Source organism: Lynx rufus, unplaced genomic scaffold, assembly GCF_022079265.1.
Source record: "Lynx rufus isolate CCGP_SWC_20201006 ecotype Redwood Valley unplaced genomic scaffold, mLynRuf1.p SCAF_6, whole genome shotgun sequence".
NCBI classification, from domain to species: Eukaryota; Metazoa; Chordata; class Mammalia; order Carnivora; family Felidae; genus Lynx; species Lynx rufus.
The window spans coordinates 31151422-31202880 of NW_025814878.1; the positions used below are offsets into that span (position 1 = coordinate 31151422).

Below are 51459 nucleotides of genomic sequence, written 5' to 3' on the forward strand. Positions count from 1 at the left end.
GGTTTGGAATGGAAGAGAGTGTAGGGGGAACAATGTTATCAGATAATTCTGTAGAGGTCCTTTGGGGCAATCCCTTGCCCCACCCCAGGATTATCCTCCTGTGCTGGTAAGGTTAGAGGCAGAAATAAACCAACTTTTTTTGTGTGCTTGGCACTAAAAGTGTCCCCTCATACTCTTACAACAACCTCATGAAGTAAATATAATTATCCCTTTACAGACGAAACACACTTGAAAATTCACACAGATAAGTGGTGGCAATAGAATTGAAACCAAGACCTCGGGGCGCCTGGGTGGCGCAGTCGGTTAAGCGTCCGACTTCAGCCAGGTCACGATCTCGTGGTCCGTGAGTTCGAGCCCCGCGTCAGGCTCTGGGCTGATGGCTCAGAGCCTGGAGCCTGTTTCCGATTCTGTGTCTCCTTCTCTCTCTGCCCCTCCCCTGTTCATGCTCTGTCTCTCTCTGTCCCAAAAAAATAAATAAATAAACGTTGAAAAAAAATTAAAAAAAAAAAAAGAAAGAAAGAAACCAAGACCTCTTTGGCAAAATTCTCGCATCTCCAGTTAGAAAAACCAGTTCTGGGGGGCCTGGGTGGCTCAGTCTGTAGGCATCTCACTCTTGATCTCAGCTCGGGTCATGATCTCACAGTTCATGAGTTCAAGCCCTGCATTGGGCTCTGTGTTGATCGTGCAGAGCATGCTTGGAATTCTGTCTCTCCTTCTCTCTGCCCTTCTGCTGCTTGTGCTTGCTCTCTCTCTCAGAATAAATAAATAAATTTTTAAAAATTTAAAAAGAAAAGAAAAGAAAAACCAGTTCCAAGCTCTATTCCTCCACATGATGTTTTTCTACAAACTTCAGCAAGATACTTGACATCTCTCAGCCATGGTTTTATCAGTAAGATCAGGGTACTAATATCTACAGATATATTTGCTATGAGGGTGAACTAGGATAAAGATATATTCTAAGTACTTAGCCCAGAGTTTTGCAGAGAGCTGTCTCTCTATGAGTAATCACTATTATTGCTATAACTATTATTACTGTTATTGCTTTTGAAATTATGATGCCAGGCTTTCAAAACACAGAGCATGATTTCCTTCAATTGTACTATATGTACTAAAGTGTTACCATGGGCAGGTTACTATAATTAAACTTTTGAGGTCCCCATGAAATATTCATATGGAAGCAGGCAAAAATAACGTGAAAGTGAATATGTAACATTTTAATGACCACACAGAGGAAATTCTTCAGACTTGAGGATAAGATCTTCGTATTTAAACCCTTAAATGGCTTATTTGCTAAAATAGACACAGAATTGTGTTAGACACTTTCTTTAACTCAGTTAAACCAAACATGAGCAGATGGATGCATGTACAAGTTCACATGCAACCTGCAAATGTTGCTGGAGAGAGGCATCTTCCCTGGCATTTCCAGGAGAGATCAATTTGGCCATGGTTTAGGGAGCCTCTCCATATACTTGGGCTGTGGTACACCTCAATTGAAAACAAACACATGGGCATCTCATTGTTTTTTTTCCCTCCCATAATAAGTGTTATTCTTTTCTATGGTCTCTGGTTTCCTCTGGCAAAAAGACATCACTATTGTAGATACAGACAGCAAGCTGTCATAGAAACACAAAGAGTATGAGGCTGGTCTTTATATATGTCCCACTCCTACTTTATTTAAAGACAGAAGTTTGATACGTTTTCACAAATCTTTGGAGATTAAACATATTACATACATATACATATATGTATATATATTAAATATATTACATTATATATATGTGTATGTGTGTGTGTGTGTATATATATATATATATATATAATTGTTGCACATGTTGTTATGCCACATCCAGACACCAACTTCTCAAGGCACTGAAGAGTGCATTCTGATTCTCACCGAAAAAGGGAAAGAGAGAAGTATGCAAGGAAATAATTCTTGACTATAAAAAAGGAGGTGACTTTTTCAAATAACCTCTAAAATTGGCCATTGTCATTGTGTGATATTAACACCAGCCCTTTTGGCAAGTTTGAAAATAGTGGGCTCCATTATAAAAGCTAAAAATGTCCTGGACCTGGAGTTGTTTACCCAGAGTATGAGCTGCTCTAAAGTTACAGAGCTCTGGTTGGAAGAGTGGCTTGAAGGCCGCCTCCAAGTATCTGACGTCACAGGAGTCTCAGCTGCTGCTGTGACACTGACCTGAGCGGCTTCTTGATTTGTGAAAGGAGTGAAGGTTTAAAAGGGATTTGCCAGTACTGCTCTCTTGCATGGTTGGACGTATTTTGCATTCCCATTTTCTGCAAAGAAGCAAATTCACCGAGCTGAGACTTTTGTCTTTAAAAAAAAAACCTAGCTATCCTTCCATTGCTAGATTGACCAAATGGTGGAACATCCATAGGATTTCTCCCCGGAGCTAAAAGGTATGTTTCTTCCTAACCGTTTGAAATCAAGTGATTCATTGTGGCAAAATATAGAGGGGCTGCTGCTTATGTGTTTTAAACTATGGGCACTGTTTAAGTGCAAGATTATTTCAACATCCGCCTGTTCCAGTGTCTGCGTCTGGGCTGTAAAAACAGTGGGGCGGGGTGCATAACGGATTTTACTGACGCCCAGGGATGAGAAGGTCCAGCTGCTGTGAGTAGATTTCTCAACTCTGGACTGACATTGACATCCGCCCTCTGAAACTGTTTTTAAAACACTGCTTCTCAGTACTTTGAACAGCACTTTGCCTACTGTAGGATTTCACTAAATGTATTAGAATGTTGTTTTTCATTAGGATGAAGACTTCTTACATTTGCAAGTAAAATTCAAAACCCATGAGGTTATTCGTATTTGAAAATTACAAAGAAAAATAAACATAGTTCATTCAAGATGATGGCGTTTGCTCACTACATGAGTAGTGTTTCTGTAATTTTAGTGGAAGTGTGTGCCATGCATAACCGACTAATCTGTAATTAGAAGGGGACCTTACCACTACATCTTCTATTGTTTAAGCGAATTAATTTTAGATACTTAAAGTCTCTTTCAAAGCTTTTCTTTTTTAAGAGAAGTAAAATCAGTACACCTATATTTTGGGTGTTTTCTAGTTTGAGTGTCTAACTGGGGGAAAAACAAGGAAGAAGAAGGTAATAAAATGAGAAGACAAAAGTATTTCTTCAGACTTGCATGTAGTAGTATCTCTTTGACCCTTTTGGAACATGAGGAACATGTTGAAATAGCAAGAAATAGCATAAAAAAATATTCCTTTCCGCCCTGCAATCAAATCAAATCGTTGTCTTTGGAAAGATGCATTTGCTAGTAAAACAATAGGGGAGGAATAAGGTCTGTTAATTAGCTGAAATGATGCAAATGATTGATAGCCTGGAGGAAGAGCTAGAGAATCTTGATGCTTAACTCTGATGGGTATAGGCATGGGAATTCTAAATCCCTCAAAGTTAGAAGCAAAGCATCTCTAGGACCAAAGATTCTTCTAGGAATTTTGAGTAGCACGGTGCGTAGCATGCCAACGTTCATTTGTAACCTCCTACAAATGAAAAATCTTTGATGATAGGAAAAGTATGTTTAGAAAAAGGAGATGGGAGAGCAAGAAACAATAGTTTGAACAAAAATCTCAGAAGAGAGAAGTAGCGAGCGAGTCAGTTCCCGTAATGCTGATTTATTTGGCTAATGTCCAGTTTCCAGTTGGGGAGATGGTAGGTAAAATGATACTGACCCAGGTGTAGTGAGAATGGAACACTCCTCAAAGAAGTGTTCCTATGACCACACTGAGGCTAATTTGAGAAATTAAAATAATTTATTGTGAGACTCCTAAGTTGCTCTTAAATGCTGCCTGCTAGTGGGGCCTAAGTAAGCAGAACTATTTTCCTCCCATCACCATACTCATGCAACCCACTCACAACCCAACAATTCTGACTGCCAGCCTCGGCCTCAGGGGCTCGGAAGTAGGTTACACGGATTGTATAATGCTACCTTGGAGTTGTTGGGAAAAGAACGTGTGCATGACTGAGTAATGCAGCTCACTCTACCCTTTTACAGGTGCTCTAATAAATTTTTATTCTGAATGAAATTGTGCACGGAGTGAATTGATAGAGACACAGGGAGGGATGCAGATAGCAATAATCCTTCCTTCTCTCCCACATAGATGCCAATATCTGTGGGTGAAAAAGAGTGACAACTAGAAACAAAGAGAACTTTTGTATTTGCATCAGTAGAGAGCAGTGAAAATGAGTTTTAGAATCTGCTGAACCACTTTACCCCATAACTTCTCATCATAGAACATTAAGTCCCTCCAAAGCTGCCCCCATTAGTTGATTTTTTTAATATTTAAGGAGAATTATAATAAAAGCAGTTTTATATAAGATTTATCTATCCAAATCTTTGCTAACAATACAAAATTTTCTGAATATTCAACTTGCCACGTATCCTAAAATACTTGAAAAATGAGGGCAAACGAAAGTCATTGAAAACATGAGAGTTCACACAATTAGATTTGCTTCTATTAATTTTCTAACTAAAAAAATGTGAAAATCTTCAGTTTTATTCTGGAAAAAGAAAACATAAAGAAGGATAATTGAAGGCAAGGAGGGAGGGAGGGAAGAAAAGAAAAAGAGGGAAGGACAGAAGGAAGAAACCAAGGAACAGGCATTTATTGAGCACCCACTATGGCTCAGAATGATGAGAGACTTTTATTAAGCATTCTCTCTCTTATGTTCATGTAATCCCTGCAGTGACTCTATGGACCCCATTTTACTTTTAAAGGAGAAAACAATAAATTCAGTCATACTATATTTGACATTTATAACGAGACATAGATGCTAGGAAGGCAAAATAAAATCCTCCCACAAAAATTGGCACAGATACTGCTCTATAGGAATTTTCTTTCAAAGGCTTGGTTTTGATCCATAACCATTACATTTCCTGGCACTAGATAGGGGTCTGGCCCTGGAGAGGGGAAGCTGTGTGGATTGGCCCTTGTCCATAGTAAATGATGAGTGGTCTTTGCAGTTAAGTGCAGGATTCTGTCTGCTTTGGGAACATTACCTGTGTTCATATATAGTGCTGTTACAAGGAGCAAGCCTGAGTTAGACTGAGTTAGACTGTAAAGAAAAGAAAAAAGAAAAGAAAAGAAGAGAAGAGAAAAAAGAAAAGAGGAAAGGAAAGGAAAAAGAAAAAAAGAAAAGAAAAGAAAAAAAGAGGAAGGGTCTGGCATCTTTTAACCTTTTAACCCTGGTCTGGAGTGGTTCTAGAAGAGTTAGCAATAGAAAGAAAAATTGGGGTCATTTGTACATAACTATAGGAGAAACTTTATGATGATTTCTGAACATTTACAGTGCTTAAAGACAGGATGAATCATGGATGGTCATAGCACCTCTTTTCCAGCTAGCCTGAAAGAAGTATGCTTTTTTTCTATAATTTCCTTGGTTCGTTTCCAACTATCTCTTGAGGTCTTAAACCACTCATTCCACTCTTCCTAAGAAGTCCTAGTGTTAACTACCTGCTAGTGAGCAAGATAGTTTCAGCTCACAGTTAATTACATATGGTTTTAAAGCAGTCTACCAGTCTAAAAATAAGCACTGTCTGCATTTCCTGTGAATAATTATTAGATGAACTTAAAAGATTACTGGGTAATCAAGATTAATGACAGAGTCTCCAAAACAAACAGAAAACAAAATCATGTATATTCTTTACTATCTTCATTTTGTTAGGTCTTCACTGACGTATTTATTTTGGGCAACTAGCATTGGTAATGGCAGGTACATGTGGTCCCTGGCTCATTGGTGTGGGAGGTAGTCAAAGGAAGGAAGGATGACAGAAGATGGAAAATGGGATTAGAAAAAGAGCATGGCTAAGTGGATAAAATGAGACATGATAACATCTCAAGTGGCTAAATCTGAAATTACTTCTTTTTCTTGACTGGGTTAGTCATAGTATTGGGAGTGTCAAGAAGTAGGTAAAAATGACCAAAGTGTCTGTGGGAAATAGTTTAAGAGAAGAATAACAATGTAGATCTCAATATTTTTAGGCTGTTTTTGAAGGTGGAGCCCTCATATAGCACTGACTTTTTCATCCTTATTAGTCTGTTATAATTCATTGATAGATTGCAGCTCAAACTATGTTTGGAACAGTTTACCACTTGGATATGTATGCTCAGAACAGTCTGATAAAAATAAAATTAATCTTCAATGTTTATCTTATATTTGGGACACGAAATATGCAGCCATCTTCTGCAACTACAAAATGGGGCTTGCTGCCTGGTTATGTTGGCTTCATTCCACAGCACCAACATCCAAGCAGCTATAGACCCTGGGGGCACTTTACTCATAATTAGCATAAGCCACTACCTGGTAAATTAACACATTTCGGTCATGGCCTAGAAACCTGAAGATAGAGACTTTTAATAGACATGATTATCTTAGATGATGATTTAAACATTTTAAATATGCTTTTCTACCCACTAATAAATGTCTATGTCTTTCTTTCAAGTACGCTCTACACCCAACTTGAACTAATGACCCCAACATTAAGAGTTGTCTGCTCCAATGACCCAGCCAGCCTGGCACCCTATATGACTTTCTTAATAAAAATTATTTTTAGTAGAAGTCAGACCAATATCTTTTAAAGCAAAAAATAGGGAAAATGTTTAAAATTTTCAAACTATCTTGCATGCCATATGCCATTTAATCTTTATAACAACCCTGTAAGTATCTTCGATTTTAACATAAATAAACTAAATCTCAGAAATTTTAGATGACTTATAACAAAGTTACCAGTGTGGTATTTTAAATTTCATCTTCAAACCCTAAATACGCATACCCTAAAAGCTAGAAATCTATTTCAGTCACAGCCTAATGTGATCAAGGATATCCTTGCAAAATGAGCAAACCATTTTCTTCAGTGCTCTGTATTCAGTAGCCTAAACAGATTTGAATATATGGTCCATTAGAAGAAAATGAGAGATAAGTTTTAACATGTGACTCCCAGGATAACTTTGTTGTTTTTACATTTTCCTTGATGAAGTAAAATAATGAAGATATTTTTATGATTTAGTTTGTCTTTTTTTGCTGATACATCAGTCCCAGATCAACTGCCAACTCAGGTTTCTTATTAATACAATAATCCCATTTGGCATGGATTTTAACTCTGAATATAAAATTGAAACTGTAGTCCAACAGTTTCAGGACTTTAATTCATAGAAACATGTATTCTGGTTGCAACAGAAAAGGAGTAATTCTGTTGCAGTAGATTTTACCACGGTTGTGTAGATATATGGCCATACAGTTGAATTTCATACTACCACTCATAGTCACAGAAAAAATTCCATCTTTAGATTAGATAGTTAAAAAGAATGCTTACATATCACGTATGTATTTAATTTTGCTGTCTGATTTCAGAAAGGGGGAAAGAAGTCTTTGGACAATACTTACTTTTTGACTGTGCTAGTCCTTCTTAAGCAGATTGTTAATCATCTCCTCTCTTCTTTTAAGGGCAGTGTTCCTATGGTTTGTTTATGTCATGGCTCTTAATAAAATGATAATGTGTTTTCAAAAAGCAAATGGATTTGGAACTCTTTCTTGTTATGTTTATATTAGGCTTTATTTTAAAGGCAAGTGGGACTGCTTCAAATAAAACAACTCCAAGCTTCCAAGAAACAGTTAAGAAGGCAGAGACAAGCAGAAATACCCCTTCACTAACACTCACACGGTTGCCATGGACCTGCATAAGCAGTGGGAGAACACAGAGACTAACTGGCACAAGGAAAAGATGGAGTTACTGGACCAGTTTGACAATGAAAGGAAAGAATGGGAGAGTCAATGGAAAATCATGCAGAAGAAGATAGAAGAGGTACAAGTTGATTTGTTTGGAATATATTGAAGCTTAAAGCTCAGAATGAAAATTCTGTTTCAAATTTGTGTTGTATCGGAAACTATTTCTTTTTTCCTTATTCCGCCTAAGAGATGCATGTCTCAGTGATATTTGCTAGATCAAAAATAGCAGAACCTTATCCAGTGGTATCCAAAGGACTATGCTTTTTTATAGCCCTGCATGAAAATTAAGGACTTAAAATGTCAATCTAAAGTATATCAATTTATTATTTTCTGACTGAAGTGCCTTGGTATCAAAAGTGAAGTATGTATTTTGCATGAGTTTTCAAACACAGGGTCCAGGAGGAAAATCTAAGAAAGGCATAATTGGTGGAACATATATTACAAATTGGGAATTAAAATACAGATCTTTCTTGAGATGATTTATGGATGATATCTACTAAAGGAAATTACATATTAGATAAGTCAGTATAGTCAAAAGGAGTGCCATATATCAAACAGAAAATGGCAGCGGGCGTGATATTTAATCTGGCAAAATGTGCCAGATTTATTGGCACGTTTGTAAGGAAAGGGTTATGAAAAACGACGTGCCGTGACTCTGATACAAACAGCCATTTTATCCCCATTAACCATCCCTCGGCTTGTTGGCCCTGGAATATTTCCTCTAAGTGTTTACATTGATGTATTTTTAAGCTTGTTTCAACTGAAAATTATTTATACTTACCTTGCTTTCTTCTAGTGACATCCATGGTATTATATGGTTTGTGCACATTGCCTAAGTGATTATTTTTAACAGACTCTTTGGCCTTTATTCACAAGGAATCAAAGCTGGTGCTTTATGTGTTAATAGCACAAATATTTTTCTCATTAACAGCCATGTAATTGGTTGTGAATAGAATATATTGGCACACTACAAGGAAAAATTAAAAGGGGTAGCTATTAAACTGTTTCTCTAACATAGAACTGAGAAGGCAGGTATGTAGTACATGATTATATTAAAAGGAGACTCCACTGCTCATACCTCTATAGTTTAGAAAATGTGTTTTGCTTACTCTCTTAACTCGTTTACCCAAAGACTGAGATTGCATCAACAAGGAGATGTCTAAGTCAAATAAGAATCCAAAATTCCAAACAGAAACCTGAAGTCATGGGTCATTAATTCCCAAAGGCTTGGAAAGTCAGTTAGTAACACTCAGGTAAGTCTAGCATCAAAGCAAAAAAATTTAAAGGAGTCAGGATTAGCCTAGCCTATTGTTTAAGCCATGTAGCTAAAATAATCTGCTGTCTGGTTAAATATTTTAAGGTCAAATAATTATTCTGAAAACTCTGTAAATTCTATCTATGGTAAATATTACCCTTTTGATTAGCAGCCATTAAACATATTTTAAAAATAGGATGATGGTTTGTAGAAATACTATTCCTTTCTGCATCAAGGAGATAGAAGGCTGTAATATTTTTTTCTTCATCTTGGATAGTAACTGTAAGCTATTTATGTCTTGCAGCGTGAAATATATAGCTCCATTACTGAGAATATGTTTGGATAATGTGCTTACCCCAGAATACTGATAGACAATGCTTTCTAATACCTGAATACTAACATTGTGCTCCCCTTATCATTCTAATATATATGTTTCTACTTCCAACTTTGTAGCCTGTGAGAATGTACTTTTAATACAACCATCTTGGAGTACCTGGGTGGCTCTGTCGGTTGGGCAGTCAGCTCTTGATCTCGGCTCAGGTCTTGATCTCAGGGTCATGAGTTTGAGCCCCATTGGACTCTGCGCTAGGAGTGCAGCCTACTCAAAAATGTATATACTCATCTTACAGGCTACAAATGGGGGTAAAATAATTTTGATGAAGACAGGAGGAAAGTATTTTCACATGTCACAGAGAATCAAGACATTTTTTAAAACTAAAATTAAACAACACTTGAAAAAATTATATAACATGCCACAAGCATAACAGACTGTATTTGTTTAGCATATATCACTAGGTTCTGTGTATTAATTCAGACACAAGTTATTAAGCCAAGTACTAGAGAATTTTAGATTCCCTAATGTGCCCATGTAACCATAGTGATTCCAAGTGATATCTTCTAGTGAGAGGACCCAGTGTTGTGTATTAAGATGCTAATGATTCTTTGCTCAGCCACCATCCACAATCATTGCATTTGCTATTGCAGAACCAACATGTACATACTTGGATCATTTGAAACCTGGACTAATCCAAATAGAAGCCCTAAATAGAGTTCTTATATACCTGGGAATTTTTTTTTAATCATGTTGCAATTTTTCCTATTTGTTGCCTTGTTTCAAATAATCAGATAACCATTGACAATTTTTTGGGTATGAAATAACACAGATTTCCTTATACAAAATAAATTTGTTTTTCATCAATAGCATGATATTATTTGCTTCTCCATACCTTGCTTAAATCTCAAGAGAATTTAAGGTGGGATATAAAATGTTATATAAGGTAAAGTATTTCAAAATAAAAGAGATGAAGACAGGAGGATTTTATGTGAAATGCATGCAGCTAGCCTTTCTAGTAACTAACAGAAAAATTGTCAGAAACATATTTCCCAATATTCAGAACAAGCAAACCTATTTCCCAGAAATAGCACTTTTGTTCCTGATTTTGAAACTAAAGCAATTTTTTTTTCACCCATAGCTCCTCAAAAAAAAAAAGAACAATGTCACCAATGTCACGATAAGCATCCTTAGATTCAACAACTAAGGATTCCCAACTTTTGTGGGTTGCTTCTTATGATATTTCTCAAGATCAGCCCAAATCATAATGCTCACAATAGCTCAGAACAAGTAAGTTTATGAGGGCTAAAACAATTGAATCATGGCTGTAATTTGATGTTATCCTGAGATTATCCAATGATAGATATGTAAGTATCCGTGGAAATAAATATATTGTATATCCTTCAGACACCAATTATGTTTAGTGCTTCCTTCATCTGAGATTTGGGTAAATGTTGAGCAGCAATAAATCTTTTGTTATATTCCTTGACTAAAAGATGTCTGTAGATATAGGTTGTGGCTGTAAAATGTAGTCATTTGCTTCAATAGTTATCTGACAGAAGCCTTTGAAATTTGCCAAGCTTTCCCACAACTCAAGCCTGAGGAGAAAGCCACTTCTTCTATTTAGTGGTAAGCTGAGTGCATGCCTGCAGATTAAACTAAACTTTCATCAAGAAATAATTTGGGATGGGGGCACCTGGGTGACTCAGTCGGTTGAGTGTCCGACTTTGGCTCAGGTCATGATCTCACGGTTCGTGAGTCCAAGCCCCACGTCAGGCACCCTGCTGTCAACATAGAACCCACTTCGGATCCTGTGACCCCTCTCTCTCTCTGCTCCTGCCCTGCTAGCACTCTCTCTCTCTCAAAAATAAAGAAACATTAAAAAAAGAAAGAAAGAAAAAAAAAAGAACGAATTTGGGATCCACTCTAACATAGACTGAAAGATAATAAAGCCTTAGAATTCTAATATCACATAGCACAGGGTCACATTTGTTTTAATCAAGGTAAGAAATCTTTTTTGAATGTGTATAGGCCTGCCATTAAAAAAATCTTAGTAATACCTAGTGTTATGCTCAGAATTCGTGATCCCCAAAGACCACCAGGGAGCCGAGTCCGATGCAAAAGCAAAGAGCCTTTATTCGAGCTAGCTCGAGCTCAGTCCTGTACCTGCACCTACGCAGCTGTGAGATACCAGGGAGAGAGAGTGAGTTTCAAAAGGACAAAGGTTTTATTGGGGCCTAGGGGCAGTTGGTGAGGTAATGGCTGTGGCCTCAGCCGATTGGCTGGGGAAGGGTCAGAGTCCTGTTAGGCAGGTGAGGTTACTCAAGGGGAGGAGGCGTGGTCAAGGTGAAGGACGCAGAACAAGATGGAGTCCGCCGGCGTAGGCCTACCCTTCCACCTAGTAAATACCTCAGTAACACCAACATAACTTCCAAAGGAAAAATCTTTTGATTTCACAATATCTACTTAGGCAATGAAATGAACTGACATACTATATGATATTGTCAACTATTTAGACACTGGAATGTTGGCATACAAGTGCAATCATGCATTTTTTTAAGCATTAATATCAGTTAAACTCTTGTTTTTCTCCAAAAAAAGTTAGAGAGCATGACTTGTATGCTCTCTCTCTCCAAAATAAATAAACATTAAAAAGAAAAAAGAAAAAAGAAATACTACTCCTGAGATCATGATTACACTATGTTAACTTACTTGGATTTAAATAAAATTTAAAAATTTAAAAAAAAGGGAAATAATGTGGGATCCACTCAAACATAGATTAATAGATGATCAAAGCCTTAGAATTCTAATATCACATAGAACAGGGTCACATTTGTTTTAATCAGGATGAGAAATCCTTTTTGAATGTGTATAGGGTTGCTATTAAAAAAAATCTCAGTAATTCCTAGTAATACTTCAGTAGCATCAACACAACTTGCAAAGGAAACTTCTTTTGATTTCATGATATCCACATAATATTGTCAACTATTTGGCATACAAGTGGAATCATGTATTTTTAAAACATCACTTTAATATCAGTTAAACTCTTGCTTTTCTCTGAAAGCAGTTAGAGAGCATGACCAGTAATTGATTCAGGACATTTCAACTTGGTAACAGTGCTTCTACATCATCATGATGTACCTCTATATACATTTATATAGATACAAGTTGTTTGTTTTTAATTTGTGAAGAGTTGATTTCTACACAAAGATACAAAAATTACCATCCATACCTTGACCTACTAAAATTAGTCTTTATGGTTCATCCAAGTTGTTCTGGCTAATCACATTTGAGAAGCACTTCTCAGAGGCATGAACATTAATACCCCAGAGCAGTATATCATGAAATGGCAAAGAGAACTCAGAATGGTGTGCTTAGTATCAAAAAAAAAACTGACAAAGTAAACTAGGGGGATAAAAAGTTTTATCTTTGTTTTCCTTACAGCTTTGCCATGAAGTGAAGCTTCGGAGGAAAATCAACATGAATGAACGTGCTAAGATCCTTGATCATGATCGTGAAAAAGGGATTCAAGATAAAGTGGTGGAATCTTCTCCAAATTACCCCAATTCAGGACAATGCGAATTTACAGGGATGAATCACGGGGATGATCTGGAAAAAGAAAATAAAACAGAGCAGAGCTTACTCCGTGAAGGAAATCAAATGTGTAAGGAACAAAAAACAACAAAAAAGTCAAAAGTAGGGATTATGGATCCTTTGGCCACAGATAACCAAAAACAATGTGGGGCGTGCCCTGGCCTGAGGCCTTCCAGGGTAGAGGACAGGAGCTGTTCTGGCGCCCTCAACACAGTAAGTAGGACTGTGATTAGCCTAGAACTGTTTCTGAAGAAATATTTACATTTCAAAGTGCTAACATGCTATTGCTTATATGTATAAAGGCTCTGGAAGAACTTGCGAAAGTTAGTGAAGAATTATACAGCTTTCAAGAGGAAATCCGAAAGCAGTCTAACCACAGAAGGTATGCTGGTACATCTATGATTATTTCATATCAGAAAATCAAGAAAAATATTGTTTTCAGTTAAGGAACCCCAACTGCCTTTTCCTTACACTTTGTTAAGTGAGAATTAACAATGAGTTATTAAAGTCTGTTATTTTAGATAGGAAATAAAAACCTTAATTGAATATATCTCTGTTTTTGATTTTTAAACCAAATCTTCTCATTCTTTGTAATTTGTTAAGAATATTGTACTCTTTTGGTATTTGGTTAAGATGTACTATGCATGATGCATTAACAACTATATTCTAATGTAGTTCTTTTTCATTTTGAGTGTTTGGCCAGTGGAAGAGCCTATAGCTGGGCTAATCCAGTTAAATACACCTGTAAAACATGTCAGACTTAACAATGTGGAATTTTAGTTATATAATGATGTTCTACTGCAGTCTTTTGTACCTAAGAGTCGTTTATTTTTCTACATTTATTTGATATATAATGGAAGCATACATAATTCTCAACACAACATATTGTAAATATGTGTACACACACATATAATGACATTTTAAAAAGCCGTTTCAATTTAGAAGCACCTATATAATTGTAAGTTTTCACCAAATTGAAAAATAAATTGGTATGCTCTACAAGGTAAGTAAAGATAGACTGTTCTAGGATCAATATTTATCTCATAGTGAGGGAATGTGCTTTTCTTAAAAAGCAACAGCAATGTATACCCATATTTTTCTTTAGCTGTTAAGAAGCTCAGAAAGAGGGGCGCCTGGGTGGCTCAGTCAGTTAAGCGTCCGACTTCAGCTCAGGTCACGATCTTGCGGTCCGTGAGTTCGAGCCCCGCGTCGGGCTCTGGGCTGATGGCTCAGAGCCTGGAGCCTGTTTCCGATTCTGTGTCTCCCTCTCTCTCAGCCCCTCCCCCGTTCATGCTCTCTCTCTGTCTCAGAAATAAATAAAACGTTAAAAAAAAAAAAAAAAGAAGAAGCTCAGAAAGAATTTTTGTATTGACCTCAATAGATTTTCTCATATAACCATGTTTTATACATAATTTTGCCCTCTACCTGCCCATTTCACTTTTGCCTACCATTCTCTACTAATGAGTATTTATCTATACTTTATTGTAATCTGTTTCATAATACTTTACAAGTTGAAGAAATATAAATACTATCTATATTTATCAGTATGATCAATTAACTTTAATTGATATTATTGAATTTATATTGTTGCTATATTTAGGTTTTTTGTTTTGATTAAACTTAGAAAAGACTCACCTGTCAATTTTCTTTTACAAACCACACCTGGTATACAAGTTCTCCTTGCTACTCCATAAACTTTAGAAAAAAGTTCAAAATCCTTAGTATGTAATTCAAATACATTACAATGTAACTTAATGTTTCTTTCATCCTCCACCCTATGCTTTATGATCCATCCATACCAAAGTGCTCCCTATACCTTGAAGAGCCACCCTATTTTTATTGTGGCTCACTTTGCCCACATGATGCCCAAATGACATCTTCCATTTGGTAATACTTATATTTCACTGAACTTTTATTCAGATTTCTGTCATACTTAGCTTAGAATGTCATTTCAAAGTCAAAAGAAGGAACTTGAGCTCACGTGACATAATGAATAGGAATTGAGCAGGTAGAGCAGAGGTAAGGAAATGGCTGGAGGGAACCCATAGAAATGGAAATCCCAGTAGCAGACACTCAGCAGACTACACAGTATAGTCTAAGTGTAAGAGACAATTTGAGAATATAATGGAAAGATAGTTTGGGTCAGAGCATGTAGGCTGTGAGGGCAGTACTGAGAGGTGGACTTGATCCTACAGTAAAAGGACTTGGGGGTTTTGACTAGAGAATTTATATGAAAATGCTGTTTGGGAAGTTGTGAGTCCTTATAGCAGAAATTCATTGCTTATGCCATGGTTTCTTTTGAGAACTTGTCCTAAATAAAGTTATCACTAATATATCTTGTTTTATAATTGTTTAGAATGAAGTCAGATTCTTTTCTTCAGGAAATGCCCAATGTAATTCATATGCGTCACAGAGACCACATGATCAACGATGGCCAGGGCATTCTTCCGATTGATTTAGAAAAAGAAAAGCAGAAAAATAGAAAGAATCTGAGCTGTTCCAGTACGCTCCAAAGCAATTCTATGAAAAAATATGAATTTGATACAATTGATCTGCAAAGAAATGAAATTCCACCACTTCCTCCTCCAAGAAGCACATCTCGAAATTTTCCCAGCTCATTTTCTGAACAAGCTCATGAAAGTTTGAAGGACAGTTTAGACCACAACAGCCACGTGGCCCAAGAGGGTCAAGGTGAAAGGAACTACAGTCCTGATTTCCTTTTGAGGCTGTGTCTAAATGAAGGGAAGACTTTGAAAGATGGTATCATGTTCCCTTTGTTGGCACCCAAAACCAAAATAGATAACCAGCATCCATGTGATGAAAGTGTTGGACTTGGCATGTGGTCATATGACACAGGGATCAGTGCAAAAAATAGTCCCTCTACATTGTGGTATCAGAAAATCTGCTCTACTCCCAATAAGCCAAAATGTGAAAAGATGATTCCAGATCATTCTGCTAAATCTCATCCTGATCTTCATATAAGTAGTGATTGTAGCTCTTCAGTGACAGAGAGCAGTGGGTCACTTAGAAGTTTCAGTTGTGACTTTAAGAGGACAACTAGGAATGAAAAGCTGGCAGCAAAGACTGATGAATTTAACAGAATTGTATTTAGAACAGATAGAAATTGTCAGGCAATACAGCAAAATCAAAGCTACTCAGAATCATCTGAAGATCCTAAGCCCTGTGATACCTTAATTACTCATACAGGTAACATATCAGAAAATGATGATGTGTCTGATATTCTGAAAACCAGTGTCCACGTGCCTGTGCCTGTGCCCAGAGAAAATGTGCCTGACAATCCCACCAAAAAATCCACAACAGGCCTCATCAGACAAATGCAGGAACACATGAGTCCTAGCAGTTATCGGAGTATGCTCCAAGAGCACGACTGGAGACCAAGTAATTTGTCTGGCCGGCCAAGATCAGCTGATCCTAAGTCAAATTATGGTGTTGTGGAAAAGCTGCTGAAAACCTATGAGAAGTCAACAGAGCCTGCATTGCAAAATTCTAAATGCTTCCAGGATAATTGGACCAGATGTAATTCTGATGTCAGTGGTGGGTCCACATTAAGTCAGCATTTACAAATACTTCAATTAGAACAAGAGCTTCAGCAAAACACAGCTATGTATGGAGCACAGCAAGTTAAACGACGAGTAGATTGGAAAAAGATAACAGAGGTGAGAAAGCAATTAACATATGTTGGTAGAACTGTGTCCATATTTAGCAGTGGCTCAGAGTTCAGTCAATTGCCCATTTCTATAAATAAAATGTAGGCACATATTTTGGCATCTTCTTAACTTTTCAGCCCTTTATTTCTGAATAAGCATAAACCTTAGGACTGTAACTTAACATGAACTTCTTAAAATACAGTTTTTAAAACTGGGAATAGTACATGACAACTCTTTTAAAATTCTGAAATGGGACAACATAAGTAAAATAAATGGGCTTAAGAACCTCAAGAAGATCAAATGTTTGTTTTAAGTTTCTTTCTTGAAAAAACATTCCAAAAATGCATGGATTGGTTTATAGAATTTGATTCTTCTAAAGTTTTTATATTTTTAAGAAAAGAGTATTGGAAATATTTTTAAAATAACTTTTCACTTCTTGGCCATGATTACTGCAGTCATTCCTAGCATTTGATTCATTTTCCTTCTCATGGGATTAGTCACATGAATGTGACTATGGGTATAACACATCATAAAATAGTGCCTCATAGAGTTCTCTTATTTGTGGAGCAGAAAGGCAGTACATGGAAATAAAATTATGTTATAGCTTAAATTTTTTTAAGGCCATTCTTATTTGTGTAAATCCTTAGCATGAAAACTGCTCCCCCAAAATAAGTATTTAAAAAACTGTTATTCTTTCTTTGTTCCAATTTGTTCGCAAAAGAATATATTCTTTGTTAGTTATGGGAGAAAAAGAGGTTGAAGAGATTGGTGTTTACAAAAAAGAGCTCTCCAACAGTCCCTTTTTATGCATAATTTACAAAAAGTTACATGGTGACATATTGTTATCATTTGCTAATGCTTCAAAAAATCCTAGTTTTGCAAAGTGCAGTGTGTGTGCAGCATAGTTTTAAGCTATGCAGGTTGCCTTCTTCTGGTGTAAAAAAATTATTTTTATATGGCTTTCAGACCCCATAAAAAATATCAGTTTGGGGGTGCCTGAGTGGTTTAGTCCGTTAAGCATCTGATCCTTGATCTCACCTCAGATCTTGATCTCAGGGTGGTGAGCTCAAGCCCTCCCTTCATGCTGGGGGTGAAGCCCACTTAAGAAATAAAATTAAAATAAATAAAAACATCAGTTTTTATCTATTTTATCAGAAACCTTGCCTGTTTGTACAAGGTACAAATAATTACCCTGCTTTTGTATTTCTCTGTGTTTCAGTTGAGCCCATAAATACCTGGAAAGCCCTATAGCTTCAGACGGCAAAAGGAAACGTGTTGTAAAATAACCAGCCAAATATTGATCCGCTACGTTTTTGCACTGGTCGAGAATTTGGGAGGGGTCCTATAGTGTAGATTCTTAAGAGTAGTTCTTCATCCCCTCCCTCACCTTGTTGCTGGTGGAAATTTTAAAAAAATAAGATTCCAAAGAGAGAAAAAGAAAATGCAGATTATTGTCATAAGAATAGAGACCATCCTTACTACCCATCTCAGCTGAAAGAGCACAGGCTTTGTTAAGAAGGTCAGTAATAATACTCTGGTGTAATATGTGTCATGGAAGCTTTCAAAAAATTTTTTTTTAATGTTCGTTCATTTTAGAGAGTGCAAGTGGGGGAAGAGCAGAGAGAGAGAGGGACAGAGGATCCCAAGCGAGCTCTGCACTGACAGCAGCAAGCCCAGTGCAGGGCTAAAACTCACAAACTGAGAGATCATGATCTGAGCTGATGTCAGCTGGACACTTTGAGCCATCCAGGTGCCCCTTTTGAATTTTTTAAATATTTTTTTTATATTTTTTAATGTTCATTTATTTTTGAGAGAGAGAGACACAGAGCGTGAGTGGGAGAGGGTCAGAGAGAGGGGGAGACACAGAATCCAAAGCAGGATCCAGGCTCTGAGCTGTCAGCCCAGAGTCCCAAGTGGGGCTCAAAACCAGGACCCTTGAGATCATGACCTCAGCCGATGTCAGACGCTTAACCAACTGAGGCACCTAGGCACTTGAATTTTTTTAATTGCAAGAATGTTTTTCTTCCATTAAAATAGAAAGAGAGAAAACAAGGAAGAAATGAAAGAAAAGAAAGGGAAAGGAAGGAAATGGTTTAAGTCTTCAGATAATGACCAATATAGTGATTCTTTATTAGCATTTATAATAAAACTATATTTTAAAATATGTTCATGATAATTTTGAAACTTGAGAAATAGTGACAACAGCTCTTGGAAAAAAAGATAGCATCAGATAAATCATTTGGTGATCTGTGTGCAATTTTGCTTATGATTTCTGAAAGTTCCAAAAACTTGACATAAATGAGCACAGTTTCTCCTGTAAATTATTATCTTTTTGTTTTTAATAACACTAAAATATCCTAATATCCTTCTAAGAAACATTTAGAGCTCCATCATCAAGTTTATCTAACATAAACTTTTGAATCCTGAACTCATCGTTTTAAAAAATTGTATTAAAACAGTTGTATTAAACAGTATTAAACTTTTGAATCCTGAACTCATCGTTTTAAAAAATTGTTGTTTTAAAACAGTTGTATTAAAATTTGGCAATGTGAAAAGATCTACAAGATTATCAAATGTCATATTCCATATTAAAAATGAGCTGCTTTGATTAAAACATTTAAGGCCACAAATATTAGACAATTACCCTCTTTAGTTATTGATGCTTTTACTTGCTTATAAATATGCTAATACATTAACCCTGTAGTTGGGATCCATAACATATTAAGCCCATTTTTTGTGCTTGTATAGTGAGATAAATGTCTTCCTTTGTCTCCTAGGAATCCATGGCAGTGAAATCTTCACCTGGAAAAGGATTTTCCCGACCTGCTAGACCAGCAAATCGCCGTCTCCCATCCAGATGGGCCTCGAGATCTCCATCGGCGCCCCCCGCCTTGCAGAGAACTACCCCCAGCTATACCATTTCTCTGCAATCTGCAGCATCGATGGTCTGAGTCTCTGGCCTGGATTGCTAGATGACAAAAGTCCTAATTGCCAAACAGAGCATTCTGAGTGTTTACAGCCAATCCGGTCTCTTCTCTGTCTTTCAAGATCACTGGGACAGACAGTTTAAATCTTAACTTCCCATCAGTCTTCAGTGTTTTTAATCTATGGAATAATTATCTTCCTGTATTTTGATTTCTTAGATCAGAATTTTTTAATGCCATCTTCATTAATTTGCCAATATGATTTAAGTCAAAACAATGTACTATATTGTATATTCTATCTTTCTTGCAAGTGGCAGAAAGCAAGGTTATGTGCATGGCCATGTGTTTGTAGGTGCATGTGTTGAAACAGGAAGTATCCTAGTATGTACTTAGATAAGAAAAACTTCTGTGCTAGTGTTGACTTTGAAATTATAATATGTATACCTATATATTCTTTGTGTTTATTTAAAATTTTTGAAAATATACAGTACTATTTCTATTTTGTATACCTTTTAATAGGTATCCACTTAAGGCATTTGAGGTACATATATTAACTAACCACTTTCTTGGTCCCAACTACATTGAAAAATAAGAATTATACACATTAATAACACTTGGTAGATTTCTATATACAACTCATAGTTTCTTAACCAGTGTAAGGATGGACTAATGCCATTGATCTCCTTGTTTATTCTTTTAATAAATAAAATTGTCACAGGTTTAATAGATCAGACTTCCAAAGCAAACATAAAATGTTCACAAAATCTTTTGTATATCATTTGGTAGTCTATTATGGCTTTAACCGTGTACTTGATCCCCAGAGCCATATCATGAGACTGCCTTAGAAACAACAGAACTTAAAAATGAACTTATTTTGTCAACTTCAGTAACAAATAATCCTTAAATAGGATATGAAAATAAATTCAGTTATGTTGAATTCTACTTTTTTGTTAAATTGTAGTAAGCTGTTAGTTAAGCTCCTTCATTTGAAGTCATATTTAGAGGTAAGTCATTTCCTTTTTTTTTTTTCTAATTTTCTCTAAAATTAGTAGTAAAAAGCTAATTCATCTTTTTATTAACAGGGAAGATTAGAAATGATATTTCATTGAAAGCCGAATTATATTTCTTATAGTGTGCTACATTAAAAAAAAAAAAAGCCTTAAAGTAAACTTTGGCATCCATGAGTAGGATAAGGAACAGAAATGTGTATTTTGGCCACAGTTTACACACAGTGAACATGTAAGATCTATGTTGAGAACTGAAAGAAGTATGAATGCTGAGGTGTTTGGAATTCTACATGGACGATCTTAGAAGCACCTTTGCTCTCTCTGGTCTCTCTATAAAACCAACTTCGTTAGTAGATACTTCTATGTAAGCTTTTCTTTTACTACCAGAAAGGTTAAGAAATTCCTGTGGCATAAGCACCCATGACCTTCTTCTTATGATATATTCTAACAATTAAGAGTAATTCATTTCATTATACATCATGACTTGAGGTAAAGTAAATAATTTCCAAATCCCAGACTGCCTTAAAATGCTCAAGACTGTTGCTTGATGATGGACAGATTTGTACTTTCCAATAAGGAGAGTTTATAGGAGTTGAGCTGAATTAAACTTCTAGAATGTGAGGATGGAGCAGATGGTAAGTAAGGGCTATAGATCCATTCTTTTTTGGAATACTTTGAGAAGAACAGGTATAAACTTTTCTTTAGATTTTGGTAAAATTCGCCTGTGAAACCATCTGGCCCTGGACTTTTGTTTGTTGAGAGTTATTGGTTACTAATTCAATTTCTTTGTTGGTAATTGGTCTGTTGAAATTTTCCATTTCTTCCCTGTTTCAGGTTTGGTAGGTTATATGTTTCTCGGAATTTATCCCTTTCTTCTAGGTTGTCCAATTTGTTGGAATATAGTTTCTCATAATATTCTCTTATAATTGTTTATATTTCTGTGGTTGGTGTTTAGATACACTCATTTAATTCTTGTTTCTTTCAGGAATATCCTTTTCCATAGGAAACCTATCAGAGACAAGTAACCTAGATGCCAACTGATGTCATTTATGTTTTATGCTTTTCATCTAGAAGTGGGGAAACACTAGGACAATGGTAGTTTTTGGCATACAATAATAGACCCGCTAGGAAGGTGCTGCTATGCCACAGTGGAAAGACTGCCCGAGAACTGGGCAACATCCCTGCTCCCCTCCATCACTGTATCCCAGGTAGTCTGATGTGGATCTGTAGTTCCTATCTTTAACTACAAGTCAGAATATTGAAGATCTCTTTAAAAAAAAAAATTAGATTCCTGACCTCATTTCATATTTACTAGAGCAGAATTTCCAAGGGTGCAGGGTGGGAATCTGGAGTCTTTAATAAAACAATAACAACAACAACAGCAACAAGAAAGCAAAATATCTAATGATTACGAGATTTGGAAGCAGTGACATTGATGCCCCAATAGATGGGTACTATTGGGTAGTCACATTGCTTCCCTGGGACTTGCTTTTGTTACCTATAAAAGAAAAGGATTATATTATCAGGCATACGATTTTAAACCACCTTTTCTATTACCATTTGAATGAAACAGTGGGACATATTTTAACATCTTCCTATGTTGACTAAAATCATAGCATGGTAGAGTTTAAAACAAAAAACTTAGTATATAGTCCAACTCCTTGATTGTAACGATAAACTAAAACAAAAGTTATTGAAATATTCTGTTTTCTCTTTTAAAATATTTTATAATTTTTTATGAAAAACCTATCAGGTAAATGGCAATTATCCTTGAAAAATATTTTTTTATGTATTGTGATTTTTAACTGGTAGTTTTTCTACTTTGGATGAGCATGTTCTTCCCAACAACATACCCTTCATTATGCTGTCATTGCTGGATTTAAGACATTTGTCAACATTTCAGAAATATTTGCTTAGAAACACTTGTGTTAATAGAAGTTTTCCTGAGCAGACTATTGGGGAGAAAACTTACATTATTTCAACTGAGGAGTCTGCTCTCAGAAAGGAATAAGAACAAGGCAGAAAAAGTGCTTGAGTTTTTGTGCATGTGTGTGTGTGCACACGATCCTTGCACGAGTTCTCTATATTGCCTTATCACCAAAGCCAAATATAAATATGTACATTATGTTTGCATAATTCACTTTATCAAAAATTAACTTTAACTTTCATTTGTTTTTACGTAGACAATGAAGATGACCAGATATTATCATGCATGATTTACCTCTACATAGAGGATTTAGCCAGACTCCATGTCATTCTGAGAAAATATCTGGACCTAAAAAAAGAATCTGCTTCCCTACAAAGATTTTTAAAATTATTTCCAGGCATAGGCACATTTACTGACAAACAACTACTTGACATTAAAATCTCCTTCAGTGATTGGAAGTTATCAAATAAAATAGATACGGAAACACCTGCTGTGGCATGTGCATACATACATTGAGAACATTTTGATTTTCCTCCTTTTCTATAGTGATCTCCAGTAAAGCCGAAAGTTTTATGAAATCTAAAATCACACTTCAGCCTAGCTTCTCTTAAAATATCTCTACATAATAAAATCTAAAAGCCACGTCTGTATGAATTCCTGCACCTGGCCACACAAAACCCCATATGATTTCTTATACCGGACAGCCACTCTGCCCATTTAACCACTTATTGAATTTTTGTTTGAAAAATATTACTCCTTTGAAACTTGCCTTTACATGTGGAATTAGTTTAATTATTTTTAGATAGATTCAGATTTCTATTATAGTACTATTTTGCTTCCAATTCTGCATGTTTCTTCTTCAGTAGCAAGTATCATTATTAGAATTTACAACTATGACATGCTTAATATAGCACATAATATGGTCTTTCAAAAAAATTGGCTTCATAAGGTAAAAAAATTAAAACAAAAAAAAAGTTGGGGGGCAGCTTTCATGCAAGTGTCTACTCAACATTTTTCATGCAAGTGTCTACTCAACTGTAGGAATTTTTCTTCTCATAGAAAATAATTTTTGTTCCAGTGAGGGAAAAAACCAAAAAATTTAAAATCTGATACATATTGCAATGATCTTATTAATCCAAAATGTACAATTTGGCAAATTCTGAAAAAAATAGTATGCTTATATGAAGCTGTGATGTAATCTAGAAATGAAGGAAGAGTCGAGAATGGGAAGGACCATAAAAGTCATGCAGAACAATCTCGTGGAGATGGGAGAAACTTGAAACTCAGAGAGGTCTGTGTGCTTGCCAAGGTTATAAGGATGGGCAGCAACCTGGCCTCCAACACCAGTGTCCTGCCTTCCTTGTACACCTATGTGCATCTATGACTTGGTGGTTCACAAAGCACATTTATATTCCTTGACTTGTTTACTTACAACAAACTTCAGGCTGGCCTCTGTGATTTCTCATTACAGTTGGAGAAATTAAGTAATGAAGATAATAGAATAAATATTTCCCAAGATAATACTGAGAAATATATAGGTGGTTGCCCAGACTCCTAATGCAAGCTCTTTCCCAAAAAAAGAGGAAGAGCAGTTCTTTTCCACTTATGTTTTATGCATGAAACAAGTTGTTTATTTTGCTTTCATTGAGAGTTTCTCTTAATTTTGCCTTTCAATTTTCTTAATCAAGGTTCACCATTCATGATTTATATGGTTTCAATGGTTTCAAGAGTTAGTATTAAAGAAGTCATGAAGAAGGCTCACTTTATCAAAATATTTTTTTTTTCATTTTTTGATGCCTATCCTCTAATATTGTATACATGTTGTATGTGGGCCAAAATGTTGAAGGTAAACTAATAAGTAGCCAAAGCAATCCTCGTCTATAGTACCAAGTGAATCCTGATCTCCTCAACCTTCAAAAGAATCATAGAAAAATTTTCATACTATAGGACTTAAATGTACTCCAAAATAAATGAGAACTTTCCCTTCAAGCTTGTAGTTATTTCCAATTTATAATCTTACTCTGAAATAAATTGTATCTGCCAATTTCATTTTGAGGCTTTATCCTCTAATTACTTATGTAATTTTATAAAAATCATTAAACAAATTCAATCCAGCTATTTGGGATCTGTAGATTTTTTTCCTATATAATGCCGTTCAGCCTCAAAATAATGCCAAATTGTCTAACCTGAATTATATACATTTTTTAATCTTTGCACAAAATTTTGTGTTAAAGTTAACCCAGTAAAAAATTCTCTGAATTGATACCTGGAGTGAAATATTCAATATGCAATGAAGGCCAGAGAACCATTTATAATATTTTTTAAAAGTCACATGTTGGAGTAAAAGTGGGCAATATAGTCTCTACCTGCTAAAATTCAAGAGGTAAATTGTTGGGAATAAAGATTCTTCCTAGGAGATCCCAGGCAAGGAGAGAGGAGCTGAGACTAAGCATGTCACCTTGTTAAAAAGGAAGCTGGTCATGGTGCAGCCCAGGGAGCAAAAACTATATGAATTCATAAGTTACTCAACTCAGCAAAAGCAAGCACTAGACTTTCCCAGACAAATCGAGGGTCTGGGGAAAGCTCAACATCAAAGATTCCAATGCTTAATCCATGCTTAGGATTCAGGCAAGTGGTCATCTACAAAGAGATTCTTCATAAAGCAGCTAAGACCCAAAACTGATGCTTGGGCCAAGGTAGGAATGAAATTGACTCTGGAAGGAAACTGTCAAAGGCAGGACTCTAGATCAAAGAGCGTTGTCCTAGGGACCAACATGTAAGAAATTGAAGAGATGCTGCTAGAGGTAGGGAGGGGTATTTCCATTGGAAATAGGAATGGAGAGGTCTTCATCAGCACACCACATCTTTACTGAAGTTGGGAGTCAAGGAGACTTGGATAGCAAGTTAAGGACCCAGTAATTGCTAGCAGACAACTAGCAGTGTAATCGTTGCAGAACTGAAATAAATGGAGTTTCAGTGCATCTTGAGCTCTCATCCGGAATATTTTTAGGAACTAGAATTGATAAGAGGGCATCAGAAGACCTCACTATGAGGGATTTAAAAAGACAGGTAAAGATGATTACATGTGGACTGATACTCTTTTCTCTCCACCTTTGCTTTATTGTTGTGACTGTATCAGCAAAATCTAAAAATTTTATCCAGACAATCTGATAAAATAAGCCACTTATACCTTCATATAATAGACCATAAGAGCAAAATAGGTATCCCAGAAATTGGAAGCAGTATTTTTCTCCAATAGTAATATAAAACAGGCACGTAATCAAAGAGTAAGACCTTTTTTTAAACTTAGAAAATCACTAAAAATTGTCCGTATACATGATGGGGGTAAGCATAGGGAACACCCAAATTGCACCTGAGAATAGAATATTGTCTCAAAGAAAAAGAAATACATTGCAATTAAAACTAAAGATAAAACTTAACTACTCCAGGGGCGCCTGGGTGGATCAGTTGATTGAAAGTCTGACATCAGCTCAGGTCATGATCTCACAGTTCGTGGGTTTGAGCCCATTGTCTGTGCTAACAGCTCAGAGCCTGGAGCCTGCCTTGGATTCTGTTTGTGTGTGTCTCTCTCTGCCCCTCTCCTACTTGTGTGCTGTGTGTGTGTGTGTGTGTGTGTGTGTGTGTGTATGTGTCAAAAGTAAATAAACATTAAAAAAAAATTACCTACTCTAAGCTCTGTCTGAATGGAAAAGACATGGGCTTCATGGAGCCAAAGAAAAGGTAGCCCTAGAGAAGAATATTTAGTATTGTTCCACTGCCCTCCAGTGGAAAAGGCCCGGGTCTGAAAAGATGAAATTCCTGGCCATGGCCGATTCTATTCTGGTCATGGGAGCAGTAGGTTCCCCCAGAATGATCTGTGCCACACAGATATCCTTCAAGGTCCCCCAATACCCAAAACTCACTTTTCCCACTCACACTCAAGGAGTGTCAGAGTCTCAAATTAACTATCTAGGTATTCAAGGAAGTAAAAGAGCATCTAGACCAGTGTTTCTTGAATGTTTCAGAAAATGCTATAATAGCAGAGAAAGGAAATAGGTACCCAAAGGTCTGGGATGGTTTCTACAATTCTTGAAATGAGGGGGGGGGGGGAGTGGTTATAACCTGAGCATTATTCAGCTCTTATTTTTTTATTTTTATTTTTTAGCTGCTTAACTTTCTAATAACTTTATTTTTATTTACTTATTTTTTTCCATTCTCATCAATTTTACTTATTTATTTATTTTTAGCCTTCAACCCTTTTGCTTCTCTTTCCTTTTCTTTTTTTAATATACTGTATTGTCAAGTGAGCTAACATACAGTGTATACAGTGTGCTCTTGGCTTTGGGAGTAGATTCCCATGATTCATCGCTTACATACAACACCCAGTGCTCAACCCAACAAGTGCCCTCCTCAAAGCCCATCACCCATTTTCCCCTCTCCCCCACGCTTCCAATCAACCCTCAGTTTGTTGTATGTACTTAAGAGTCTCTCATGCTTTGCCTCCCTCTCTGTTTGAAACTACTTTTTCCCTTTCCCTACCCCCATGGTCTTCTGTTAAGTTTCTTAAATTCCACATATGAGTGAAAACATACATCAGTCTTTCTCTGACTTATTTCACTTAGTATAATACCCTCCAGTTCCAACCATGTTGTTGAAAATGGCAAGATTTCATTCCTTCTCATTGCCAAGTAGTATTCCACTGTATATATAAACCACATCTTCTTTATCCATTCATCAGTTGATGGACATTTAGGCTCTTTTCATAATTTGACTACTGTTGATAGCACTGCTATAAACATTGGGGTACATGTGCCCTGTGAGTCAGCACTCCTGTATCCTTTGGATAAATTCCTAGTAGTGATATTGCTGGGTCATAGGGTAATTCTATTTTTAATTTTTTGAGGAACTTCCACACTATTTTCCAGAGTGGCTGCACCAGTTTGCATTCCCACCAACAGTGCAAGTGGGTTGTCATTTCTCCACATCCTTGCCAGCATCTGTTGTTTCCTGACTTGTTAATTTTAGCCACTCCAATGAGAGAGGTGGTCTCTCATTGTGGTTTTGATTTGTGTTTCCCTGATGATGAGTGATGTTGAGTATCTTTTCATGTGTCTGTTGGCCATCTGGATGTCTTCTTTGTAAAAGTGTCTGTCTATTCATGTCTTCTGCCCATTTCTTCACTGCATTATTTGTTTCTGTTTCTTGGGTGTTTGAGTTTGATAAGCTTTTTATATAGTTTGGATACTAACCCTTTATCCAATATGTCATTTGCAAATATCTTCTCCCATTCTGTCAGTTGCCTTTTAGTTTTGTTGATTGTTTCTATTACAATTCAGAAGCTTTTTATCTTGATGAGGTCCCAATAGTTCACTTTTATTTCTTTTATTTTATTTCTCTTGCCTTTGGGGACATGTTGAGTAAGAAGTTGCTGCAGCTGAGGTCAAAGAGGTTGTTGCTTGTTTTCTCCTCTAGGGTATTGATGGTTTTCTGTCTCACATTGAGGTCCTTCATCCATTTTGAGTTTATTTTTGTGTATGGTGTAAGAAAGTGGTCCAATTTCATTCTTCTGCATGTTGCTGTCCAGTTCTCTTAACACCATTTGCTAAAGTGACTGTCTTTTTTCCATTGGATACTCTTTCCTGCTTTGTCAAAGATTAGTTGCCCATGCATTTGTGGTCCCAATTCTGGGTTCTCTATTTTATTCTATTGGTCTGTGTGTCTGATTTTGTGTCAATACCATGCTGTCTTGATGATTACAGTTTTGTAGTAGAGGCTAAAGTCCGGGATTATGATGTCTCCTGCTTTGGTTCTCTTTTTCAACATTACTTTGGCTATTTGGTGTCTTTTGTGGTTTCATACAAATTTTAGGATTGTTTGTTCTAGCTCTGAGAAGAATGCCGGTGCAGTTTTTATTGGGATTGCATTGAATGTGTAGATTTCTTTGGTTAGTATTGACATTTTAACAATATTTATTCTTCCAATCCATGAGCATGGAATATTTTTCAATTTCTTTGTGCCTTCTTCAATTCCTTTCATAAGTTTTCTATAGTTTTCAGCATACAGATCTTTTACATTTTTGGTTAGGTTGATTCCTAGTTATTTTATCATTCTTGGTGCAATTGTAAATAGGATCAATTTCTTGGTTTCTCTATCTGTTGCTTCATTATTGGTGTATAGAAATGCACCTGGTTTCTGTACATTGATTTTATATCCTGTGACTTTGCTGAATTCATGTATCAGTTCTAACAGACTTTTGGTGGAGTCTTTCGGATTTTACATGCAGAGTATTATGTCATCTGCAAATGTGAAAGTTTGACTTCTTCTTTACTAATTTGGATGCCTTTTATTTCATTTTGTTGTCTGACTGCTGAGGCTAGGACTTCCAACACTATGTTAAACAACAGTGGTGAAAGTGGACATTCCTGTCATGTTTCTGATCTTGGGGGGAAAGCTCTCAGTTTTTCCCCATTGAGGATGATATTAGCTGTGGGATTTACATATTTGGCTTTTATGATGTTATGTTCCTTCTATCCCGACTTTCTCGGGGGGTTTTATTAAGAAAGGATGCTGTATTTTGTCAAATGCTTTTTCTCCATCTATTGACAGGATCATATGGTTCTTATCCTTTCTTCTATTAATGTGATGTATCACATTGATTGATTTGCAAATATTAAACCAACCCTGCAGCCCAGGAATGAATCCCACTTGATCATAGTGAATAATTCTTTTAATATACTGTTGAGTTTGATTTGCTAGTACCTTGTTGAGAAATTTGCATCCATGTTCATCTGAGATATTGGCCTGTAATTCTCCTTTTTTTGTGGGGTCTCTTCTGGTTTGGGAATCAAGGTAATGCTGGCTTCATAGAATGAGTCTGGCAGCTTTCCTTCCATTTCTATTTTTTGAAACAGCTTGAGAAGGATAGGTGTTAACTCTGCTTTAAATGTCTGGTAGAATTCTCCTGGTAAGCAATTTGGCCCAGGACTCTTATTTGTTGGGAGATTTTTGATAACTGATTCAATTTCTTCACTGGTTATGGCTGTATCCAAATTTTCTGTTTCTTCCCATTTGAGCTTTGGTAGTGTATGGGTGTCTAAATTTGTCCATTTCCTCCAGGTTGTCCAGTTTGTTGGCATGTAATTTCTCATAGTACTCTCTGATAATTGTTTGTAGTTCTGTGGTGTTGGTTGTAATCTGTTCTCATTCATTTGTGATTTTATCTATTTGGGTCCTCTCTTTTCTTTTTGAGAAGTCTGGCCAGGGGTTTATCAACTTTGTTTATTCTTCAAAAAACCAGCTCTTAGATTCATTGATCTGTTCTACTGGGTTTTTTTGGACTTTATATTGTTTATTTCTGCTCTGATGTTTATTATTTCTCTTCCTCTCCTGGCTTTGGGGTTTCTTTGCTATTCTGCTTCTAGTTCCTTTAGGTGTTCTGCTTCTAGTTCCTTTAGGTTTTGTATTTGGGTTTTTTTCTTGTTTCTTGAGATAGGCCTGGATTGCAATGTATTTTCCTCTCAGGACTGCCTTTGCTGCATCCCAAAAGGTTTGGACTGTCGTGTTTTCATTTTCATTTGCTTCCATAGATTTTTAAATTTCTCCTTTAATTGCCTGATGACCCCATTCATTCTTTAGTAGAATGTTCTTTAACCTCCACGCTTTTGGAGGCTTTCTTGTGGTTGATTTCAAGTTTCATAGCATTGTGATCTGAAAATATGCATGGTATAATCTCAATTCTTTTATATTTATTGAGGGCTGTTATGTGACCCAGTATGTGATCTATCTTGGAGATTGTTCCATGTGCACTCAAGTAGAATGTGGATTCTGCTTTGGATGAAAAGTTCTGAATATATGTGTCAAGTCCATCTGGTCCAATGTATCATTCAGGGCCATTGTTTCTTAATTGATTTTCTGCTTAGATGATCTGTCCATTGTTGTAAGTGGAGTATTAAAGTCACCTGCAATTACCATATTCTTATCAATAAGATTGCTTATGTTTGTGATTAATTGATTTATATATTTGGGTGCTTTCAAGTTGGAGGTATAAACATTTATAATTGTTAGCTCTTCTTGATGGATAGACCCTGTAATTATGATATAATGCCCTTTTTCATCTCTTATTACAGCTGTTAGTTTAAAATCTAGTTTGTCTGATATAAGTATGACTACTCCAGCTTCCTTTTGACTTCCAGTAGCATGATAGATGGTTCTCCATCCCCTCACTTCCAATCTGAAGGTGTCCTCAGGTCTAAAATGAGTCTCTTGTAGACAGCATATAGATGGATCTTGGTTTTTTATCCATTCTGATATCCTGTGTCTTTTGATTGGGGCTTTTAGTCCATTTACATTCAGAGTTATGATTGAAAGATATGGATTTAGTATCATTGTGTTATCTGTAAGTTTCATGCTTGTGGTGATGTCTCTGGTCCTTTGTAGTCTTTGCAGTGTTCCACTCACAAAGTGCTCCTTAGAATCTCTTGCAGGGCTCGTTTCATGGTCATGAATTCCTTCAGTTTTTGTTTGTCTGGGAAAGCTTTTATCTCTCCTTATATTCTGAATGGCAGCCTTGTTGGATAAAGGATTCCTATTCAGCACATTGAATATTTCCTGTCACTCCCTTCTGAACTGCCAAATTTCAGTTCACAGGTCTGCTATTACCCTTATGTGTCTACCCTTGTAGGTTAAGATCCGTTTGTCCCTAGCTGCTTTCAGAACTCTCTCTTTATCTTTATATTTTGCCAGTTTCCCTGTGGTATGCCATGGTGAAGACCTATTCTTGTTGAATCTGAAGGTCGTTCTCTGTACCGCCTGAATTTGGATATCTACTTCCTTTCCCAGATTAGGGAAGTTCTCAGTTATCATTTGTTTAAATAAACCTCTGTCCTTTTCTCTCTCTTCTTCCTCTTCTGGAACTCCTATGATTTGGATATTATTACATTTCATTGAATCACTTACTTCTCTAATTCTATGCTCATGGTCTAGTATTTTCTTATCTCTCTTTTTCTTGGCTTCATCTTTTCCCATAATTTTGTCTTCTATTTCATTTATTCTCCCCTCTGCTTCCTCCATTCTTGCTGTCACTGCACCTATTTTATTTTGCATCTCACTTACAACATTTCTTAATTTGTCATGATTATTTCTTAGTTCCTTGATCTTTGCAGCAATAGATTCTCTGCTGTCTTCTATGCTTTTTTTCAAGCCCAGTGATTAATCTTATAACTATTATTCTAAATTCTTGATCAGGTACATTGTTTATATCTGTTTTGAGCAATTCTCTGTCATTTCTCCCTGGAATTACTTTTGAGGAGAATTTTTCTGTTTCATCATTTTGGGTAGTTCTCTGTCTTTTACGTATTTTAATAGCTTGTTATGTGTCTTGCACCTGTGAGTGCTACTATGTTAAAAAGAAAGGGGTTATACTCTGTCCAGGCCTGTCCCTTCAGGAGGTATTTTTGGAGTGTGTTGTGTGCTTTCTGTTGTTTTGACTCTGGTTTCTTTAATTTCCCTTCTCATAGTGGTGGTTTGGATCTTCCACCAAGTGTGCTTTAATTTGTTCATTGAAGTAACCCTGGAAAAAATTTAAAAAGGATGGTGGTGGAAGAAGCCTTATCCCATACAAAAAGAGAAATGACAGGGGTGGGAAAAAGAAAAGAAAAAAAAAATTGATCAGGCAGAGAATCAGAGAAACTATACAGCTTAGTCCAGAGAGAGAGAGAGAAAAATAAAGAAGGAGCTACAGAAGAGATGTAATAAGAATAGATATAAAATGTCTGCTTAAACAAACCAACAACCAGAATAGAGAAGGGAAGAAATAAGAGAAAGAAGAGGAAGAAAAATGAAAATATATATATATGTCTACATAAAATAGGAATTGACCAAGAATCAAATCAGAAAATGCAAAACAACTGGACAGATATTTGATGGTGCCTTGGAACTGTGACTGTGGTGGTTTGGAGGAGGTGCTGTCTGGTTCAGTCAGTGTCAGTCTCATTCTGGTAGAGACGCAGTTTCCGGAGTTGGAGAGGTGGGGTTTGGTGTAGGTGAGTCCACCTCCACTGTGGGCCCGCTATCCTGTTCCCTGAGGCCCCACCTTGTTGCCAATGGGAAGAAACATTGGCACCGCAATCTCTCCTCCCGCAGTCTCTCCTCCCTGGACCGGGTGTCCCAGACCACTCTGTTCAGGCCATCCTCACAGTGCAATGCAAGCACAAGCAGGCTGGTTCTGTTCTGCTCCACTACCTCCTGTGCCTCCCAGGTGCTTGGCTGGAATTCAAGCCCTGATGTCTTAAAAGATCCTGCTCTGTTCCCCCTGGTTCTGGCATAGTGCCACTCTGCCTAGCCAGCTGACAAAGCACCTCTGGCTGGAAGGCACCTGCAGGGTCTTTAGTCTTTGGAGGGGCCTATATACCTTCTTCCCACAGCACTCAAGGGAGGGGATTACTTTCTCCAACTGTGCCTCTCAGCTCGCTACGGAGGCTTGGGCTATCCCTCCTCCCCACCAGGCACACATGCAGGATGGCCTGGGCCAGTCCGGACAAAGTCCCACAACCCTGGATTATTTGCAAGTTAAAAATTGGTCTTTCTCTGTTTTTTCTGTTCCCCCTGTCCATGGTCCAGAGAGGTTTTTCTCTTGTCCAAATACAGTCTTACACTTCCATAGCCTCTCTTTCTCTTCCTTTTGTCTCTTCACAGAAAGGAATTCCTCCCCTCAGTACCTATGCTGCCTGCTTTATCTCTCCCAGTTCGCAATCATGCACCTATGGCCTGCCCATCTTCGTGGGCCCCTGGAGATGTTTCTATTACTCTGTAGTCCGGATTCTTGGAATTCCAAGTCTTCTGGCCTCAAAACTGCTGTGTTTGAGAGACAAGGGAACTTTGGATCGCCCTACTTGTCCACATTTGGCTCCTATCCCCCACATTTTTTAGCTCTTAAACAGGGAATTTTTCCATTGACTGTGCCAAACACTTAGAAAAGTGTCAGCAAATAGTAGGCTCATAAATATTTGTTGACTACATTAATACAAATTTTAAACACTTCATAGTTTGCTATCAGGAAAAACAAAAAAGGTTTTCCTCTCTGCTTCCCTATTTAATCACAGCTGGTAATATACTTATTTTATAAAATTGAGCCAATCTGAATTTACATTGTATAGTAACTTCTTTTCCTGTCATAGTGTCATTGTATTTTGAGACCATGAACGCGTTTAAAAAATGTACACACAAATCAAAATAGTTTAGGGCACCTGGGTTACTCAGTTGGTTAAGGATCCAACTCTGGTTTTAGGCTTAAGTCATGATCTCATGGTGGCAGGATCAAGCCCCCTGGGGGGGGTTCTGTGCTGGTGGTGGATTCTCTTTCCTTTCGCTCTGCCCCTTACCTCACACATGTGCATGAGTGCACACTCTCTCAAAAAAAAAAAAAAAAAAAAAGAATAATCCTTCTCGTTGTTTTGCAAACTTTATAAGCATAATAAGTATGATGACCAGAACACTATTAAAGTGATAGTACACTGGAATATTTGACATGATTACTGATGAATAATTTAAGTATCTTTTAACTGAAAAGTCAAGCGATTCATGTCATAGAAAATATTGTAAGGATGTCTCTTTTCTTGTCTTGAAGGAAGAATAGTTGAAGGGCCTCTTTTTTCTTTTCTTTTCTTCTTTATTTCTTTTTATTTTTTCTGGGAAAAGCCGACTGCTTCATGCAGTGCCTCATTTGCATGTGTCTGGAGTCTTGGAAGTTTGACTACCCTACATTCTCCTACAAATGGACCTTGAGAGCTTGCTGGAAGGTTTCAACAGGGGAGCACAACTACTTCCATCCCATTTATGGAAGACCCATCCTCCTCTATCATGGAAGTTCCTCCTCTTTGACCCAGCATGCTGCCTTGGGAGGGACACCCAGGAGTGCTGAGGGTGGAAGGGGACAGCTGCCTAACCAGTCAGATGAGCCAAACAAACCCTGGTTATCCATGGGGTAATGGATGTCACCCACACATCCTGAAGGCCCTTTTCAAAGGAAAAACAAAATAACTTTTATCAATGTAATTGAATTAAGTTTCCAAAATTTCATTGTCAATAAAATCAACTCATTATCGCTCTCACACTTTAATTCTGCTGTGTCTTGTCACACCCAGTGACAACTTTCATGATTTCCCATCTACAAACAATTTACCTTTGAAGTGTTTTTGCTGAGCAAGCCAACTCTGAGAATTGTTTACCATTAGGCAAAAATGTAATTCAGCCTTCTAACCCATGTTTTAGCCACTATTACAATGTTTTTAATTCTCCATTAAGAAAAGTATAATTTCACTAAATTGAAAATTCAATCAGCATTTTTCTCTGCCTAAGTCAGCACATATATATGTCAAAGAGCAAGTTTCAAACTCACTTCCCATTTCTTTACAAATTTATCTAAAAATATAAGCATCTAAATAATTATTTCTGCAAATTTACAACAAAAGCCAGCATTTTTTTTTTTTTTTTGGCAACCCATTAATACACAAGGAAAATCAAGAAACAAACTCTTTGAAAGGAGATATTATTGATGCGCTGGTCCAGGGCTGATGACTCCTGCAAAATACAAAAGGGTGACTTTTCTACCAATGTCGGCATCATAGTTTTTTTTTTTCTCTGCATGCATCTATCAATATGTGTTTTTACCTTCATTAAAAGTAAATATCCTATGGGGCGCCTGGGTGGCGCAGTCGGTTAAGCGTCCGACTTCAGCCAGGTCACGATCTCACGGTCCGTGAGTTCGAGCCCGGCATCAGGCTCTGGGCTGATGGCTCAGAGCCTGGAGCCTGTTTCAGATTGTGTCTCCCTCTCTCTCTGCCCCTCCCCCCGTTCATGCTCTGTCTCTCTCTGTCCCAAAAATAAATAAACGTTGAAAAAAAAATTTTTTTTTAAAAAAGTAAATATCCTATATCTTTTAAAAATTATTTGTACTGGCTATTATACTATAAAGTATCCTTTTAAAATTAGGGGAAAAAGTCAATAGCTGATCAAATTGCTAGATTATAGTGTCCATCTTTCCAACTTAAGATAAAGAGCAAAGTTAGCATTCATCTCTCAACCAGCACATTCTAAGATATCCTTCTGAAGTGTTAGAACTATCGAGCACCAGTCAATAAGGGTATCATTTTCACCTATTTTTAAGCTCCCAATAGATTTGACCATAACTATGGCATGGAGTCTAATGAAGATTTTTTTTTTTATTTAAATAGACTTTGGGGCACCTGCCCTCGCTCAGTCAGTGGAGTCTGGACTCTTCAGCTTGGGGTTGTGGGTTTGAGCCCCATTTTGGGTAAAGATTACTTAAAAAATAAAACCTTTATTTTTATTTTTTTTTAATTTTTTTTTTTAACGTTTATTTATTTTTGAGACAGAGAGAGACAGAGCATGAACGGGGAGGGTCAGAGAGAGGGAGACACAGAATCTGAAACAGGCTCCAGGCTCTGAGCTGTCTGCACAGAGCCCGACGCGGGGCTCGAACTCACGGACTGTGAGATCATGACCTGAGCCGAGGTCGGCCGCTTAACCGACTGAGCCACCCAGGCGCCCCCAAAATAAAACCTTTAAAAACAAAAACAAAAGCAAAACAAACTGAGCAACAGCCAGTAAGGACATCTTTTCCATCTCTTTTTAAGCTCCCAACAGATTTGACCATAACTATAACATGGAGTTTTAGCAAGTTTTTTCTTTTTTCTTTAAATAGACTCTAAATTGATCATCAAGCAATTTTGTCTTTTTAGTTGTGCTTTCCATACCTAGCCAATATTGTTGTTTCCTTTATTGGTGCAACATTTTCTGGTTGTTTGAATAGTTCATTTTTAATGTTACCTAAAAGAGCAATGATGGCTTATTGCAATTATTCCAGGGTTGTATCCACTGAAAGATATAAAGGATTAGACCCTTTGGCAGTGCTACAATATCACAGCTCATATTTTAAATATGCTTCTAAAGGTATCCCACTATTTTTAGTTGACAGCTACCTACTACCCATTCACTAGTGGTCTATGATCTTTTTTTTTTTACCATCAATGTCACTGGTAAGGCTGACTGCTGACTTCTGGCTGTACTAAAAATTTGAAATAACCTTTCCTATTTTACCCAATATCCAGCTTGTGGTCCAAACTTCCTGTATTAAATCATATATTTCTTGTTGGAAATCTAATTTTAAAATTATTACACTTTAAATGTATCAGTGAAAAAAATGGTAACATCACACACATAGTACAGACCTTTGGGGTACTTATTTGCTATTGGCAGGAAGAAGAACTAAAAGAAATCAAGCATTTGTAAAACAAAATATATAATGAGAGTAATGGATACAAATTCTTAAACTACATTTTGGAATCAGTGACTTTCCGGGCTGGGGTTGTGGGGTGTGGTGGTATAATCTAAAGTTTAAAAACCAAACACTGATTCCTGCAATTGACTGTGCAGGTCTCTGAGGACACATGGGGAAATCACACTTTTCAGCTTTTTCAATCTAGCAGCTAGTGCCATGAGCAACCTTAGCACGTTCTGTTCTAGTCGCAGGTCCGGACCAATTTATTGGAGCTGCAATATTGACATTACTTTTTTCCCCAAGCACAGAGGTATCACATTTTTCAGTCAATAATTGTGCATAAAAGTGTTATGCTTTCTGGGCTTACATAAAATTGACAAAATATTCACCAACAAAAAAATGTAGATTTTTCTTATTTTCATTTTTTTGGCAAGTAGAAAACACAGTTTTTTATATTTTTTATTTTGAAATAATAATAGACTTATGGGAAGTTGAGAAAATAGAATGAGTCCCACGCATGCTTTATCCAGTGCCCTCGATGATGACATCTTATATAATAAAGCTGTAGCATAGTCATTGACATTGATACATTACTGCTTTAAAATCTGCATTCATTTGTGTGTGTTTGTGTGTATAACTGCATGCATTTTCCATGTATAAATGTGTGTAATTGTCATCACAGTCAAAATACAGATTTTTTTTTCTATTATCACCAAAGAACTCCCTGTGTTCCTTCTTTGTGTTTGTATCTACCTCCCACACTACACCTGTCCCTGTGTGCTAGCAACTGCTAAACTATTCATCTCTGTAGTTGTGTCATTTCCAGTATGTTATATGAATGGAATCATCAATATGTAACATTGTGAAATTAACTTTTTTCACTAAACACCATGTCTTTGAGACCCACCCAGTTTGTTGCATATATCATTATTTCATTACTTGTTATTGCTGAATGGTATTCCATTGTGTGGATACACACAGCCACTTAAAGACATTTCAGTAGTTGCCAGTATTTTACTATATAAACCACCCTGCCCATTCATGTACAAGTTTTTGTGTGAACATAGGTTTTCTCTGGGGTAAATGCCTCAAAAGAGTACAATTGGTGGGGTAGTATGGTAAGTGCATATTTAGTTTTGTAAAATCCGGAAGACTATTTTCCAGAGTGGCTGTGCCATTTTATATTCCCAACAGCAATGTATGAGAATTCCAGTTTCTCCACATTCTCACCAATATTTATTATTAATGTTTTTTATTTTAGGTGGTCTTATAGGTATGCAACGATATCTCATTGTGGTTCTAGTTTGCATTTCCTTGCTGCACCAGAATTGAGGAAACCAGAGTGGCATCCAGCCCACCTTATACCACCTTGGTCTACCTTGATGTCAGGTGAGGGTGGAGGCTCGGCTCCCACTGGGTCCTGATGACCACAGGGTGAGTGGGAATACAGAGTAAAGACCAGCCCAGCTGGCTCCTCCTCATTCTACTTCACTGATGCCAGGTTAGGATGGAGGCCTCCTCTCAGCTGGACCCCAATAACACTACTGTGGCAGGACTAGCAGATCATTGCCATCTGTATCCATTGAGTAGGAGGTAGAATTGGCTCCCCACTCATCGCTGCCAAAACCATGGAGTGTGTGCTGTGGGTGAGGTGGACAGAGTATTGAATGTTGATTTTTTGCTTGAGTGCAGTAGGTATTGTCAAAAAGGTTTTCTGTTCTGTTGTTTTTTTTCCCTGGTTCTTTGACCAGGGTAAATAGTCTTTTCTTGCAGTTATTTTTGTTCATGCCGATTGATGGTTCAGGTTGCAGGCTTCCCCAGTGCCCTGTCTGGGATGTATGGAAGGCAGAAAGAAAATCCAGGGAACTCAACCTTGTATTGTGTCTCAAGTCCCAGTAACTGGTCACTTTTCTGTCTTCATCCCAGTTTTCAGAGACTTCAGATATTTATTTATAGTATTATGTCCACGGTTTTTAAAGAAGAAAGACCTGGAAAGAATTGGGCTATTTCATCTTGGCCAGAACAAGCAGTCTTTCCCAAACGATTTCTTTTTTATAATATATGCTTTATTGAGATGTAATTCATATGCCAGACAATTCATCATTGTAAAATGTAAAGTTCAATGGTTTTTAGTTTATTAACAGAGTTGTACCACCATAACTACTATCTAATTTTAGAACATTTTCATCATTCCCAAAAGAAATCATAGGCTAATAGCAGTCTACACCTCACCCCCAACACACACAAACATACATGCCTCAGCAACTTTAATCTACTTTCTGTCTTCATAGATTTGGCTATTCTGGAGGTTTCATATACATGGAGTTATATGCTATGTGGCTTTTTGTAACTGGCTTTTTGTGGCTTTTTGTAACTGGCTTTTTTTTTTTTTTTTACTTACATAATGTTTTCAAAGTTCATTCACATTGTAGCACACATCAGTACTTCACTTCTTTTATTGCCAAATAATATTTCATTATATGGATATATCTTTTTTCCATTTATTAGTTGATAGACTTTTGGGTTGTTTCTATTTGGGGGTTATTATGAATAATGTTGCTAAGAACATTCAGAAACAAGATTTCATGAAAATATGTGCTTCATGTCTCTTGGATAGATACCTAGGAGTGGAGTTTCTGGGTCATAGGTAAATCTGTTTAACATTCTGTGGAGCTGCCTGATATTTTTCCAACATGGCTTCATCATTGTACAATGATCCCTCCAACAATGTGCAAAGTCTAAAATTTCTTCACATCTTTGGCAAACACTAGAAATTATCAGGCTTTTTTATTTTAGCAATTCGTTTTGAATTCACATCACTGGATGTGGAGTGGTATCTCATTGTGGTTTTGATTTTTATGTTTCTAATGACCAAAAAATTTGAGCATTTTTCATGTGCTTATTGGCTATTGGTATGTCTTCATTGGAGACCTGTCTATTCAAATTTCTCCCAGTTTATAATTGTGCTGTCTTTTATTGTTGACTTCTAAGAATTCTTTAAATAGGCTGGATATAAGTGCCTCATTAGATACATGATTTGCAAATATTTTCTCTTATTCTGTGTGTTGCCTTTTTATTTTCTTAATGGTGTCCTTTTGATGTGGTTTTGGAGTGGTGGTGGAAACCCAGAGCTGACGGCTGAGAATTCTTGAGACATCTTTGGTGCAAAAGATGATTTTACTAAAGCACAGGGACAGGATAGTGGGCTGAAAGAGCTGCACTGGTGTTGTGAGGAATGGCTGATTATATGCTATGGAGTTGGGGGAGATAAAGGCAAAAGGGAACTTTTCAAAAGGACTTTCATATGCTAAAGCAGACTCAAAAGATAGAGGCCTAGCTATTGTCAAGCTAAGGTGGTTTTTCTGTCTAGCAAAGCATTACCATTAAGACAGTAGGGAGTTATACGCCTCCATCTTAGGTATTTGTCAATGGACTGCAGGTTATAAGAAATTTAATTCTATCTACCATTGCCTTCTTGCCTTTGTTTCCCACATCACCATGGAGTGGCCCCCAGGCCACAGTTTCCAGGGCCCCAGGAAACTGAGTCTATGGGTTTCTGGAGGCTAGGCTATTGGTAAGAGTGACTTTTTCTTGTAATTTACAGTATTAAACTGATGGAGACTCAAGTCCTGTGTGACTGTGATCTCTATCAGTTAACCACAGGTTTTTCCCTTTCCTTTGTTCTTCTGCAGCCAGGAGTGCCTGAGGAATGTCATAGGTATCCCACCGAGGGGCAGTGGTTTTCAGGGTGTCAGCTTGCCTTATGCTCCCTCTTCACTTTGAAACACAAAAGTTCTTAATTTTGATGCAAATGTCCATTAAGAGATTATTGTCTTTTAACACTTGTGCTTGGTGTCATATCTAAAAAACGATTGCCTAATGCAAGGTCATAAAGATTTAATTCTATATTTCCTTATACACATGTTGTTGTTTTAGCTCTTACATTTAGGTTTATTGTTGATTTTTAGTTAATTTTTGCATATGATGTGAGATGGGGTGAAAAAGTACATGATTTTGCATGAGAATACACAATTTCCCCAGTATCCCTGATAAACATTAATTAATTTCTGGATTATCAATTTTATTCCACTGATCTGTATGTCTTTGTGTCAGTACCACACTCCCTTGATTACTGTAGCTTTATATAGTAAGCTTTTGAGTCCCTTATATTTCCAGATTAATTTTAAGATCACCTTAGCAATTTCTGCAGAAGAATGCAGCTGGGTTTTTGGTAAGGATTGTACTAAATCTGTACTAAATCAATTTGGAGACTATTGCCATCTTAACAATATTACATCTTCTAATCCATAAACATGTGATGTCTTTCAATTTATTTAATTTCTTTCAATAATTTTTTATAGTTTTCACTGTATAAGTCTTGTACTTCTTATGTTAAAACCAGTTCTAAGTATTTTATTCTTTTTGATGCTGTTGTGCATGGGATTGTTTTCACCTTCAAATTGTTCATTATTAATGCACAGAAATGTAACTTATTTGTGTATATTTTTCTTTTATTCTGTAATCTTGCTGAATCCATTTGTTAGTGCTAGTATTTGTATGTGGGGGGAGGTAGGATTTTCTACATACAAGATCATAGCATCTGCAAATAGACATAGTTCTACTTTCTTTTCTTATCTGGGTGTCTTTTCTTTCCTTTTCTTCACTAATTGACTTGGAAATCATCCGGTATAATAGTGAATGGGAATGATAAGAGTGGACATTGGATACTTTGAAAAGTTGATCTCCATGGGAGACTAATGGAGCTCCTAGTTGTAGCAAGATGGTACTGATATATATTTTGCAGGGTAAAAATTCTACAACCTGCAGCTCAGAAAAAATGGAACAGTGTCCAAGTCAAAAGATTTTGAGCAGAGAGGAGCTTATAGCTTAGAGTAGGGTAAATCATCAAAGTAGTTGCAAACTAAGAACAAAAAGATAAAGAAATCATCCTTTAGGAAAATGAAAGCTAATTATAAAATATTTTTCCATTGCAAGCATAATAAAGCTCATTACATAAAATTTGACATTGTTGGGACACCTGGGTAGCTCAGGTTAAATATCTGGCTCTTAATCTCAGCTCAGATCTTGATCTCAGGGTCACGAGTTCAAGCCCCAGATTGGGCTCCTAGCTAGGTGTGAAGCCTACAAAAAAAAAAAAAAAATTGACATTGTTGAAGAAATATAATTTAAAACACGATGTTTTCCCAACCCAAAACACTAACAGAGAAAGAAAGCACTTTTATTACTGAATAGGTCTTAAACCAGAATGCAATGCACATCAGAGGTAATCTGCTAAGAGACTGCAGAAACAGAAAGGAATCTCACTCTCTTCTATAGCAAAACTGATTCAACTCATTTCATAGATGTTATGTAAAATAACAGTAGTTACCAAGGTGACAATAACTAGTCCTTAGTAAGAGAACTGGATAGCACCATTTGTCACACGTTATTTTGTCCTAAATTCACCTGGTAATGGAGTGGCCATATGTACTAGTTAACCAGCCTTATCCAGAGCAAAAGCAAACCTCTTATATTTTAATAACAGAAGGTATTCTTGCAACTTGGAACAAGGTGCCCACTAAAAGTGAGTTTCCTGCCTTCCCACTGGGGTGCTATCTTCTTTGATGTTTACATTTTCTTTAGCCTGCACGGATGGGGGTGGGTGAAGGGGGAAGGGAGGTGTGATTTAAAAACAATCATGTATTTCTCACAGTTCAAGAGTATAGAGATTGGGAAGTCCAAAATCAAGTAGCCTGACAGATTTCCAGTCTGTTGACAACACACTTGCAGGTTCATAGACAGCCAGGTTCATCCCCACTGTGTCCTCACTTGGTAGCAATGTTTGATGTTTACATTTCAAAGTGATCGTTCTCAGATCCCTGAGAGAGATGTTCCAGGGTCACAGAGCTGACAAAAGGCCTTTCAAAGAGAAGACAAAGTATTTACAATTACAAATTTTCTAAAGGAAATGTTCTGAGAAAAAGGAGGGGAGGGAAATTTCTTCCCTTAATTTCAACAGGAATAATTAGGCCTCTCGTTTTAAAATTGTATTTGTCCTGATATGATACACAGGAAAGTTAAGGAGCTAACTTGATACTGTCTATACCTAGATATAACCCAATTAGCATTTTGGTATATTTTCTTATAATATTTTATATGTCATTTTGTTTATATTTTAGAGCTTTAATCACACAATATAAACATAATTTTATGTCTTCTTTTCCTCTTAACATTATCACATGTTATAAATATCGCATTTAATGTCAGTATTATAAGAGCCACATTATAGTTCATTTATGTTAGGTAATATCTTGGTGAATAAACCTCTAATTCTTATTATTTCCTTTGGAAAGATTATGAAGAATTGGATTTCTAAGTAAATACAAATAAATATTTTAAAAGTTTTGATGTTGCTGAATTGCTAAAAGTTAGTTTTCTAATTACATTTCTGTGCATTAATAATGAACAATTTGAAGATGAAATTTGAATAATGAACAATTTGAAGAGCACAAAATGTTTTTATTCAATAGTTTGTCTTCCCCTTGTTCCTCAAGCAATTGTAGGTTCCTATGATTTTTTTAAGTAATTTTTTAAAATTCCTTCTTCTCGTTCGATTAAATAGTCTGAAACATTCAAAATCATTGGGAGTCATGGATAAGAATGTCCCTGTTATTTTCTCCCCTCCTTTTAGGGAGAGCCCAACCCTCTTTGCCATCATTGGAAGCACAGTGAGCCATCACCAATGACCCAATAGAAGCCATCAAACATAAGAGGAGAAGGAATACTTGGTGAATCTGTGGTTGCCTTCAACTTTAAAGCCTTAATGGACACCTGTGATAATGTATAGAGAAACAGATTGTTCAACTTTGTGTTAATAACCAAAAGGTAGCCTTTTAAGTAATATATTGGCTGTGTTACATATTTTTCTTGCTCTGCTCCAGACTGTCACATTTCCCCTAGAGACCTGCTAAATTAAATCCTGGCAACTCCAGTAACCTGAGTCTCTGAAGCAGCCACTGATATCCTGTAAGCAATGGATTAAAAAAAATATACATATATATATATGGGGGCACTTGGGTGGCTCAATCAGTTAAGCATCTGGCTTTGTCTCAGGTCATGATCTTGCTGTTTGTAACTTTGAACCCTGAACCCGGTTGGCCTCTGTGCTGACAGCTTGGAGCCTCGAACCTGCTTCAGATTCTGTGTCTCCCTCTCTTTCTCTACCCCTTCCCTGCTTGATAGCACTCAGTCTCTCTTTCTCTCAAAAATAAACATTTAAAATTAAAAGAAAAATAGATCCCTAAAACAAAGTATCTTTTCTCTTTTTCTCTACCCCATCTCAAACTTTTCCACTTTTTTTTTTTAATGTTTATTTATTTACTTTGAATGAGAGAGTGGGGGAGGGGCAGAGAGAGAGGGAGGGAGGGGGAGAGAGGGAGAGAGAGAGAGAAAAAAAATCCCAAACAGTCTCCTCCACACTAACCCACGAACCATGAGATCATGACCTGAACCAAAAGCAAGTCAGACACTTAACCAACTGAGCCACCCAGGCACCCCAAGCTTTTCTACTTTTATCAGCTGCTTAAAAGCTCTAATTAAAGCCATTGTGTTTTTATACATAGCCAGCCCCTAAAAGACTGAATTACAAGTCGTTCTACAGAGACTCAAGGCTGGGTCCTGGCTTTTAAAAACTAAAACAGTTGGGGTGCCTGGGTGGCTCAGTAGGTTAGGCAGCCAACTTCCGCTCAGGTCATGATCTAGCGGTCCATGAGTTCGAGCCCTGCGTCGGGCTCTGTGCTGACAGCTCGGAGCCTGGAGCCTGTTTCGGATTCTGTGTCTCCCTCTCTCTGACCCTCCCCTGTTCATGCTCTGTCTCTCCCTGTCTCAAAAATAAATAAAAACTTTAAAAAAAAAACAAAAACAAAACTAAAACTGAACAACAGGTGACATTTGATAAAATTCAGCCCTGGTTTTCTAGTAGAAATGAAAAGGAGGGGAATGTTATATTTTTACTAATGTATACAACATAGCTTTTCTTTGTCACAATGATTGTTTTAAATTATCCCAAATCCACTGTAATTAACAATTACAAAAATAAATTAAGCCCTATATAATGAATAAGATACCACATGTGAGCTACTCTGCCAGCATTTCATCACCGTATCAAATCCAGGCCACCAGTTGACAAATGTTTATGTTCATGTAGAGCAAAAAGGATACCTGGCCAGACATGTTAGGGACACAAAGTATGAGAACTATACAGCACTCTCAAAGATTTCAGCCTTTAGATGGATAAATAAGATAATTACACATAGAATGATAACTAAAAATGATATATGATACTGAACAGAAATTATGATAGACCTAATATTTTTATAACCTCGTAGGGTTTAGAAACTTTAACCTTCACAACTCTGTGAGTTTGGTATTATTATGCCATTCAACAGATGAAGAAATGGGATTTAGGGAGACATGCCCATCATTCTACTTCAATAAAAGATAATTCATGATTCTGAAGGCAATTAAATATCTACAAGATCAAAACTGGAGCATGGCCCTATCAGGGGAACATTTATGATGGATGCTGGATTTGACTGGACCTAAGCACATAGGTTGTGTTAAGTCCAAAACACGTTTGTTGCAAAGGTCTGGCAATGGGAATTCTAGAGGCCTACATTGGAATTTGGAGAAAAGTGAGTAAAACAGCTTGGCTGGAGGGATGCTTCAGGTGAGGCTGGAGTGGTAAGGCTAAAGTTATTATAAACTTTATTATTAATAAAGGCTATGCTTTATTAGGTATACCAATGGGTAACTAATGAAAATGAAAATTTTAGAATAAGGGATTGACTTTTATCTTTGAAGAAAATGACAATAGGCATCAATAAGGTACATGAGTTTAAAGGTGTTTCCTTTTTTTTAATTGAATTATTTCTAGGAACTCAGGACTGCCATACTATGACAGAATAAATTTTCAGACCACTTAATATTGGCAAAAATTGTGCAGATATCATTGGGCTGTCAAAATCCCTTCACAGATACTTTCAGTCTGTTTGATACTAGCTAAAAGATGCCCATGTAGGTCAACTGTTTCTTTGTAACAATGCCCAGATATTCTAAGTATCATTTTTTTGAAGAGAAAACTGGGGCCATTATCATCTCTAATAAATAGCCTTTGATTCAAGGACTTAGAACATTTTTTGAGGCACAATGTTGTTTCTTAAAAGCCTTGAGATTTTCTAGAAACAGGAAAGGCATGGCAGAAAGGGAGTGAATGACATCACAGTGACACTGGTGTGGAGTCCATGCAGTGAGGTTTTAAAACCTAAGTATAGATTCAGATTTAGAGTAGGGAACATTGCTTCCATGTCTTTCCCTTCCAGATCAGAGCTGAACAGTTAGCTTACATTTTGCTGAGGCAACAGAATAGAGGCTTTCACCACTGGTACTTTCTCTAATAGAACTTTGCCCTTCTCATAAAATTCTTTGTTGGTGAAGCATGGAATCTATGGGTTTGGAGGATTCACTAAAATTGTTCTTATGAGCATTATACCAATCAATTTTATAACAATATATGGAAGCATGACATACCAGGATGAATAAAATTAGTGAGCATTTTCAAAATGCTCTCAATGTTTAAATAATTGAAGATAAACATTGAAGCAAAAAAATAGAAAGTTATCTTTTTGTTTATTCCTTTCTTTCCATTCTCTGATGTCACATATCATGATACTTTAAGGACATACAGGATTTATTTGTTATACAGATCTTGAAAAGCTTGCTATAATTGATACTCATGGATGATGATTATAATTTCTATGGCATTATTTGACTCTCATAGTTAAAAGACTATCATTACTGTACCAAGTCAATCTATATTTACTGAACCTCTATGCACACCACCATTTTAGACATCATAGAAACCTGATCTTTGATCCTCAAATATTAAAACTTAGTTATAAACAAAAACATACATGCTTTGAAGCATTTCCAAAGTTAGCAGTCAGTGAGCATAAAACAATATTCAATATTCAATAGCACAAATTCAATACACACACATAAAATAGAATCAGAGCAGAAATAACAAACTAGACAGATTGGGGAATAATATTTCTGACTGCAGACAGTATCTATGTCTCATTCAGCAGATGGAAATTATTTTCAAAGCCTTAGGCTTTGACAAGCCCATTCTATGACCTAGAAGTAATAAGTCATTTTTATTTAGTCAGACTAAAACCCTGTTGATATTGCCAGTCCTGAAAAGGAAAAAAATAAATAAATAAATAAGTGAAGCCTCTAATATTGCAACCCAAAATGCTCAGGGGAATGAAGAAATTTATCGAGATTTATAGAGATTAATCAGAAGATTATAATTTCTTTAACAAATGAAAACATCCAAAGAAATTCTATGCTCAATCACCGGAGAATAAAAGACTTCATTTTTTTCACTCAACAAATATTTGTTGGGCACATGTACGTATCAGACACTGTTATAGGTCCTGTAAAATATAACCATAAGCACAAGTGATGAAGTCTCTTCCCTTAGTACTAACAGTCTAGTGGCTGAAGAGACCAAAAAGAAACATATACACAAAAGACATAAGATGCTACGTGGTGATGAGTAGTATATTGAAAAATGAAACGGAAAGAGGAAAGGGGATTCTATTAGAATAGAGTGACCATTGAGGCCTCTTTGAGAAGAAGATACTTGAGCAAAGATCATAAGGAGGTTTGGAGGTGAGCTTATAGGCATTTGGAAGAATTGTCTAGGCAAAGGGAACAGCACGTGCAAATGTCCTGAGACAGCAGTGTGTCTAGTGTGATGGAGGCACAGGAAAAAGTCCAATGTGGCTAGAGAAGAGTGAGAGTGTGTGTGTGAGAGAGAGAGAGAGCGAGGGAGAGAGAAGAGACTAGGAGGGTAATGAAGAACCAGGTTGTGTAAACCCTCTGAGATGTTTTAAAAAATTATGCTTTCACTCCAAGTAGAACAGAGAGCTATAATAGAGTTTTAGGCAAAAGAACAACATGATATTACACATGTTTTAAAGGGGTTTCTCTCACTGCTGTGCTGAGAATTACAAGTCTAAACATGTAATTCTCCTTTGCCTTAGAAATAGAGAATCCATAAAAGCATTATACATGAATTGAAAAGGAAAATGTCGTGTCTTTTGTACAAAGATGTGGCTGATTCATCCTCATTTAAGTATATGGCTAAAAAATGGTGGTGAAGTTGGAACTGGTCCATCCACCCTCTCTAACTTTGCCACCCTTGTGACCGGTTGTGCACACCAAGGAGCCAGCTGGCAGATTATGTGCTTCCTGCCCACACTGTGGAATGAGAGGAAGATGTGGGCCTCAGGAACTTATTACTGGCACATGCAAATTGCATTTCTTATTTCTCCTCCTGCTCCTGCTAAGAGGAAAGTCAATTTGCTCTCAACAGCAAATAAACAGTGAATTTATTAATAAAAAGTAAGACTTCTTTACTTCAATTACTTTCTTTAAAAAATATAGCACATACTAAGTGACTCTTGATCTTGCGGTTATAAGTTCAAGCCCCACATTGGGTGTAGAATGTACTTTACAAAAATATACAGCACATCCTCATCAGAGTAAAATGCAAACTCCCAAACCTGACATCTAATGCTTCATCCACACAGCACTGTTCTTTACCACATTTTCTATTTTTCCTGAACATGGACAGTGAACTTTAGCCAAACTGAGCAGCTGTTCTTTGCTTATGCTATTTGCTCTACCTAAAATGCTTCCAGAATTCCCCTTTCTCCTGTTTCCTAAAAGATACTCAAAATGAAGCAACAGATTGAAGTAGAAAAATCAAAACGTGGGTGACTAGTTGCTAAACTTTGGTCATGTCACTTAAACTTGCTCAGCCCATTTCTTTATCTGCTATTACCTACTTCCCAGAGTATGTTATGTATCACCTAGATGATGCATGTGAAAGTCCTTATAGATTGCAGATATAAAAACACCACATTAATTCACATAGTCAGTAAATACTTCTTTCATTGCAAGGGAAAGGTTAGGGAGAATAGGGGGAATGTGGGAAGGTAGTTAGCAATGAGAAGCGCAGTGGTAAGTGCTATCACAGAAGGAGTCCATGATACTCATGGATTCTGGTTATAGGGTGAGAGTAATCAAACCTAACCCTAACATTTATGGGGCTTGGGGGCAAGAGATCAGGCCCCAAGTGCAGGGAGCCTTTGGGACTCTCTTGCTCTCTCTCTCTGCCCCTCCCCCACTCACACTCTCTCTTGCTTGCTCCCTGTCTCTCAAAAATAGATATATAAACTTTAAGAAATTAAAAATAAAAGTAATTACAAATACAGACAAACACAATTAATAAATTATCATAGATTCCATTACACATACTTTTCTTGCCTTCATTTTGACAAAACCACTAATGTGCACACAAAATACACACAGAATTTGAAGATTTGTTACCAAAAAAAGAATGTTAAATATCTCATTAATCATGTTGGCACTGATTACTTATTGATATTGTAATATATATTGGATTAAGTAAAACAGTACTGAAATTTAAAAAATATATATAGCTCCCATTTACTTTCACAGGTTTCAGATAAACCTGGGTACTAGGTAGTCTAAAGCTAATGTGGGACAACCGCTTTTCATTTTATTTCTGCAGCAGGACAGATAATAGAACATTCTTAGTGATCATTGCTCCTTCAATCTTTTTCTTGAACAGACATAAGAAGAATGAGCCTAGAGGTCAAGAAGATCCTGGTTGATGATCAGGAGGGTTAGGTGAGTCAAAGTCCACCCTTTGCTTGCTGTGCCATGATTTCTCCCTCTCAGTTACCATGAGCTTGATTTTTAGACTGTGTAAATGGGAGGTGGGGAGGAATCTGAATCAACATTGGCTTTGTGAACAGGAAGAGGCCACAGCACCTGAACGTGGCATGACCCCAGAGCCCCAGAAATACTTCCTTCCTCACAGAAATTTGAGATCCTGGAAAGAATTGCTTTCTAACTTAACAGAAGACCAAGGGGGAGGGGGAGGGGGAAAAAAGTTACAGAGAGGGAGGGAGGCAAACCATAAGAGACTCTTAAATATTGATAATAAACTGAGGGTTGATGGGGGTTGGGGGGGGAGAGGGGAAAGTGGGTGATGGGCACTGAGGAAGGCACCTGTTGGGAGGACCACTGGGTGTCGTATGGAAACCATTTGACAATAAATTATATTAAAAAAAAAGAATTGCTTTCTAAAATCACAGGAGGAAAGGAACCGCATCCAAACCACCTCCCATAAAACTGTATTTCATGGGTGATGGGCATTGAGGAAGGCCCCTGATGGGAGGAGCACTGGGTTTTGCATGGAAACCAAATTGATGATAAATTTCATATTAAAAAAAAACCTGTATTTCAGGTTTTACAAGAGTCAATGAGCAACTTGTGAAATCAAGGACTTAAAAGTTCGAAGAAATACCCTTAGAATTGAAATGTAATTGTAAGTGATTTATTGTCTGTCAGATAGATTCTATATCTGTAAGCATAGCACTGATATGAATTATTATCTCGCTAATTCAAGTAAAAATAGCAGATTCAGTAAATATAGCTTTGAAAAGGTAAATCTCTCTTTAAAATCTGGGTTATTTAGAGTATGGAAACAACCCAGGGATTTAGAATATTCAGGTTTGATCACAGAGGCAGGTGAAGTTTCCCTGCCAGAAATAGAGGGCTTTAGGGAAACATGCTGAGGAATCTGTGTGGCATCTGTTTTTCTCATGGAGAAGGTTGAGAAGCAGAAAGAAGAAAGGTTGAAGGTTGATGGGGGTGTGCGGTTGGGGGGGTGGGGAGAATGGGTGATGGACATTGAGGAAGGCACTTGTTAGGATGAGTACTGGGTGTTGTACGTGAGTGATGAATCATGGGAGTCTACTCCTGAAGCCAAGACTACGCTATATGTTAGCTAACTTAACAATTAAAAATAAATATATAAATAAAGTTCTCTTCTCTCCATGTCTGCATGGCCTCAGAGCAGAGTAAGATTAGCATTGAGTGGGAGAAGGTAAAGTCATAACAAGAGAAAAGGCGGGAAATCTACTTTCTTTCTCAATGTCTTCCCTCCCCTGCTTCCAATCCATAAACACATATACACACCCAGCTCATGGGAGAAGTACTTCCTGAGAGTTTAAATGCCAGGACTGTATCCAAGACACAATTTTATTTTCCCCTAAAGGATATAGGTGAGAGGACTTCCCCTTGCCCTTACAAAAGTGGTAATGAGGTACTTATTATTTTTTAATGTTTATTTATTTTTGAAAGAGAGACAGACTGCAAGCGGGGGAGGGGGGACACAGAATGTGAAGCAGGCTCCAGGCTCTGAGCTGTCAGCACAGAGCCTGACGCAGGGCTTGAACTCACCAACCGTGAGATCATGACCTGAGCTGAAGTCGGTCCCTCAACCGACTAAGCCACCCAAGCGCCCCAGTGGTAATGAGGTACTTAAAGAAAAGCTCATGGTGGAGTCCACAAGAGGTGACTAGAGATGTTGAAAGCAGAGTTATCAGATTCAGGGCTCAGTGGAGTCAGGCAGGGATTTTGTAACAGGCCAGGTCAGAGCCCAGGAGGTCAAGCAGCCAAAGAAGTAACAGAGAGAGAGAAATCCTACTGGCAGTGAGTTGCTGACCAACTGTATAAGAGAATGTTGTTTGCCT

General features: G+C 36.9%; 1 protein-coding gene across 1 annotated transcript; it reads left to right on the plus strand.

Moving 5' to 3' along the window:
- The first annotated feature begins 7516 nt into the window (after positions 1-7516).
- On the plus strand, positions 7517-20414 carry KIAA0408 (KIAA0408 ortholog). Its single transcript, XM_047103152.1, has 5 exons — positions 7517-7837; positions 12792-13154; positions 13244-13323; positions 15298-16618; positions 19387-20414. Exons 1-5 carry the CDS (start codon positions 7703-7705, stop codon positions 19558-19560), a joined length of 2073 nt encoding a protein of 690 aa, XP_046959108.1. The 5' UTR covers positions 7517-7702; the 3' UTR covers positions 19561-20414.
- Positions 20415-51459: the final 31045 nt, after the last annotated feature.

Excerpts from the sequence above, each read along its gene's own strand:
- KIAA0408 (XM_047103152.1), top strand. The coding sequence starts at position 7,703 with ATGGACCTGCATAAGCAGTGGGAGAACACAGAGACTAACTGGCACAAG. Across the intron at positions 13,324-15,297 it reads AAGCAGTCTAACCACAGAAG|AATGAAGTCAGATTCTTTTC; the intron begins GTATGCTGGTAC and ends ATAATTGTTTAG. Across the intron at positions 16,619-19,386 it reads ATTGGAAAAAGATAACAGAG|GAATCCATGGCAGTGAAATC; the intron begins GTGAGAAAGCAA and ends TTTGTCTCCTAG.